General features: G+C 43.0%; 1 protein-coding gene across 1 annotated transcript; it reads right to left on the bottom strand.

The window, feature by feature from the left end:
* Positions 1–19,626: 19,626 nt before the first annotated feature.
* On the bottom strand, positions 19,627–54,961 carry U2A' (U2 small nuclear ribonucleoprotein A). Its single transcript, XM_087377433.1, has 8 exons — positions 54,771–54,961; positions 34,016–34,056; positions 33,730–33,859; positions 33,411–33,616; positions 32,525–32,695; positions 32,339–32,389; positions 31,019–31,186; positions 19,627–20,440 (listed from the first exon to the last, which is right to left on the bottom strand). Exons 1-8 carry the CDS (start codon positions 54,850–54,852, stop codon positions 20,435–20,437), a joined length of 855 nt encoding a protein of 284 aa, XP_087233559.1. The 5' UTR covers positions 54,853–54,961; the 3' UTR covers positions 19,627–20,434.
* Positions 54,962–72,089: the final 17,128 nt, after the last annotated feature.

Genomic DNA, 72,089 nt, shown 5'->3' with positions numbered 1-72,089 from the left:
ACACATGCACACATTAGATTGATTTGTCAGTCATTGTAGTAGAAGATAGGCAAATGAAAGATGTGTATTATTGCAAGCTCAATGTGCTGCACCATTGTTGCCACAATGTCTATATTGCTTCACCATGTTTTATTGATGCCTATTTACACTGACGGGCGCATTTGTTGAGTACATTGGCCAACACATGAGCAATCAGGGTGCCTAAGCACCGGAGACAAATGCTATAATGAACCCAGCATAACTAATGGTGAAATCGCCAGATGGGCGGCATTCGAGAAGCAAGCTCGTTGTCGTGGCAGCACTGCGGGTGTAGAACTCGATGAATGAGAGTCGTAGCCGAAGCACATCATCCACACAACCCCCACGGACCTTCACATTGACAAAGGTCCCATTGCGGAGGAGTACACGATCTTTTAATAAGGGAATTCATATGATTTCTTGCAGGATTCCGCACAAGTAGCAAAATGGGTGTGTGGGGTCATGAGTGACATGGGAACCCACACATTCAGCACATTGGAACTCCACCGACAAACTATAGCACACCATTGACCTGCACCAGAGGGTAACATGCACGCTTAGATCAGGATGGTAAATGAGATAGGAACCAGTAATTTGCGACTCTCTGTGTCGTGGTTGTGTAGACATCCAGTTTCTTTAAATCCCTACAAAGCATATACCCTAAAGGTTGTCTGTCTAGATAGAGTTTTTGGTTGTGGGAAGGCTCCATGCAGTGTGATTGGATGTATGGTTAAGGATACTTGAAGCTATTACAATGCACAATGCGCTATTATGATTGTAAAGTCAAATTTATCGAGAGTAGCAACTATCACTACTAGAGATTTTTGTTTATTGATTCACTGGCCCTTTGGTAGTAATGTTGTTGATTTTCCTTAGTTCCATAAGCCATGATAGAGCATTCAATTCCACGTGACATCTGTTCTTTTCACTAAGCAGATTTCCTTGCAAATCTTTGGCTAAGGTTTTTCCTAAGGTTGTGATAAATTGACAGGTGGTAGCCTATTTTTTCTTTGATACCCTCTTGAAAGTGAAAACTTGTGTTTATTAAGTACTAAAATTCCCTCGTCATGTGAATCCACCAACCATGTGAGGTTACCTCCCAAGCATGAATTGATGAAGGTGAAACCAAGACTTTGGTACTACTATCATTCAAAAAATTGTGGTCTCTTTGAGTTTTTATGCAATAACATTGACTTATATGGCTGGTGATTTCTTTGTAAAGGAGATAGACATTGTTAAGCAATAATTATAAGCTTGGTAAGACCTCTCCAATGGCATCACTCAACATTATAAACAACTTCATGAGTGTTGAATTTCATACTTGGTAGTCAAAAGTGATGTACTTGCTAATGCAAAAGAATTTATGGGACTAATTATCAAGGGTAACGACACACAAGAAAACCTTAGTGGAGCAATGGAAAGTGAATAAGCTTGGCTACATTTTGCTGCAACATTAGGAGATGAATGTATCCAATACATTGATAGTATTGCAAGAGCAAAAGATGAATGGCAAGAATTAAATAAGGTATTTGGGATAGATGCACATGACTCTAAGGTCGACCTACTAAGAAGGCTTTATAGCCTAAAGTATAAGCCCAATGAAGATGTATCCAGCAATCTCAACAAATACAAAAGCATATGGCAACAACTAGCTATCCTTAAATGAACACTAGATGATACGGTATCCAAGGCTATTCTACTTGCAAGTCGTGACATTGAAGTATATGGTACCTTGGAATAAACACAATATAACATGGATAATCTCAACTTACATGATATTGAGGTAGCTTCATAGAGAGAGAAGGGAAAGTAAAGAGTGAGAAAGGATATATTGTGTCAACAAGGGACAATGTTTTCTTCAGCAACAAGAGGAATCATCAACAAAGCACTACAAGAATAAACTGCACTTTTTGCAGACTCACTAATCATATTTTCCACAAGTTTGGTCATGAATCACAGACCTGCTATAGCAACAATCAAGAAAATACGGTATTCAAACCACCTCCTCATCTAGATGTGTTCCATCTAATGTAAGCACCATGTAAAGATCACTTCTGGCACTATAGGATGTAGCCAAGGAGTCAATTACCTACGTCGTAGTTACACCACTAGCTAATGAGCCTGATAGGGGACTAAGGGGGGGGATTTCATTATTGTAAATTTATCTTACATGGTTGATGACATAGGGCATGGTTAAGACAACTCAGCTCTCCATGGTATAGCCAAGAGAAGTGATCTAGCTAAACTCACCTAAAGCCACCCTCACTTTGGTGGCAAGTCAACTCACCTAAAGTTATTAAAATGCCCTAAAGCCACCCTCATCCTAAAACCATTTCCTATTTAAAATCACCTTTAAAACACTTGCATACGTGGCACAATCCACATAAAAGACCAATAAACCAGTTGAATGCTTAGACCTTGCCATGGGTAGATTGCTATGAGGATAACACCTTCTTTTCATATCCCAAAGTTGAAATCTATGTCATAAAGGCATCCATCAGTTCATTCTATATTAAAACTATGGGAATTGGAGTCAAAATTTTGCCATTTGAATCTACATGCATTCAATTTTCTTGGCAATCGAGGCTTGCAATCATCTTTTGGCCTTAACATGTGTCTCCAACATCATCCAAGCCTTAACGTGGTCCTCCACTACCATCCTTTGGCCTTTTGAATTCCTTTTGGCCTCAAAATCAACACTCTATTGTTTTGATGATCCAAGCCTTCACATGTTCCTCCACTGTCATCATTTGCCCTTCACATTCCCTTTGGACCTATTTCCTTTGAATCTTTTGGTCAAAGCTTTTGAGTCAATTGCACCACTCATGAATTTATTTCCCTTTTCTCATCCTATTCCATTCCATTCCCTTTACCCTTGTGGGTTTTCTTTTTCTAGGAAGAGAGAATCATTTATTTTGGGAATGGGTAAACCCACTAAGGCTCCACTTCTTTAAAGTTTAAACCTACATCTAGAGGCTCAACCATCACTATGCTGTTTTCAAGTGCCTTTAATGAAACATCTTGAAACTTATTGGGCACTTCTTGGACTTCCTATTAATGCATTATAGATTAAACATTCTTCCATCGTGTGATTAATGTAAGGTTAACTTTATTATCCCATGATGCTAGGCACAATATTCCTATTTTTTGCTTTGAATTACTATGTCTCAAATATTTGTTGACTTAATTGATAAATACAATCTTGTCATTCTTTGAAATCCTATGTCTCAAATGTTTGTTGACTTAATTGACAAATACAATCTTGTCATTCTACCCTTTGATCTCTATGTAACCATTAAAAAAAACTCAAAAAAAGAGGGACTAAAAAAGGGGACTAATAGAGAATTACAAAAATAATAAAGTACTAGATAAGAGAATATGGAACCACACAACACAAATTTCTCATGTAGACAACTCTATAATAGAGGCTCTCTAAACCTAGGAGAAATTAGGCTTTTGAAGAAAAAATCCTACAATTGTCTTGATAGAAGTGACCGGAGATTGTTATTCCTCATCGTTTTGCTCACACTCCAGGCCATATTTAAAGTAGAACCATGCTCACATTTTCCTTTTAGTGGAGCTTTTTGATTGAAAACTTTGAATCCAAATAGATATCATTGAGTCTCCCTCCATATTCACTAGTTTTCATCTTCCACCTCTCCCCTTGTGGACCCATTCAAAATTAACTAAATTGATGTCTCAACTTATCCTTTCTCATTCTTCAACTCTCACAACATGAGCTAATATCCATGCTTTGTGCATCCATTTATCTTCTCTCCTAAGATACTATCTTTTATCAGCTCTTCTAGATTCATCACTACGCAAAAAAGTGTGCATTAATGATGCTTTACTCTTTTCTTCTTAGAAGAGAACATTTAGTTAGCATTACATGGAGCTGTAAACAAGGAACTACCTTGACTCCTCAAGTTTGTGATGCCCTTGGTTCATCAAGAGATTACATTCTTAAGACCTTGATGCCTCTTGTTTATCAAGAGCTTGCATGAGCTTAAGAGGTAAAGAGAAGTCTTTATGTGCTCAATCCCTTGATTCCCTCAAGATCAATGCCCCTAGTTGAGCCCCTAGGGGCATCAAGGCATTATGACCTCAAGTAATTTCATGTCCCTAGCAAACTAAGAGATTAAGGACTTAAGACATATAGCATAAGTCATAATGTCAAAAGGCTTCAAGGCATTTACTGATCTTTTCCCCACTCTAGATTCCTTGGCTAGATGGAATGGTAGGATGGAAAGAGGCTCTAATTATAGAGATAGGTTAACTACCTTCCAAACAAGTCAATACCATCCCCTAGGAACTATCATTTTGTATAATTGTATCTATGAAATATTGTAGTAGGGTCTCAAAATAGGTACCCTAACTTATGATGCTTCCCATGTAGCTCATCTTCAGGGATAAAGTCCAAATTTGATTTTCAATCACTAAAATGGACATAGTTTGTGATAGCAACATAATTTACCAATGACTATAGAGGACATGGTTGTAAATTTAATGTAATGATCTCTAGCATGGAAAATTTATGTCTATTTTATGTGAATGCCATTTTTGAGTACTATGCACAAATGATGGGTGACATACACCTTATTGTGATGTGTTAACCTTTTTTAATCGATTATGGGCTTTAAGAAAGCCTTCTAGGATTGCTTTAAGATGTCTTCTATGAAGATGCTAGATTTGAGATATAGTATGGGATGGAACTTTGATCACACACTTGGTAGAAGACTTACTTGGTGACATAAAATTATAACATTGTGATAGTAAAGGAGAATGTCATAGATATCTTTACCAAACCACGGGGCAAAGAGCTTTATGAGAAACAATGTGAAGCTCCTTATTTGACTTGGAGGAAGGAAATTTCCATTAAGTGGGTGTGATGGAATGTAATGTTCAAGTCCTTCTTCCCCATAATCATCGTCTTGAGGTAAGGCCTACTTCATGATGTTCACCTAAGAAAAGAGAGTCATTGGATGAGTCAACAAAACTTTAAGAATGAGAAATCTTGGGAATAGAGATACTTTTGGTTCCTAAAGTAGTTTCTTAAAGATTGAATTTAGCGACGTTAAAGGGGCCCTTTTCTAGCAATGTATTGCTACATGCTTGTGTTAGAGTTAGCTCAAATGTCCACCTCTCATGTAACCCACCAATATTCTGTGTACCCAATGTTGTAAGGCCCCCATATGAGGAGAAGCCATGATGGGTATCGGATATTGGGAGGGATCCCCAGTTTAGACACTGGAAGGGGTCTTAGAGTAGACCAGATGGTTATGAGACGGCTTAGGAGCCAAGAGTAGATACCCGTCTGCACAAAGGGGGGGTTCGGGGGGGCGATAGCCCCCCCGATAGCAGGGGGTCCGGGGGGCGCAGGCCCCCGGTGGGGGTCTGGGGGCAAAGCCCCCAGCGGCCCGACGGTATGACCTATGCGCGATCCTTCATCTGCCCGACGGCATGTTTTCTGAAGGGTCGGTTGGTCTTTCAGGCCGACTGTCTATTAGGCCGACTGCCTATTACAAGGCCGACCGTCAACCACTTACACTATATAAGTGGCCACCCCCTATCATCATATCACCAGTTCTTCACGCTCATAGTCCTCCGTCCAGCATCTGTCTAGATCACCATCGAAGCTCTGTCTGTAGAGCGCACGGGTGGACAGCCAACCATCAGTTGTATCAGCAGTTTGGTATATCAGAATTTTTGTATTCTCTCCAGCTTTCCATCGTGTACTTGCGTTTTCTTGTTATCTTCCGCTGCGTACTATTTTCTTACATGGTATCAGAGCTCAGGCTATCTGAGTAACGACTTTATTGCAAGTTCAACGAGCTTTGTTAGCAAAGGCTACTAGGAGTGATGGCTGCACCAACCCCGTTGCGAATTCGTCCACCTGCCTTCAATGAAGGCAAGCTCGATGGGACGAATTATACTTTGTGGAAATTCAAGATCAGCGCGATCTTGGATTCATATGAGCTTCTGGATACTGTTCTGGGATTGGATCCAGAACCGGTTGGATCACCGCATCCAAACAACCCCAACGTCATAATGCCACCGAATGCAGATCTTCTTCGGGCATGGAAACGAAGGAACGCAGATGCACTTTGCGCTCTTGTTACTAGTTCAAGTGATTCTGTTTTGACTCTGATTCAGCATACAGACAAGGCAAGTGAGGCTTGGAACATACTGAAAGGTCAGTATGAAACGCGGAATCAGACCAGAATTCAAAATCTGGAGAATATGCTTGCTGCAGAGAGGTGCTCTGATGGAGAATCAGCTGAGACATTTATCACACGGATCAAGAATCTATGTGATCAAATGGCGGCGGTTGGGATTACAAAGACCAGCGAAGAGTTGGCCAGAAGGTGCATTCGGATCCTTCCACAAAAGTACGATGCGTTGGTCACGACACTCAACACGCAGGTAAGAAATCCACCCCTCACTTTTGAAGAGTTCAGCGCGATGCTTCTAGAGGAGGAGATGCTTCTAGAGGAGGAGATGCTTCTAGAGGAGGAGATGTAAGTTGGTTACCATGGAATTAAAACAATGGCACACTAGTGAGCCTTATTTACTTTTAGAAAAGGGTTTGTAGACAATTCAAAAAGATGGATACCTCTAGAATCATAAAAAGATGGATACCTCTAGACGCATAAATTTGCATATTCCTCTCTTTCTTTCTTCTTAATGAAATTAGCAACCCACTCGTACAAACACCCCCTCCCCATCTTGAGGAGGTTCAATTTCCACTCATCATGTTGTATTTTTTTAGGCTTACATTCTAGATTTTTGCATTAAGCAATTACAATATCATTATTGGAATTACTTTAAAAAGAAAAGTGATGATTGTGAATATGAATTAGTGACCAGTTGATATTGTCACTTATTTGAAAGTTCTTGCATTTTAACATTAGTCTTATGATAGTTGCAAAGCTCACAGTCTTGATCTAGGTTAAGTGAGTGCCAAGCTAATGCCTGTTGATAGGCATCACCCCTTGGAAGGTGAGAAAACTTCCATTTTATCTAATGATGCCTTGAGGAAAGTGCAAAGAGCTTGCACAAGAGATATGATAGTTACATACATGCCTTCCAATTTGGTAATGTATGATAATGTTACAAAATCTAGTCCGAGAGACATCGATCCCCTCAACCTTGTCTATCTTGAGCATAATATCCAAAAGAATAATATCAGGAAGTATGAGGCATTTCCCTCTTCTGATGGTGATAGTAAAAGGGTACTACATCTGTCAGTCAATATCCAATCAGAGAACTTACACTAAGAATATAGTCATCTTTAAGATTGTGGATTTTTCTTGTTGTTCTTGGGAAGAGTGCCTACGAAGCATGAGTTCCTATACTAGTTTTTTGGCAACCTACCACGATAAGTGCTTGCTTGTGGACTACCGATTCATTGGACAAAGCTTCTTTCAGGCATTAGGTTATTTGGGTGAATGTGACTAGCTTACTCCTAGCATGGTTGGGTGTCACTCTAATTTGGTTTATGCTATCCCATGGAGTTCTTCCTTCACTCCAGATGTTTTGTAGCATGAGTGCCCAATATGGGTGCATTTCCCTAACACTAATGAGTGACTTGTTTGCAAGTCTAAGAAGGTTGATTCATTGTTGGGAAGAGTATTATATATATTGCGATTCAATCTAAGGAAATCTTTATTGAAAGTTTGTGTGTTATGGTAGAGAAGAAAAGATCCTCTAGAGGGACTAGATCTGGAGATGTACAATGGTTGGAATCTATTTATGGAGGTCCATTTTGGTATTTTCCCCTGATGCATGTTATCTGTGCAAGTGGTGTAGTCATCTAGCAAGGGAATGCCCTACAAGGTTTGTAAAAGATAATGGTTTGGTTATTCATGATCATGAATTGCAACCTATAGAGAAATGTGATTTGTCAGATGTCTTTTGTAGTCTTTTTGATGTAAAGTGATGGATCTGAATTTGATGGCTAAAAAGATATTAGAAAGTGGCAATGAATCCTTGTATTCCATGCACGAGGAGCATGTTTCAAACCATAAAGTGATTTCTGCAACTTGGAGGCTGTATCATGTAGATTTCCTCATCTATAAAACCATTGAGGAAGGGATTCTTCTCACATCCATCTGGTGGATGGTCCAATCAAAATGAACTATAAGAGCTATGGCTATTCTGATGGTAGTCATTTTTGCAACTAGTGCAAACATCTCCTCATAATCTGTACTATACTCTTGGGCATATCCCTTGGCTACCAACTTGGCCTTATATCTGTCAACCTCTCCATTTGATTTGAGTTTGAATCTCTAAACCCATTTGCATCTTATGGGCTTCTTCTCTACAAAGAAGATCTGTCAAGATCCAAGTTTGGTTCTTGAGAAGAGCATTATACTCTTCATCCATTGCATATTTCCACTCATAACTTGCATTGTATCTTTGAAGGAGATCCGCTCATCAAATTCCATCACTTTGGCCATGAATGCATTATTGTTCTTGTAGGTCCACCTCTCATGTGTCTTTTGGTCACGAGCAAATCCTCTGAGATTGGAAGTAGAACTTTCAGGAATCTCAGTGATGATCATGGTAGTTGATGTATCCACTATGTCAAGAACCTTTTCTTTGCCTTTACTCTAAGTGGTCAGTGTGGACTGCATACTATCTGACTCTACAGGCAAAGAAATCTAATGTATCACTAGCATTATTGGGCTGAGGCGGAGTAGAAACTATAGTTGGACTATCAAAGATGATGAGCCTCGTCAATGATAACATCCCTGGATTAAACATAACATGATGCCTGGATATAGTCAACTTTTGCTTGACTAGATCATAGAGTCGATATGCCTTTGACTCTACAGAATATCCAAGAAAAACACACTTGATTGACTTAACATCAAGTTTAGTCCTAAGTGCATCAGGAACATGAGCATAAGAAAGCAAGCCAAATACTCCCAAGTGACCAATAAATGGCTTAGTTCTTGTGAATGCCTCTTCTAGTGTTATGTTTTGCAATGGAGCAATGGGACTCCTGTTCTTCAAGTACACAACTGTGTCACATGCCTCGGCCCAATACTGTCTTGGAACATTCTTCTCATCAAGCATGCATCTAGATGATTTTGCAATCACCATGTTCTTTTATTCAGCAACCCCATTTTGCTGAGGGGTATATCTGCATGTGAATTGACGTGTGATGCCATGATGTCTGCAAAAGGCATTGAACTCTGTGGACTTGTATTTACCTCCATTGTCACAATGGAGGACCTTTAGGTACTTGCTAGTCTACTTTTCTACCAAGTCTTTGAAAGTGTTAAATGCACCAAACTTCTATCTCAAGAAGTAGATCCAAGTCTTCTGTGAGTAATCTTCAATGAAGGTCATGAAGTACAAATCCTTGCCAAGAGATGGTATAATAGCCAGACCCCATAGATTTGAATGAATGATCTAAAGAACGTTGGTACTTCGAGTAAAAGATGTTGGGGAAAGAGTTGTTTGTGTTGATTACCCATGCAAAAAGCCTCACATACATCTTTTTGAAAGTACAATTGTGGAAGCCCCTATACCATGTTGGTTTTTTTGAGGGCTACAATGCTTCTAAAGTTGAGGTGACCATACGTCTTGTGCCACAATGTACTCAAATTAGCATCATGATTCTGATGATGAGTTTCTAGGGCTCTCTGAATCAGAATGGCATAATAAAGCTTGAACATTCTTCCAATCTTGACACCCTGAGCGATGATCGATTCGAGACTCTTGAGCTCTCTCATAGTGCATCCATACTTCTCTCAATCTCTTAGTGAAAAACTTCTCTTAACAAAAATAAGAAGGATGAACTCCATTGCAACAGAAATAAGAAGGATGAACTCACTTGCAACAAAAATTTCTCTCACAAAAACTTACATGGAACTCTCTCTCTCAAGAATGACGGAATTCCATTGCTCTCAATGAACTCCTCAAACCGCATGTAGAAATCTCAAGGAATGAAAATGATGGATGGAAATCTCACTCAAATGGATAGAAATCTCTCTCTCTACCTGTAAAGATCGAATGCCTCAATGGAGGTCTTATCACCTCGACAACATGCAAGGGCTTATGAGCACCAGAGGTAGAGAGCGGAGTGCACACAAGATTACTAACTATACACTAACTTGTATTCCATGGATGATAGGAATATATACATGAACCCCTTAGGATAAGGGTTAGGGTTAGGGTTAGGGTTTATTCCATAACACTATGGTGCAATTTACACACCATTCTCAATAGACCAGAGCCAAGGAGTGGGTTTTGCTACAAGAAACCCACTCCTTGGCTCTGGCCAAGGCAAAAAAAATCACATAATTAAATGTTGACATTTCTTCATACATAAAAAATTTTTGCCCTCCACCAGATCCAAGGCCAATTGCAAGCCCTGACTCTCCATGATGGGCATCCTTCCAAGGTTCTAAGGCATAAGATTCCATGATGAGCATCCCTCCAAATGACTCTGATGACACTGCAAGATACCAAGTTCCTCTCTCCACCACATCCAACCTAGTCACCCACTCTCAAAATGCCCAACCCACCAAGTAGGGCCATTCTAGCCTTGCCTCTACCCCATGCCTATTTCCCATGGAGAGGGCAAAGGAGTAGGCACGGAGAGGGCATAGGAAGAGTGTTGGAACCATGAAAAAGGCATAGCAAGAGTGAGCATAGTAACGAGAGGAATGGCACGTATCCTAGAGCAAATCATTGTAATGCTAACCACACCAAATCATCGAAAATATCCTAGCAAAGAAACAAATGATCTTGGCCAAAAGGGGTATCATTAGAAAAGAAGGGAACTCATTTTAGGGCCCTCTAAGAAATTCACTATTTACCTATTTTTGTTGCACTCAAAATATGGAAAATGTCATAAATATGGATAATTACTGTAAAAATATCAGTCTAGTACTCAGGCTTCACATTAAATGCATATATAAGATCCTTGATTTTCTATGTAGCATATGATGATTTTGACTTTCCTAGCGCGTCTGGAGCGGCAGGCCAAAACCTCTAAATCGACCTTGGAGACACCAAAAACCGATGCCCTGAAGCCCGAAAAAGGGAAAAATGCTCAGAATGGGGGATTTGCACAAAAACGCGATTTGGCCAACTGGAATTGTTAAGCTCGCCAAATCGCGTTTTTGTGCAAATCCCCCATTTTGAGCATTTTTGCCCTTTTCGAGCCTCCGGGCGTCAGTTTTTTGTGTCTCTAGGGTCGATTTGGGGGTTTTGGCCCGCTTCGAACGTGCTAGTGATGTCAAAATCATCAAATACTACATAGAAAATCATCTTTTGAAGATCGCGTATGTCAGACATAATAAAAGAAAAAGATTTTGAAGATGATTTATTTTATATTTTTACATGGTTTTTGGTATTTTTCCAACATTATGTTGGCCCTCTTCTGATTGGTCGAGAGCCTATTTTTCTACACCCTAAAAGGCCCCAAAATGAACTCCCTTTTTTCCTAATGGTACTAAGAAAAAGAAACTATTTTGGCCTTGCCTAGAGCCAAGGTGGACATCCCCACGATATGGCCAGCAAACCAACAATTTCAAGAAGGAAATGAGCCCTAAAACAACCTAAATAGGGGTGGATATGCCAAAGGCAAGGGGAGCAATAGAGACCATAGTGGTACTCAATGAGGAATAAAGCCAAGCTCATGCAATTATTGTGACATTGCTGGTCATTATGCCTTATGAGTGTAGGAAGAAGCAAGCGGGTATGTGCTCAGGAAGGATCCCACAAGGTAACTATGCATCAAATGGTTAACCTCATGCAGGAGATCTATTCGCTTTATAGCATGTATTTGGTGCTATGCAAAAGATGGAGGAGTGGTATGTGGATTTGGGAGCATCCAATTACATGCCTCCTCAAGCCAATTGGTTTGACAGTATGCAAGACATTATGCAAGAATCTTATGTGTACACGGGTGATGACAGTAAGCATCAAATTACACACAATGGGATTGTATGCATAGAGTCAAAAGGTGGAGCTAAGAAAATGCTTGGTGATGTTATGTATGTGCCAAGTATCACAAAGAACCTTGCATCGATTGGGCAAATGGCTGAAAGAGATTTGGAAGTTTAATTCAATAAATATGGATGCATAGACTTGGATACCCTCGGCAGAACATGCGTGTAGTTGCTCACGGAAAGAAAGTTAGGTGCATGCTTAAAGTGAATGTCATTATGTCCAAGTAACAAAAGGATAATTTAGCCATGCTACATGCCAAAATTTTAGATATTGAAACGTGGCACAAGCGCATTGGTCACATGAACTACTAGCAATTGCAAGGTCTCCCAAGTTCAAGAGTTGTTATAAGTGTACCTCAGTTCAAGGCGGTTGCACCTTCATGCATATGTAGTGCTTGCTAGTTTGCAAAGCAAGCAACAAACTCATTTCCTACCAAGGAAAAGAGAGCACGAAAGGTGCACGAAAGATTCATTCAAATGTATGGACAAGGTCTCAGCCCAGCATGAGTGGGTTGAAACATTGTCTCATTCACTGATGATTACTTGTGGAAGGCCTGGGTTTATTTCATGCATGAGAAATCAAAAGTTTTCAAGAAATTTCAACAATTTATAGCCATGGTTGAGCATGGAAGAGGAATGCATCATAACCATCTATTCGGATGGAGAGAGATAATATATGTCTAAAGATTTTACTACATATTTACAACAGCATGGCATTCAGATAGGTTTCATGAGCATACACATCTAAGCATAATGATGTGGCAAAAAGGAAAATTCACAACATTGTAGAAGTAGGCGTGCATTGTTGAATGAAAAGAACATGCCTAGGTACTATTGGCCAGAAGCAATACAATGTGCAGTTAACATTATGGATAGAATGCCAACAGTAGTGCATAATATGACACTGGAGGAAGTTTTATTCAGGGAAAGCTAGATGTATCCTATCTCAAATTCTTTGGGTGTATATGTTATGTGCATGTACCAGACGAAAAGAGGAAGAAGTTTGATCCAAAGGTTAAAAAATGCATCCTTGTTGGTTATGCATCAGAGTCTAAGGGGTACAGATGTTACAATCTAGTCACATGGGAGCTACTGATTAGCAGAGATGTTGTTTTCAATGAGCTTAGTAGCTGGTATAAGTCGATGGTTGCCATTGTTAGATCCAATCATGGATATGGATGGAAATCAAGTGGAGTCACTATCATAGAAGCCGTGAATCCATGGTCAGGCCTGCTAAGGGCAAATGCAAGAAATACAAGAATGCTTTAGAATATCAAAAGTATGGCTGATACTATAGCAATAAATCAGCCTCAAAATCATGAGCTTATTGGCTCTTGGTCAGTGCCAAATAGTCCACATTCTCATACTCAAGGAAGCACTAATGTTTAGCTGCATGATGCTGAATTTTCCAAGCAAAATGTGACATCGGAGGGTACCGTTTTTTAGTAGGAAATTGGCCTAAAACCTCATGCTGAAGGTACATCGAAAAGCACTTTGCCTCGTAGGTTGACTCAGGTGAGATACCTAGTGCAAGGGCTTACTTATGATGAGTTTGTGGCAGTGTACCATGCCTATATGACGAATGTGTTACAAGATAAGAAACCTGAGAAGTTAGAGGATGCCATTAAGCAACCACAGTTGATATAGGCCATTGATGAGGAAATGCATGTTGTAGAGCAGTAGGAGAAATGCTCACTTATTGGCTTTCCTGAAGGCAAGAATGTCATAGGGTGCAAATGGATTTACAAGGTGAAGCATAATGCAGATGGTAGTGTGAGTAGGTACAAGGACCGTTTCATTGCTAAAGGGTATGCTCAACAATCTGGCATCTATTATGATAAGATTTTTAGCCCTGTGGCTAAGATGGTAACAATTCAGATGGTGGCTGGGTTAGCTACAACTAATGACTGGAAAATTCAGTAGTAGATGGATGTCAAAAATGCATTCTTGAATGGAGATCAGCCACCAAGTTATGTGGATGCTAGATATCCGCACAGAGTATGTAGATTGTGAGAGGCAATATATAAAGAGGTTTTCAGCCCTGTGGATAAGATGGTAACAATCCGGATGGTGGTTGCATTAACTACAACTAATGGCTGGAAAATTCATCAGATGGATGTCAAAAATGCATTCTTCAATGGAGATTTATCGAAAGAGGTTTATATGCACCAGCCACCAGGTTATGAGGATGCTAGATATCCGCATAGAGTATGTAGATTGTGGGAGGCGATATATGGGCTAAAGCAAGCACCACAAGCTTGTTATAGTCACATTACTACTTATTTGCATCAATTGGATTTTTGTGCATGTCCAGCCAACCCCTCTCTCTTTACATTAGTCAAGGGGAGTGACAAAGCGCTCATCATTCTATATGTGGACGACCTCATAGTCACAGGAAATGATGAGCAACTCATAGCTCAAGTGAAAGCTCAGTTGCAGACTAAATTTAAAATGAAAGATCTTGGCGAGCTATGTTTTTTCTTGGCAAAAAGGTCATCAAGGAAGGTGATAATACATGGATGCTACAACATCAGTATGCTTTAGACATGCTTGCAAAGTATGGCATGACTACATGCAAGGCCATGAGTAGACCGCTTGATTCAAATGCTAAGTTGTCAACACATATGGGGGATGAGATAAAAGATTCAAACATGCATGGGAGAATGGTAGGAAGCTTGATTTACCTCACTATTACTCATCCAGATCTCAGTAATGCACTCATAGTAGTTAGCCAATTTATGTAGTCACCCAGAAAGCCACACTTGGAAGCAATTTGCAGGATCATGCGGTATGTCAAGCATACCTTTGGATATGGTTTGCACTACAAAGTAGATGCAGAGCCCAATCTTTATGCATACATGGATGCCAACAATGCAGATGATAGGAGGTCCATATCAAAGATATGTATTCAATTTTGCAAGGGTTGCGGTTTCATGGTCTTCAAAGAAGCAGCCAACTGTTGCATTGTCTTCTATAGAGGTTGAATATAGAGGGGCAGCAAATGCAGCAGGTGAGGCCGTCTAGTTATGCAGTCTACTAGCATAGATTGTTTATGATGTGGTGTATCCGATATCTCTTTATTGTGCTAATATTAGCAACATCATGCTAGCTAATAATCATGTGTTTCATGCTTGCAGGAAACACATAGAGATCCACTATCATTTCATTCGAGAGAAGATTCTCAGTGGAGAGTTAGACTTACAGCATGTGTCTACCAAGGAGCATATTGTAGACATATTCACGAAGGCATTGCCTCGTGACAAGTTTGACTACTTTTGCCAGTTTATGGGAGTACATTGCTTGAGTAGTGCAAGCTCAAGAACTCATCCTCCTCGTGACTTGAGCTTGAGGGGGAGTGTTGAGATGTATGGAGACGCACGTCTCTATTTGCCTGCTCATGTCACTAACAGGCGGAGCACACCAGTAATCAATAAGTGGGGCACGCAACTTATCCCGCATTCTAAATGTAGTTGTGTTGGTATTCTTAGTGTGCACGTATGTATAGCACACTTAGTCTTTGTTGTATTTGGTGAGATGCTCGTTTAGAAAAACAAGAAGAAGTCTCTTCCCCTCTCTTGCTGTGATTCATGCCACCTGATTCATATCGCTTCCGTAACAAAAATTTGGGTCTGGCATTTGCCACTCAACCTAGAAATAAAACATCAACCCTGATAAAGTTTTTGCTAATTCATGGCTTGCAAAACTAAAAAATTTTGAAAATAAAAATCATATTAAAAACTTGTCTAAATATTAGACCCCTTTTTTAGGTCATTTGGGTGCCTTTGCTAAGCATTTTAAAATGCTTAGAAAAGATAGAAAAATGACCCCCAAAATTAGGGTCTAGCTTTTGGCATCCAACCTGGAAATGAATTATCAAATTTAGTATTTTTTTTCAATTTCTGGCTTCAAAAAACTTCATCCAAAAAAAATTAAAAAGTAGAACCAAAATTTGGAAACTTATTTTTGAAATCCTAGACCCCATTTTTTGGGTCATTTGGCTGCTTCTACTAAGTGAAGCACTTAACAAAGGTAGCTAGATGACCCAAACTAGAGAATACAAATCAATTCATCGTTTCCAAAACTTCATCCAATTTTTCTTTTTTAATAGAACCTGAATTGGAAACTGATCTCTAAAATCCTAGACCCCATGTTTTGGGTCATGCTTATTTTTGCTAAAAGTTTTAAAACACTTCGCAAAAGAAGCCAAATGACCAAGAACATGGTATCTGGGATTTCAAGGTAAGATGCCAACCTGGGTTCTATTTTTCAAACTTTTTGAACGAAGCAACTACAATCCAAGGTTTGTCGAAAAATGTACCAGATTTGAAAATGTGATCTTCAGATTTGATGCCAAAACCCAGACCCTATTTTTAAGGTTCATTTGTGAGTAAAATCTAGAAAATGACTCCATCCTAGGTTCAAAGATATTTTTTTTAATGAAGCAATTGGAATCCAGGATTTGTCAAAAAATTAACCAATTTTGTAACTTGGTCTCCATGTTTGATGCTAAAACCTAGACCCCATTTTCAAGGTCCAACCAAATGGCTCTGATTTTCGCAATTGGAAGCCAAGACTTTTGAAAATTCTTAATTTATTTTAGTCTTATTTTAGGAGGCTAGGATTGGACAGCAAATTAGTAGGATGGGAGGTATATAGAACAAAGACCCCGCAAATCCACTGGTTTGAGAGATAGTGCCCTCCAAAAAGCCTATCATAAGCCTTCTTGAAATCCAAGAGTGGGGTTGTGCTAGGCTGAGACTCCTCACAAGCCCAATCCACTACCTGCTAATAGGCAAGGTTCAAACCTAGCTTGCCTCCTTTACTGTCACAAAAGTTGTATTTCCTGCATTCATTGCTAGGGGTTATTAGCAAACGCTCTCGGTACACTTTTCTTTAAAAAGTGTCCCACACACTTTGTTGCCACCTGGCCCTTTCTATTTTGGTGTTCTCTCCTCTCTCTCTCTCTCTCCTCTCCCCTCCACTCCACTCCCCTCTCTCTCTCTCTCTCTCTCTCTCTCTCTCTCTCTCTCTCCCCCTCACACACACACACACGGAAAATCATTTGAACTTTCCTTTACACTACTTCCATCACACGTGTTACAAATCAATCATTTATTCATCTTAATAATTGCTTTCCTTTAACAGAACCAACTTGAAGGCAGTGCTCACGAGTACTTGTAATCCCTTGTTTTTTTAATAATCATGACTACTATGGCAAAGTATTCCATAAGAGTGCAATGGATGTGATAGGGGTCTAATATATCTTGCAACGTTTAGTTAGGGACACCTAACTAGACCTATGTTTTGCCAAGCTAGATGATTAGTATTGTGGGTGATTCCACGTTAATACTAATGTCATTAGTGTTATTGGCATTATGGCAACCTGCTACAAAGGAGAGATAAACATGCCAACTTGGTAGCCTAATTATCTGATAAAGACATCTCTCTGAATCCACTTTGGTTTGGGATATACCTTTTCACCCCCTTCATTTAGCTTGTGATCAAAGTTGAGACCATTACAAATGTTACCCTCCTTACTCCTAACTAGGGTACAAAGGATATAGCAAAAGCAAAACAAAGGACTCTCAAACAAAGGATCCTCGTGGTCGACTTCGGATACGCCTACTGTGTGCGTCTTGGCATTGTTGCTACGAAGTAAAACTCTCTCTCTCTCTCTCTCTCTCTCTCTCTCTCTCTCTCTCTCCAACACTCCATGCAACGCTCCCTCAAGCCGCTCAACTCTCCCTCTTTCCTTCGCTCCCAACCGCTCAATCCCATCTGCCTTAGCTCTCTCCCAACCACCTTGGCAACACATCAGACTCACGAAGGTAGCCATCGCCGCCACGACCTGTCGACTATTCATTTCATTGTTTCGTCCTTACTTCCAAGGTTCCTTCAAAGTTTGTTTTTTAGCTTTAATTCAGTTCAATTCAACCAGTCTAACTCAATTCAATTCAATTTCAATAACTTCAATCCGATTCAATTTAGTCACTCCAATCAACCAATTTAGCTTCAACTCCATCCATTGACTCTAGATTAGGTTGAACCCCTAGCCCAACTTGGAGGTTAACACCACCATTGGGCTAGGTAGATTTATGCAGGCCAACATGGAGCCTACCAAAATAAAGTCATTTTCTACCGTGCCCTCAATTAATTTAGGCTGCTTTTGCCCCGACTCTAGATCTTAAAGTTTGAGAGCTCAAGCTTTAACTTGCAGCTCTAGAAAGGAGAGTTCATGATATGGAGGGAAATGGAAAGCAAGAAATTGTCCATGAGGTAATACAAATATATAATGCAACTCCACCAACACCGTAACTGGTTTCTAAAGTGCAAGACATGATCTCCACTCAAGTGAAATCTATGAAGCAAGAAATGATTGCTGATGTGAATAGCAAAGTGAATAAAGTTGATCCTTACAAGGAAATGAAAAAGCAAGAATCTAAGATGAATTTCTACATGTTGGAGGTTTAAAAGATGGATGCCTTCATGATGGAGAGAGAGACATACACGATATAATCAAATGAAGAAAATACCACAAGTTGAATGGGACGAGAATGATATAAGTAGCACAAAGATTTGGATATCTGAGGAGCACTCCGACCCAGCTCAAACCAAGAAATGGTGAACTTACAAAAGTAAAGGAAGCACGCAAAGCAAGCAAATAGGCGGCTTATCGAGGTGGGCCAGCACTGATTAGGGATTTCGAATCTAAACACACTCTCAACCTTAATTTCTGTTATAAAGACCAGCTCAAGATAGTATTAGAATGTAGCTATGCCATATAATAACTCTTTTCCCTGGTTATCCAAATGTAGTCATTCACTTTTTGATGTTGTACTTCGTCCCGTAGAAACGTGAGGTCTTCTGCAGACATCTCTCTCTCTCTCTCTCTCTCTCTCTCTCTCTCTCTTTCAAAATCAAACAAATCTAGCCTTGACTTGAGCAATCACGACTTAAGAATCCCTAGGCCATTAATGAGTTGTATCCTCCAAAAGTTAATAGGAAGTTCTTTTCCTTCAAGAAAAGAACAAGATAATATTAAAGTATGATCCTCGAGCAAATACCATTGAGTTAAGCAAAGGATCTTCACAAGGAGTTGCATCCACAATGAAAATAAAGAAAACGCAGTTTGCTTAACTGTGAGACACTTGTATGCCATGCACAAAGCGGGCTCAATGTATAGAATGCAGCATTCTCAAGTTTGGATTGTTGATACCTTTCTCAGCCTTTTGGCTAAGATCAAGTGTAGTGAGTTTGGATTGTTGAAAATGAGGTGGGGTGGCACTAGAGACATTCTTGCAACCTTTGATACTTTTTGAGTCACATTGACATGCAAACTGAAACGTTAAGGAGCATGGATCCACTAATATTGAGATGTTAGTTACTTCATGCAACACAAAGCATTACTGGTTTTATGTAAAACATTAATTGCACCTTTTAGGATCTCCAACGTAAAGTGTATATGACTCCAATAGTCACTTTAAAGGGGGAACTTGGCTTACCAACAGCAAATCACTCTCAAAGAGCTAGACAGAGTTACCAATATTTCAAGCTACTAATACATTTTGAAGTCTATCTACTACACAACAGAGATACTACCGATAGGTAATTACCACAAAAGTGACAAATCCAGCCTGAAGCACTATAATCTGTGTGAAGTCCAGAAGGTTAAGATACATCAGGGACATGCCAAAGTTAGCTATATTGTAAATATCATGGCAAAGCCTTGATAGTCTCAATCACAATATAATCTTCAACAGTTGATGTCCACTTCATGACATGAAAAGCATGCCAATGTTAGCCATTCCTTTCAAATAAGGCAACCGTACAAATGCAAGTCCCTAGCATGTTAAAAAACCAACTCTCAACCAAAATTATCACTGCCACCATGGCTTCCTCATTTATTATTTCTGATATGTAAACCTATATCAGAAGTTGAGAGCTGCAAATAAAAATTATATAGGTTACACAATTCCATCTGCTCCAGTTCCTCAAGCTAAAGACCTACGTATAAACCAAACGAGATTCTCATCGTTTAGAAGACTACATTGTTGTGATCAAGAGACTTAGTAAGATCCTGAAGTTTGGTTCCTGCACATGGGACCTAATTGCTGAACACCCTCAAGAAGCAGGAAAGGTAACATGCACTAAAGGAAAAGTTAGGAAGCAGACGCTTCAACCAAAGATCACACATTCAAACAGGTCTGGCCCGATGATCCTCCCGAACTGAAAATTCTCTACGTGAGGCTCAGGGCTGTTGCAAAATTGATTCGTGACAACAGTCTCAACCTTGGCAAAAAGTTTAATTTGACACTACCATCTTACATCCCAAGAAGGCAAACGATTACTGCTTTCACTCATCGTCAATTTGAAAAAACAAATTGGAACTCAGTACAGCCGATTGTAGAGCACCAGAAATGCCAGTGCATCACTGCATTTGAAAAGGCCTAACCCTGCAATTTAAAGAGACTTCAGTATCGTGATTAATGTAGCTGGAAGAACATACTTAAATGAAAACATTAGGAGACATATTGTAAAGATTCACTCCCCAGATAATTCCCCCAGCATATATCTAGATGAATCCAGGAACATGCCCAAACAACTCCTCTTAAGATCACAACACAGTGTGCAATTAGAATCTCATGACAATTACTGGCAAGGTTGAAAAGCATAAACTCCACCACGCATGGCAAGGAATAGCTACTATGACATCCTCACGATATCATCAACATCCAACAGTGGGTGTAGACATAAACATATGCTCTCCCAAAAGATTTCATTTTAGTCTCTCGCAATCGAGCATTCCTAGGCAAAAAAATGCTTAGACGATGTAGCTGATAGGGCAACACACCACTCTTGATAGAAAGAATTTATCGCAATACAAGCAAGCCGCAAATGGACGAAAACTTCACAAACGTAAAATTTGCCCATCCGATAATACAGCAGGAATATATATCTAGATAAATCTAGGAACAATCCTCTTAAATCACAACACATAGAGCAGTTTCTGAAACAGGCCTTCAATAAATTAAAGGGCAGTAATGGCATTCCCCCCTCATTTGCCCCCTCTAGTGGGGCAATTTTTAGAGGCCAACCAATGACCAACGTAAACCACTAACATCATTTGCCCCCTCTTTCGAACCAAAACCCAAAAATCACCCCTAGGGCACAATTCCCTAGGGGAAAATTGCACACTTCACAACACAAGGCCCTGCCCACTTTATTTCTCGAGGTCTAGCCCACATGCAAGCCAACATGCATGCGCTAAATTCACGCCCTCGTGACAATTTCAGTCTCATGACAATCACTCAAGGTTAAGAACCAAAAAATGCATTATGCATAGCAGCACGGACTAGCTACTATGACACCCCCAACAACATCATCAGCGCCCACCAACGGTGGGTGTAGATCATAGTATGAACACATGCTCACACATGCATATCCTCACGCCCACACATACTTGAGCATTCATTCATACAACGGTCTTCGTACTGAGTTTCTATCAACAAAGGGCAAACTCAGCCACGACAAAGGCTAGCACTAGGGGAGAAGGCTAATAAAAAAGTAGTCCACATTCTTTTCATTCAAGCTACGACCGCTTATGAAAACTACACGATATTACTTTACTCCCTCCCAAACAAGCATTTATAAGCAAAAAAAAGCTTAGACAATCTAGCTGAAAGGGCAACACTGTTGGGAACTAGAGGATAGAATCACTCACTCCGATCGCAGCTCATACAACACTCAGAGACTAACGTAGATGATCACACTCGAACAGAAAACCTTTCTCAAAGAGAGAGAGAGAGAGAGAACTCAAATGTATTCTTCCACTATCAGTGGGCTGACAAAAGCTCAAAAGGTGAGAAGAAAATAGCGAAGAGATGCTGATACAAAAGGGCTGAGTGTTCTCCTCCCCTAGCACGCTTGCCCGGGTGCAAGGCTTTCAGTGCTTCTGATGAGGAATGAGGGGGAGTAGGTGGGCTTTATATAGCAGGGCCTGGACCCCTCAAATTGGCCGACCAGGGAGTCATCTCTTGTTCAAGATACTGACCAGGTCAGGGCCCCCTAATCGACCTGTTTGGTTGGTTATTTGGGGCTGTAGGTGGCCGACCAAACCATGCTGGTCTGGCCTATAAATAGGCCCCTTTATGGGCCTTTTGGACTGCTAATTGATACCAGCCCAAATGTCCTCCATATGCTACTCCAACCCCCCGTGTCGCGTTTTTCACGCAGGGTGCTGCTTCCATAAAGCTGGGTATGAACCTCCCTTCTCCCTATTGTCTTCTGCCCCCCTTGTCCCCTCAAATCGGGGGCTCATGACATTCTAGCATCCCCTCTCAATGACACAACTGTGGGCCGATCCCCATGTGTCAAATGAGGTGTTCCATCTGCTCCCTGTGAAGCGCCTTCGTGAAGACATCCGAGATGTCGTCGTCGGTCGGGCAGTAAATCAACTCTATGACACCTTCCTCGATGAGTTCTCGAACAAAGTGGTAGTGGACCTTGATGTGCTTCGTCCGTGCGTGAAACACGGGGTTGTTGGCGATTGCTATGCAACTCTGGTTGTCGCACATGATTGCCGTCACAGCTTCTTGGGCCACGTTCATGTCCTCCAAGATCCACCTGAGCCACAATGTTTTGCATGCCATTGTACAAGCAACCCTATACTCTGTCTCTGTTGATGAAAGCAAAACAGTAGTTGTTTCTTACTCAGCCATGACACAACTTCTGATGAAAGTATGAAACAGTACCCAAAAGTCGATCTCCGGGTGTCAATATCACCTGCCCAATCACTATTGCAGAGAACTCCCAACTCAATGCCTCTCGTGTAAGTGATGCCATACTTGCAAGTATCTTTCAAGTACCTTAGCACCCTCATACTTGCATCCCAATGGGCCTTCTTGGGTGTGGTGGAGAATTGACACAGCAATCCAACTGAGAAAGAAATACTCGGTCTAGTATTGGTGAGGTAAAGCAAACTCCCCACCATGCGTCAATACAGTGATGAATCAACCGGCTGAGATGGATCATGTACACTCAGCTTCAGACCAGCTTCCGTGGGTGTCACTGTTGCTTTGCAATCTTCCATCTGAAAGCGTTTGAGTAGCTCCCTGCAATATTTCTTCTGTGAGATAAAGATACAACTCTTTCCCTGCTTCACTTCAATCCCAAGAAAGTAATGAAGTACGCCCAAGTCCGTCATCTCGAACTCCTCCATGAGAAGTCTCTTGACATGAGCAATCTTCTTCGTATGATCTCCTATAATGATGACATCATCCACATAAAGGATTAATACCAACCGCCACAAATCCCCCTCTAAGTCGAGATAAAGATTTGCCTCTAATGGACTCTGTTGAAGCCCGATTTTCTGAAAGAAAACATCTATCCACCGGTACCATACTCTGGGGGCATGTTTCAACCCGTATAACGCCTTCTTCAACTTGCATACTTTGATGGTAATGAAATCCTAGTGGCTGTGCCACATATACCTCCTCCTCCAGGGTTCCATTCAAAAATGCAGAGTTGACGTCCATCTGAAAAATAGGCCAATTATGATGAGCAGCCAAGGCAATGACTGCCTGAATGATCACCATCCTGGCTGTGGGGGCGAAGGTTTCGTCGAAGTCAAGTCAGGTGACTGTGCATAGCCTTTCACCACCAATCTCGCTTTGTACTTGTCCAAGCTCCCATCTGACTTGAACTTAAGCTTGTACACCCATTTAGTCCCAATTACCTTCCACTTTGTCAACTTGGCTACCAAATCCCACGTGTCATTTTTCAAAATGGCATCCATCTCTGCTTGCATGGCTTCCTGCCATTCTAGAATATCCTTCGCTTCCTCAAAGAAATGGGGCTCCTCAAGACTCTGTCACTAGAAAACGTGTTTCAAACAGTAGAAACGTGAAGAAATGTCTCTGCCCGAAACATTTCCAAGAAACATGCGAAACGTGAAAGTTTTTTGGAAATTTTTTTAATAAAAAATATACTATTTTTATTATTTATATTAAATACACTAATTTTACACATTTCTAGACGAAACATCTGTCAAAATCTCGACACATTTCTCGAAACGCGTTTCTAGAAACGTTTCTCGTGACACTGCCTCAAGCTGAGCCACCATAGCATAGTTCACAGAGGAAGTCTTCATGTTCCGTTGAGACCGCCACGCTCCGAAACTGCTTTCTGGAATGTTCATAACCCGTGAGTCTGCTAAGTCTTCAAATACCATTGAGGTAGCTTCTTCTCTGACGGAGGTGCCTTTACTGGAGTTGCCTTTGGAGCCGGTTCCAGAACATCATACTCCTCCTCCTCTGATTCTTCAATCGTCTCCACCTCTTGGATGGTGAGCTTGGGTAGGAGTAATGACGAAGTTCTTGAACCTCTTCTGTAGGCTGGGGCTCTTGACTCCTCAAAGATCACGTCCTTGCTGATAAGGACCTACTTCTTTACCGGGTCGAAAAGACGATAGGCTTGGATTGTTCATTGTATCCCACAAAGATATATCTTTAGCTATGGAATCAAGCTTCATCCACTCATCTTTATACACATGAATAGATGCATTAGAGCCAAAAATCCGTAAATGAGATATCATTGGCTTCTTACCATAGTAAGCTTCATATGGAGTCTTATCATTAACAACCTTGGTCTTGGTTCTGTTGAGGATGTAAACGACAATATTCACAGCTTCACCTCAGTAAGCTTTCGAAAGATTTCTCCCTCGCAACATGATCAAACCTGTCCCTGGGACGGTCATGTGCTTTCTCTCAAGAACTCCATTCTGCTAACATGTGCGAGCTGTAGTGAGTTGTCTCTTTATCCCGTGTTCTTGCAAAATCCAGGAACTCGGTAGAAGTGAACTCCCTCCCCTCTGTCTGTGCGAAAGGCTTTGATTACCTCCCTGCTCTCCTTCTCTATCTAGGCCTTCCAATCTTTGAATTTCTCATGACCTGAGACTTCTTGGCCAGGCAGAATACCCAGTTCATGCGACTGAAATCATCCATAAATAAAAGAGAATATCGCGAACCTGCGAATGAATTTGTTGACATTGGGCCGCAGATGTCGGAATGAACCAACTCGAGCGGCTTCTTAGCCCGTGATGAGGCCTCTTGTGGAAACTTGTCCCTGTGTTGCTTGCCCTCTAAGCAAGCTCTACAAACATAATCATTACTTACAATCGGTGGAAGTCCATCTACCATCTTGAAATTTTGCATCTCAATGAGAGTGCCATAATTGACGTGACTGAACCATTGATGCCATAATTTGGATCTGCCATGGTCCCCGCGCACCAACAGAGCGTTGAGCAGATATAGCCCATGCTCCTCGACTCCTTGAGCCACCACCTTTCCATTTGCCTTGGATGTGACAATGACTTTGCCGTTTTCAAATAAGACCCACATGTTGTGCTTGTCCATCTAACAGACAAAAGGTTCTTGCACAAATTCGATACATAGAGTACACCGAAAATCAGCTCCTTGTTTCTTGCAGTCGTGATGAATGGAATACTACCAACACCCTTCACAAGGCATGTCCCCCCACAGCGACCTTGGAATCGGGATGTATACCTTCCATGGATTTGAACCACTCCTTTTTGTTGGACATGTGTTTTGAAGCTCCACTGTTCACGTACCAGCCTTCCTTTCCTTCACTGACTGCATAGACTAAGCAGTAGTCAGTAATGATAAAGAGTGCGCCAGTAGAGACGTTTGCCGATTCAATCTTTGGCTACTGCTTTCGCTTGAGGTCTGTCTTCTTCTTGTAGCATTCCTTAGCTGAATGACCAAGCTTTTCACAGTAGAAGCACTTCATCTGCCTCTTTTTCTCTGCATCCTAGGTCTTGTTGTTCTTGGAGTCTTTGAACTCACCCTTGCCGGACTTGTCCTTGCCACGAGAGCCTTCTCATCCGATTGAGTAAATAGCTTTTCCCGAGCCTCTTCTTGCAATAGTAAGGGGCCAAGCTCTTTGAAGGTGAGATGCATGGTCCTCTGTCTTGCAGTGACCATAGTCACGAAACACTTGACATTGCGAGGTAGCTTGTGTAGCGACAGCAACGCTAGATGACTTGAGTCTACCTTTTGACCAACTACTGCGAGCTGATCCCTTTTCCACTCCTTTGTCCACTTTGTTCTAGCATTTGAAACTGTTGGGGGAGTTTGGAGCCAAATTCATCCCTTATGATTGGCTTTCATTAAAGGATGGATTGGTGGTGACCACCTTGACTTTTGTCAAATGGTCATAAACATTGTCCCCCTCATTCGTATCCAAATTGTACAGTTGGTGTTGAAGAATTCAAGATATGTTGTCTATTTCGTACAAATCCTTCAGAATGTAGAGGCTACAGATGAATCCTTGTCCTCCATCCTTGCTGTAATAGCAGACAGCAAACTGAAAATGAACTTGGAGTAGAGAGCTTGACCACGCAACAAACCTGAGTGTCAATTGGAGTCGCCTTCTTGCTGAGGAACTCCGTTCTACAGCTGGAAACCCTACTCTGATACCATGTTGGAAAGTAGAGGATAGAATCACTCACTCCGATCGCAGCTCATACAACACTCAGAGACTAATGTAGATGATCACACTAGAACAAAAAACCTTTTTCAAAGAGAGAGAGAGAGAGAGAGAGAGAGAGAGAGAGAAGAGAGAGAGAGAGAACTCAGATGTATTATTCCACTATCAGTGGGCTGACAAAAGCTCAAAAGGTGAGCAGAAAACAGCAAAGAGATGCTGATACAAAAGGGCTGAGTGTTCTCCTCTCCTAGCACGCTTGTCCGGGTGCAAGGCTTTCAGTCTTGTAATGAGGAATGAGGGGGAGTGGGTGGGCTTTATATAGGAGGGCCTGGACAACTAAAACTCGCCAACTAGGGAGTCGGCTCCTTGTCCAAGATACCAAGAGAGAGAGAGAGAGAGAGAGAGAGAGAGAGAGAGAACTCAGATGTATTATTCCACTATCAGTGGGCTGACAAAAGCTCAAAAGGTGAGCAGAAAACAGCAAAGAGATGCTGATACAAAAGGGCTGAGTGTTCTCCTCTCCTAGCACGCTTGCCCGGGTGCAAGGCTTTCAGTGCTTGTAATGAGGAATGAGGGGGAGTGGGTGGGCTTTATATAGGAGGGCCTGGACCCCTCAAACTCGCCGACTAGGGAGTCGGCTCCTTGTCCAAGATACCAACCAGGTCAGGGCCCCCTAACCAACCTGTTTGGTCAGTTATTTGGGGCTGTAGGTGGCCGACCAGACCATGCTGGTCTGGCGTATAAATAGGCCCCTTTGTGGGCCTTTTGGGCTGCTGATGCCAGGCCCAAATGTCCTCCATATGCTGCCCCCCCCTGTCTGCTGGCACATTTTCCACACAGGTGCTGCCTCCATAAAGCCGGGTATGAACCTCCCTTCCCCCTATTGTCTTCTGCCCCCCTTGTCCCCGATTGGGGACAGTGACATTCTAACAAACACACCACTTAAATTTACCGCAATATCAACAAGCCACAACATGGAACATATATCTAGATGGATACATGAACATGCCCAAACACATCCTCTTAAATCACAACACTAGTGCAGTTTCAATCTCACGACTCACTCACAAGATGAAAACCATGAACTCCATCATGCATAGTAGGGACGAATCCCCATCTGACATCATTAATGCTCGACAGTGGGTGTACACCATAGTAGAAACAACATACATAACCCCACACACACACATACTTGAGCATCCATTTATACAAAGATCTTCGTACTGAGTTTTCGTCAGCACTCTGAAGATTAAGGGTAGGCTCAGCCATGACAAAGGCTAGCACTAAAGGAGAAGACTAATCAAAAAGTACTCCACTTTCTCTTCATTCAAGCTACAATCACCATCAATTTCATTTTAGTCTCTTCCAAACGAGCATTTCTAAGCTAAAAGTGCTTAGACAATCCAGCGGATAGGGCAAAGCACCCACTAAAACTTCACAAGGTGAAATTTAGATGTATGGGGGATAAGATGAGTCTAAGAACATTCAATCTCATGATAGACTCCCCATGTTGAAAACCATAAACTCCATCACACATAGCAGGGACTAACTACTACGACATCCCCACCAACATCATTAGTCCCAATGGTGGGTGTATACCATATACCTCGATGAATCCAGGAACATTCCCAAACTCATCCTCTAAAAACACAATATAGTGCAGTTTCAATCTCATGATAGTCACTCACAAGGTTGAAAACCATAAACTCCATCATGCATAGCAGGGACTAGCTACTATGACATTCCCACTGACGTCATCAGCACCCAACGATGAGTGTAGACCATAGTATAAAAATATGCTCTCACACATACAAATCCACACACCCACACATACTTGAGCATCCATTTATACAAAGTCTTCATACTGAGTTTCTGTCGGCACTCCAGAGGTGAAGGGCAGACATCATTAGTCCCAATGGTGGGTGTATACCATCGTGTAGACATACGCTCCCACATATACATATCCACACACCCACACATAATTATACTGAATTTCTGTCAACAGGTCCGGAGGTGAAGGGAGCAAATAGCACTAAAGGAGAACACTAATCATACTCTTCATTCCACCTATGAACACTTGTGAAGGCTGTACCACTTCATTTTACTCTCTTTTCTAGACAATCTAGCTGATAGGGCAATGCAGATAGAATTTATGCAATATCAGCAGGCCACAACATGGATGAATACGACTTCCCCCAGCATAGAAGTTAAAACAACCAAACATGATATGTCCACTATTGTTTAGCTGGAAGCAACCCCCCAATTACCTTGACTGAATTTGTCGAAAACCTCTAAAGCTGAGAAATATGAGTTAGTGCATGCAGCCTTGACAATTTCAAATAGCACAGTAAATGGTGGGACAGTACGTTCAAACACTAAAATCCGGGAGTTATGCTCCTGAGGCATCTTGCCAACTTGTCAAAGCAAGAAGGTATTACATGCTCAGAGCTTCTGAAAACACATCCAATAACTATTGCTCAATTGCTGAGAAGTAATGTTACTTCCCCAGAAGGAGGGTCAATTCATGTTGATTCTGTTTTCCTCCTTATCTGAATATTTCGAAATCAGCTTCTTAAGAATAATATATATATCTAGATGAATCCAGGAACATGTCCAAACTCACACTCTAAAAACACAACACACAGTGCATTTTCAATCTCATGACAGTCACAAGTTGAAAACAATGAACTGCATCATGCATAGCAGGGACTAGCTGCTATGACATCCCGAACAGTAGGTGTATATATACCGGAATCACTTCTATAAAGTAATTTAAAATCCAGCTTGATTGCGAGGAGACATCTGCCTCCTTTAATAAGTCCCTCCAAAGTTCATGGACACTAGGCAACATGGCTTCGAAGCAGTAGCTTAGCCATTTAGAGACATCTGTCAAAGTAGTCTTACAAGCAGCTGCAATAAATCTTGGAGTTTTGTGAAACTTCCAAGCACCACGAAGAAAAGGAATACTGGATTGCAAACAAACCCTGAAGACTTGCAAAAACTCTGGTGTTTTGAGATCAAATCCTTTTGAGAAACTAAGGCAGGGCGTAAGTTTTGGCAAACGAAAGACATTAAGTAAACCTTTTTGCAAATAAAAACAAAGTTATTTGACAAATTTCCACTTTGCTTTGAGCAATTACTAAAGGGACTTCTTCTAGTTCCAAAGCAACTATCTTCAAAATCTTCCCTTTCCATTCTGATAAGATATCTTGAATTCCTAAACTTTCTTCTATTTGCAAAGCAGACTTTGAGATTCCATTATCAATAGCTTTTAAAAGGCAAGACTCTTTTGAAGAGTACAATCGAAATTCCGTGCCTTTCATAAAAAGGTCTCTTAGGTTACTAGAAAGAAAAATTGAAGTATCAGCTGTGACTACATGCCCTAAATCAGCATCAATAAAGCCTTCGAAACAACTGAATGCTCTGAAAGCCTTTTACCTATCACTCCATAGTTGAAAGCCTCTTGTCCTAAAGTATTTACATAGTTCCAAGCTACTACTGGATGCTTCCAAATTCTTCTGGAAAATTGAGTTCAAGTCTACCTTGTCAAGAGAAGGAGAAGTAAAAATAGAAATCAAGAGTTCCTTATTTAGATAGAGTTATTTGCTTTGAAAGCAGGCTTTTAGTTTTAAGAAGCAATCCAACGAAGCTTTAAGTTGTATATAATGGAGCTTATTTAGATTCAAATCCTCAAAAGAGAAGTTTTCCAAGGTGTATAGAAGTTTGAAAATAACTTTCACATAGTTTAAACATATGTTCGCACACATACAAATCCAGACACCCATACATACTAGAGCATTCATTTATACAAAGGTCTTTGTAATGAGTTTCTGTAAGCACTCCAGACTCTGCTGTGACAAAAGGTTAACACTAAAGGGTGCCACAGTATAGACATTTACCCTGGAGTGCTCCACATTACTTGAGGTTAAACGTTTTAAAATGGAAAAAACCAGGAGGATTACAGCAAACCTGTCAGCTGGGAAATACACACTAATACACCATTTGCGTCCAGATAGGGTTCCAAGCAAGGTTTCACACAACAAAAAACTAGCTCACAGATGCAGGAGTCAATATTTGTGTATGCTGAGACAGAGTCTTTACAACCTCAAAATGCAAAACATAGCTCCCCCAAAAGCAATATCTTCATTGGCATGGTTCATTAGGTTCTCCTGATTTACCGCAGCATAGGAGCTTCTCGTATCGAGAATACCTAAGAGAGCCAATGGCAGCAGAAGCCACAGAGATGTCAAACACATGAACATATATATATACAGACAAGGCTTTGCGGTTCTACAGTGCATATAAGACTGAATCTAGCACTATAATGTTGCAGATGAAGAAGTGCACCCATGAACATGTAATATATATCTCTCTCAGGCACCTCAGCTTCCCAGAAAAAATAATCACAGTTGTAAACTTCCTATACCACACAACAGATCTTAATTACAGCACATGCAAACAAATGTATGACTCTTCATCCAATATTGAAACTCAGAACCAAAAGGAGGGAAGTGCATTCAAGAGACCTGCTCCATAGCTTCAGAATCATTTGGCAGAATCTCTGATGTGTAAGAAGGCTCTTCCATCATGGTCACATCTGCCTGAGCAGTGCTGGCTACCAGTTCCATAGGGTTGTTTTCCACATCATCATCAGGTATCTTGAGATCTGCTGGCAATTGACCTGACTTAAGGGCCTGCAAGGCAATTCAGTGAAATTTACTTCCAAATACCACACACAAGTAATACATTGCAAAAGTCTCTCCTAGCATGCACGAGTACATTATGAAAAAACTGCCTAATCCATAAAAAGCCTGCAATTCTAAGGACTCGGTGAAGAGAGAGTATGTTTAGGTGAGAGTAAAGCATAATAAAAAAGAAAAATGAGTCAACCAAGCATTTGCTAACATGTCTCTGTCCAGGCCGTTTAAAGTCCACCTTCCACACGCTCAAGAGGTCAGGAAGCTCTTAATTACAGAGCTCAATCCATGCTACCACAGCATCTCCTTTCTTGTAACCTTCTTGGCACATAAGGGCCTCATTCTGAACTGTGCATAATACAAAGAATAGACATATTTCATCCTATGCCATGTGCAATTTTCATTCATTTCACCAGAAAATTGAACGCTTTTCTTGGTAAAATAATGGGTTTCTTCTACGGTGCAAGCTCCACGCAGAGCTCTTTTGTGAGGGCTACATGGTACCGCCCAGTGTCTACTTTTAATAACTGTATGGTATCCATGAACAACGAAAATTTTAAACATCCCATAAAACCTCAATTGAACCAGTGCCTGGGTTGCCACACATTTTGAGACATGGCATTTAGGATACAGGTAAAAATTTGTGATCTGTGAATCTTTCCAACCATTTGGAAACTTTTGGGGCCAGCTTATACATACAGAAATGTATAAATATGGTAGATATGCATAGTTTGAACTGAAGAACATAGTTTGAACAAAATGCAAGCATGAACAAACATTGTGCTAAACCTCAAACACAAAGCCCTGGAGCATGGTTGATAATGAATTAAAATATATCGGTAATACCCTAGTCCAGAACATCTGAGTCCAACTAGATGAAGACATAACATCTATAATCTTAGTATCGTTCAATCAATACTTGAACTAACATCCTCGCTGGTCTATCCAGGTATTCATGAGTCAAAACTTTAGAGCTTTGCAACATTACGTTTCAAGGAAAAAAATGCACCTGATCACAACATCGGATCTTGCCAAAAAGACTCTCTACGTCTAGTATTCCCAACAAACCTCCAAAAAGATATTGGACACGTATGCAAGAATTTCTCTGGAAACAAGCTAGTTTTCTAGACTCGGTGAAAGTGGAACTACCTTTTCAAGCCTGGCCACCTCCTCAAGGGTCTGTGAGCTTGCAATGGCGGCCTGCATAAATTTCCAAACCTATCAGCCTTGACACCAACCAGGTATCTACAGATTCACACTGTGTGTCTTTAAAAAATATAAAATGCACATCTACCTTTTTTCTTCTCTACCTGACTTGAACAACAAGAACATTACCTTAATCGCAAGAATCTGCTCTGGAGTTGGACCGGCTCGTTGCACATCTTCAGATTTTGGTGGAGAAGCCTCTTCGGGTGCCTCGCCAGGAACAAATGTGTTTGCAGGGGCCAGTTCCTCTAATACTTCTGCAGCTTTCGAACCAAATAGCGCACTTGCTTCTTGCCTCTCCTGTGCTCAACAAAGCTGTCAGATTTGTCATGCTAAGGATCAATAAAAAACAGGTGGCCAGTCTTTGCAAACATGCCCCCATTCTCTACAACCACTGGCTCCAGCATCCCCATGGCCAATGCCATGGCCTTCAGAGAATGAAAGCATGATTGTCAAAGATTGGCCAACTCTTATTAATAGACTTCGAAAGAGAGTGATGTGTGAACTGTCATGATCCTCCACCATCCCCATGCTCATGCTATGTTTGCACGGTCTCGTCTTTGCCTGCGCAAGACCCCATTTGTAGCTGCAATCAATCTCTCTCTATCCCTCATTCTGTGCAATCTGTCATTTTCAAATCTTTTGCTCTTCAAGCATACATGAATGCACGCTCTCAGTATCTTTCTCTGTAAACTACTACTACAGAGCCCATTTAACCCCCTAAAATTTTATTTTGGCAGATCCCGAAATGCAAAGAATGTTTGTAAGCAGGCATCAGCCTCAAGTCAGAAGGAAATCTTGCAGATCTGAGAAAAAGTGACTTGAGAAGTTCAATCAAAAAGCACACTCTAGAAACTCTTGCAAGGAAGTGAATATCTTAAAAGGTTGAAGCCAACATCATACTTGAAACCCCACAAAAACCAACCATCAATAAGGCTCAAAAAAAGAGGAAAAAAACAATCCAGAGTTTTATTAATTAAGATACTCATGCTGCAATCAAAAGGAATCAACTCACCTTTTGCTTCACTTTTCTAAAATCCAACAGCCGCAGTTTTGGTAACTTGTGAACAACGTAAAGCCGATAGTGTGGCTTCTTTGTGACTGTGTTGTCTAGCAGGCTGAGATTCTGCAAGTTTGGAAGTGAGGCAATGGGATCAAGGTCCACCAAGTTCACGAGACGATTATTGGTAAGCACGAGGGTCTGAAGCTTTGGCAAAAAAGCTGCACATCAAATGATACGATCTAACTTAAACGCATCTAGAAAATGCGAGCCCAGCAAATGTAAAACACTGAAATTGTGCACCATTGGTGATATATAGAGCAATAAAACCTACCTCCAATATTGGGGCTAACTCGAGCAATTCTATTGTTGTTTATCAATAATGTAGTTAGTCGCTTGAGATATGGGAAGCCTTCTAGCTTCACTAACTCATTGTCAGATATATCAATAGTGTCATACTGGTCCTGGAAGAGGGGAAAATATCAAAGGTAAGAAATTTCCAAATTTTCAAAAGCCCGTATTTTAATGGGATGGTAACATGAACAAAAAACATACTGCAGTAAGACTACATATATGCCGGCTTAGAAGGCAGAGAAAACCTATATACATCAATCACGAACCTCAGTGGCACCCAAATTCTCTACCACAGCAATCTTATTCCCTGCAATGCCAAGAGATACCACACAAGGTTTGAGAGCTATACAGTGCCAAGTAAAAGGAATTCAAACATAAAGATAGAACTAACGTGACTTGAGATCTAATAGACATAACTGACAAGAGCTCACTCAGAAAGCTTCAAACGTAAATCCCTATTTGCTTTTTATACACTACATGTGTTGGAATGGTCACCTCCCCATCTGTAAGCCCCCATATGAGGAGAGCATGGGGGAGGTAGACCTGGAGAGATTGGGGCTGTCACATGGGCAGCACATGAGCTGCCATGTGGGCAGCTGTCAAGACAAAGGGCAGGCGATGGACCTGCAATGGGAGGCGCAGCATGGCGACCTGTTTGCGCAGGCTTGTGCGCAGGGTTATTACCTGCAGCAGATCTTGAACAAGGCGCGGACCTGTACGGCTGCAGTACCCTTGGATTGCCGGGTAATAATTCAAACGATTGTCGGGTAACAATTCAAATGACAATTCATCACAAAGGCCTTATCTTGGACCCCAATCAACAAAGAAGCGACACCTACTTAGTGATCCTCTTGCTGGCTTATTTGATGGTTAGGAAATAGATGCTCTTCACATGATTCTCCTTGTTGATTCCATGAACTCATATAATAAGCAAGTTGTCATGAATTTATAGAACATCCAAAAAGTGGAAGGATGAATTGGGATAACCTGTAGTTCATGGCTATGGCGTTTCTTTGTGAATTGAAGCTAATGTGAGGATCCGACATCTATTCTTTTACAGACAAGTCGACAATGATGCTAACACAAGGGATGCAAACAGGCCTGCAATAGGCGCAGGAAGGGGCAAAGGCAGCAGCCCAAAAGGGGCTGCCAAAGGCCCTTTTATAGGGCTGGTTGGACCAGCCAACCAAGTTGGTTTGTGACAGACGAGGTCGGCCAGTCTGGTAGGCCCAAACAGACCTACAAGTCGGCCCTACCAGGTCGGTCCATTTCAGGGCCCCTTGGGCCTATAAAAGGAGAGGCATTTGGCCTCATTCATCATCACTTGGAGCAGCAATTCAGGGAGCAGAAAGAGCAGCAGAACAGCCACCTGTGGGCCTCTATCCAGGAGGATTCAAGTGGGCTGTAGAGCTGCAGACCTAGCTCAGAGTGCTGCCCACCTAGGCTGGTGCAAAGACAGCAAGGTGGAGGTGGAAGGGATCTGGACGGATAGTCTACAGACGCTCGAGGTGGAGCATATGGGCTCGAGTCTAGAGATAGCCAGCAGATAGGAGAAGTACCTTGTGGTAAGATCAGAGGACCACACCATTGGTGGGACTCTGGATCTACCTCTTTTGTGTTGTGTCCATAGCTTTGGACGAAAATATATTATTTTGGTGGTTTCTCTATCTGGCTGGTTCATTGTCTATTGATGACAATGAGTCTGCACATCTATTCTATGTGACACACATTAAGTAAAGAAGTTTGTGATTCCACACCCCACAAGCACGCTGTGTGAGCTCCTGGGCAATACTATCAGTCTTCCGCTGTGCATAACCTCTGTTGGGTCATTTCTAACAACATGCTCTCACATCCCTACTGAAACCTTCAACATTGTTTCCTTATTTCTTGATTTATCTTTGATTTCTTTGAATTTACTTGATGTTTCCTTGTTTCTTGTTTTTATACTTGATTGGTTTACACGTGATTGGAATCTTGCAAACCTTTAACCTCTTAAAAGGCTTAGGGCAAAATGCCTAATGCTCATGCTCCTGGAGCTCCTCTAGCCAGCTAGCACCAGCCCAGCCTCCTGCCTTCTTCCACCTACTGCAGCCAACTGCTGCTCTTCTCCCCCCTTTTCATTCTCGCTTTGCCTTTTTCCCTCTGCCAATCACAGCTTCCCGTCCCACACAGCTGATGTCCTCTCCTCCTTTTTGCCTGCCTCCGCACTCCCCTGTTCTTGCTGTTTCCTGTTGCAGCAGCGGGATCAGGCCTGCAAAGAGGGGAAGTAGGCAGTAGTATGAGATGGACGACTCCTTACAGGCCCCCGTCAGGCACCCACCTCTACTAGGAGGCGAGGCCTATGAGACTCAAACATCAGAGACCCTATCTTGTACCATCTAGAACTGTAATGGTACCTTATGGTCAGAACCAGGGAACTTCTCTGAATCCTATACAGGTCGTGACATAGTCTTTTACACAGATGACACATCAAATTCCAGAGCACCCACTACCAACAGTCAGCAGGTATACGTGGTAGTCTGCCTACAGAGATGAGACAAGGGATACAAGAGGGGTTCGAGGATCAGGAGGAGTCACAGTCCTTTACAGATCCACACTTTTGGGGACCATCTCAGTGGAGCAGAGAGATCCACACTCTAGGTTTCTCTGGATTCGGATCCAACACATGGATAGCTGGGATTTGTTTATCGCAATTTGCTACTTCTCCCCCGAGACCTCCCGCTTTGCCAGAGATATTCGAGGGGAGGATGAGACATCCCCATTTGCTGCTCTTTATCAGTCCATCGTTGACTTCTCTAGCCGCGGGGAACTCCTCCTAGTTGGGGACTTCAACGCGAGAACAGGTGCTCGTCAGGTACCACTCCTCGACTTGAAGGATGATTCCACTCTACTGCTAGACATTGACCTTGAGGAGGCAGGTATGCTACGAGTTTCGGCTGACAGGCGAGGACTGCTCACATCCTATGGGCAGGCCATATTAGACCTCGACAGGATGCATGATCTCATTATCTATAATGGTCTTGACAGATGGCCCGCGTCAGGTGGCTTCACTTGCTTTCCACATGGGGGAGGCTTCAGTGTTGTTGACTACATCATGGGATCCTCTGCCTTCACATCTCACATCACTGACTTTACTGTAGCACCTCTCCCGGTGTTACCTTTGTCGATCGCGAAGCCGTGGCGGAGACGGCTGCTGCGCTCAAACTTGCCTGCATAGCAACTAACATCTGTTTGTGTTGGAGAAGCATCGCCTCTCGATCTAGCTTTTGTTACCTCTCTGCTTGGGTGAGCTCTACCCGTCGCAGTGCCTCCTCATTTTTGCGTTCCTCACGCATCAACAAGAGCAGTTTTTCAAAATATGTGGTTCCTCTTTCTTCCAACGGCTTTTCTGCTTCTTTTCCTCCAGTTTTGTCTAGTCCAGCTGTCTTCTGCTTTCTTCCGCTGGGATGAATGTTCTTCGAGTTGCTGCCGCAGGACCCGATTCTGCTCTAGAAGGTTCACCATCACTTTTTAAGCATTTAGCGGAAGCATATCTTGTTGGTAGTCTTTCTCCTCTTCAAAGTCTTCGAGGTTGAAATCTTTTCCTGACTCTTCCATGGTGCTTGATTGTGTGTCCTTTCCGGATCTCAACACAACCATACACTCGCGGTAGTCAAGTTGGATACAGACCGAAGCTCTGATACCAATGTAACATGCAACCGTTATCTGATCGTGTAATTCACAGCAAGACCTTCTTTAAACCTTTAGCGAGGAATGAGCATTGTTTACCATAGAGAGAGAAAGGAGATGAGGGTAGAGAGAGAGTAGAGTCGACAACCGATTGGGTCCCTGTACCCACTGAGGGCCCCCTCCCCCAATCAAGGGAGAATTTGCTTTATACTTGGAGAACTGAGAAATACAAAGAACACTCTTCAAGAGAGCACAAAACGCACTTCTGAAGAGCTCACTGTGCACACGTATAGCAGACCCAAAGACCTGAGAGGCAACGCCGACTAGTACCGAGACCTTGATGCTGTCCACACCAACGATGTAGGACGCTTCTGCAAGGCAAGGGAGAGGCTTGTGCTGTCTACCAGAATTCAGGGTTATTGCGTGAGTGAGAGAGTGAAAACTAGAAGTGATAGATCCTATGAGAAAACTGAGAGATGACTCAAATATAGAGCTGAGAGTGAGCTGTGTAAACTGTAAAAGAGTGCTGAGAAAGCTGAGGAAACAGTGTCCAAACCTCTCTCCGTTTGCTGGTCCAAACCTCCGACTCTTGTGCTGCGTGGCCACCTTCAGATCAGGCTGAATTGATGGCCAAGGGACTGAGGCTAGAGCAGGGCCAGATCTGAGGATCTCAGGGGCTGCATAGGAGGCTGAAGTGGAGCTGTAGGAGAACTGAAGGAACTGAAGGCAGGAGCAAACTGAATGAGAAAACAAGGCAGCCAAGAGGCCCTTTTATAGGGCTGGACTGAGCCAACCCATTCTGTAAACAGCCAACTGAGTCGGTCTGTTTTACAGACTGGTTGGCCTACAACCAGCCTATAAAAGCCCTCCCTGGCTCATTTGCCAGGGGAGTTTTTGGGCAGCCTTTGCAGGCTGCCTTCCCCGCTTACCTGTCCAGCCTTTGGGGACCCTAAAGAGACTCCTAACCTAGGCTAAGACCTAAACCTACTGTTCTCCAGTGGGTACTAGTGAACAAGAACTGACTTACTGACTTGACCTAAGGCTAAGAGACTGACCTACGTAGCTTCTGCCTGACTGTCCCTGGACAAGGGCTCACAAAGGGGTCACAGCATACGACAAAATCTCCTATCTAGGAACTATAATGCACTTGTCGATGTAACCAGTGTGTCACCTTGCACCCGAGTGCAGGGGTGCATGTGACAAGGGTGCATGTGCCACGAGTACTCTCACGAGGGCGCTCTTCCCATTGGAGGGCCAATTGGCATTCAAATTCTGCATGCATTGCACACATTTGCATTCTCAAAAAGTCTGGTTTTTCACAATCATGACCAAGTTCAAGGCCTTGGATATGACCAAGCAAAGCCTCACTTTTGAGACCTATCTCCAAAAATTCCGAGACCTACAGACCTGTGCTACAAAGATGGATCATGTTACCCTCTTGGGTTTCTTTGTAGCTGGCTTACCCAATTCCTACAGGTTGCAAGTCAAGAACAATAAAAGCTCGACCCTGAAGGAGGCCGGTCACTTTGCACAGATTTATGATGATACCATGGCCTCGACCAAGAAGTTAACTACACCCGAGACCCAAGGCAAGAACAAGGGAGTTCTTAAATGCAACTTCTAGAATGGGAGAAGTGAAATCTTCTAATTCTCCTTCTCAAAAGAAACAGAAACAGACGAAGGGCAGCAAGGAGCGCTTCCTCCGTTCCCTTCGGGTTCAAAAGGAAGGACGATGCTTTATTTGTGAGGAGCGTGGGCAAATTTGGGCTGATTGCCCGAAGAGACCGGAGCTTCACAAGGACCTCTACTAAAGCTCAAAGGACCACCTACGAAGTCAAATACAACCATTCAGACTACTTTAACAAGTATTTGTGCCAATGTCCTCACACGTCCTCGTTCTTGTGATTGTTCTTTTAATAATTCACTTTTTGGCCTCCATGATCTCTACCGAACTTATGGAGAGATCCAAGGGACACAAATTCACATTCTTTTTTACCCAAAGTTCTCACAACTTTGTTAATCACAAACTATTCTTGGTAATTCATGGATTTTATTACGGGATTACCACGAACGCGCAGTGATTGGAATGAGTTGGATGCATTAGCAAAGTCTACTATTAGACTTCATCTTGCACAGTCAGTTTATTTCACAGTAGTAAATGAGCAAACTACGGAAGATTTGTGGAAGAAACTGTGTGCCACTTATGAAAAGGAAACTACCTCTAATAAAGTTTACCTCATGAAGAGGTTGTTTGAGCTGCAGATGAAGGAAGGGGTCTCCATTGCTTCTCACTTGAATGAATTCAATATTATTTGCAGCCAGGCTTCAAACTCAGAAAATGAATTTTGATGTGGAGACTAAGGCAATATTTCTTTTATGGAGACAGACCACTGGAGTGACGTCAGCACTTGTTGAATAGTGAGCAACATCAAGGAGATTATAGAGGAGAGATGGACTTGGATTGGCCGAGCACTAGCAACGATCTATCACCAACTTTCTTCCTTGCATGCCAACCCTCACCAGATCCCGAGCCACTGATATATGAGCTCCCCTTGTCTCTCCTCATCCAATCGATGGTGTTAGTCCCACAAACAACATATAGAGGTCATGTCACTCGGATGGACAACTCATTGTTTGGTAGGCGATAAGGGATTCCTTCTTGTTTTGTCCTTCTTGAGTTTTTCTCAACGACAACGCAATGTATTACATTTTTCTCGTCACAAACATCAACCTTGGATAGCGATGTCCATTGTATATGGTTATCGTGGACCGCTTGACAAAGACAGCTAGACTTCTACCTACTAGATCTGCAGTCACAGTGACTCAGTTGGCTCAACAGTTTGTTCACCAATTGTTTCGTCTGTATGGCTTGCCGGATGACAAAGTCAATGATAGGGACTCTAAGTTTACGAATGAATTCTTGACACTTGTCTTTGACATGCTGGATACCACTCTTCTTTTTTTTGCAAAAAACAAGTTGGATACCAGTCTTAGTTTGAGTTCCTCTGAACATGCCCAGTTTGATGGCCAGATAGTTGTGAATCGACTTCTAGAGGATATGCTTTGGGCATATGTTTCCAAGAGGCAGTCACCATGGGAAGACTACTTACCCGCGTTGAATTTGCTTATAACAATGCAAAGCATTCTAGTACTGGTTTTAGTCCATTTATGCCTATGTACGAGTTTCAACCTAAGTCTCCAGTAATGGTCACATTCAAGGGAAACAAGAATGAAGATGCGAAAACATTCTTGCAAGACATGCAAGAATGTTGCAGTTTGCCAAGGAGTCTATTATAAGTGCCCAAGACAAGGACAAATTTTATGCTAATAGACATTGTTCGCCTAGAGAGTTCTCTATTGGAACGATGGTATACTTGCGTATTCCCAAGGAATACAAGAGTCTCAGTACTAGACAGGTTAGAGAATTATCCCTAGATACTGTGGTCCATTCAAGGTTATCCGAAGAATTGGCCAAGTTGCATATGAATTGGATTTGCCTCCTAATGTAAGGATTCATCCAGTCTTTCATGTCAGTAGACTAAAAGAAGTATTGGATGCTGAGGATCAGGTAGTTACTCCTCAAGAACTTATAGAGATTGAAGTTTTGACCTTTATACCACACCAGCCCAAGAGTATTCTAAAATTTTGTGAACGTCAAATTAGCGATAGGACGATCACAGAGTACAAGATTAAGTCGAAGGATCATAACGAGGAGGACTCTACATGGGAGACATTGACTAACCTTCAAAGAGAGTTTCTGGACTTTCGTTTAAACTCAAGAGTGAGTTCTTAGAGGAAGGGGAGTATGTCATGTGCATAGATTGTATCTAAGTGTGCTTAGGCGCACAGGACTAGCTTTGATGAGGGCTAGGCAAGCGATTCTCAGGTTGGGTTGCAAGGGCAAAGGACGAGTTAGGGTTCCTGTGGATCCCAACAAGGTGAAATGCATTATGGAATGGCCACAACCCGCAAAGGTTACTCAGTTTTCTTGGGCTAGCCTCCTTTTATGGGAAATTCATTAGGCATTTTTGCCAAGATTGCTGCCCCTCTCACTAACCTACTAAAGAAAGACTCCTTTGTAGACATCAGACGCAAAAAATAGCTTCCAACAATTGAAGGTTGCCCTCTCCTCAGCGCCCATATTGGTACGCCCTGATTCCTCCCTACCTTTCACCATAGTGGGAGAGACATTGGTGGTCCTACAGGCCCACTCCTGAGGGTAAGTGGACCCACATTTCAATGGACTTCATAACTGGTCTACCCGTCATAGCTAGGGGCTGGAATACTATCTTTGTTGTAGTGAATAGGCTCACAAAGGCAACACCCACCAAGACGCAATATTCAGCCTTTGCATACAAATTTAGATTTTTTTTTGTTCCAAAGTCCCATTCACAAAAGAGGAGCCCTCCCACAGTCCACCACAAAAGTACCCAACGAGAGGATAGCTTGACCCCAGCCTTGTTCACGTGCTATGGGAGTGCATTCATCTCCCCTATGGCTGGCTTTCCAAGAGATTCTTACATTTTCTAAGCCGTAGCTTGATCCAAAACGATTAGATATCCAACAATGGCACCTAATCACTCTTCTGGATACAGCATACAAGAAGTTAGTAGAGACAAACAATGGCACCTATACAAGAAGTTAGTAGAGACAAACAATGGCACCTATACCGAGTACCGAGTCCCGACGTTAGGGAGGCCGAGGACAAGCTAATCACGGAAAGCACGATGGAGAGCATCAATGTGTAGATGACCAAACCGATAATGCCAAAGGTCGCCAAGAGAGCTTCCTGTAAGGGAGGGAAGGGCGACAAGCTTGTAGATACCATTAGTAGAATGGCCGGTCCAAACCGGCTGTCCGGTGGCACGATCGCGGATGGTGACAGAGGCTGCTTCAAACTCAACTTTCATATTGTTTTGACAAATCTGATGAACCGAAAGGAGATGAAAGCCGAGAGACGGAACATAAAGAACACGAGAAGAGTGTTTACCCCCTTTGCCATCAGGAATAATATCAAGAGAGCCCTCTGAATGAACAGGAATAGAGTGCTTATCGCCGATGCAGACTCGACCAGAATGAGGAGTGAGATCCTGGAGCAGTGAGGAGGAGGGGGTCATATGCCGAGAGGCCCCACTATCAACAATCCATTCACGAGCATCGGAGCTATGGAGAGCCAATGACTCTGCTCAGGAAGGGGGACCGAATTCAAGAGCTCAAGGTGAACAAATGCAGGAGTAGGGGTAAGGGAAGCATCAACCGCAGCGGCCAGAGGTGCGTCAGCTCGTTTGTGTTTGCGGTAGGGACAATTGCACCAATAATGGCCAGGAGTGCCACAGTGATTGCAATTACCTTTGGGAGCAGGACGGTCACTGGAGGGATCTGAAGGAGATGAGTTATTGGCAGAGGACGGGGCATTCTTGGATCGTGATTTGGGACGATTAGCCACAAGAGCCTCAGAAGAACCATCAGAGGTTTTAGTGAACTGTTCCTCCTGATCCCCTTCATGTCAATTACGCCCTTATGTCTCGCATCCTCGCCACTCGTGAGCCCACTACCGTTCCTCAGGCTCTGGCCCAGCCTCATTGGAAACAGGCTATGGAAGCGGAAATTCATACCTTCATCATTCTTTATGTGGATGATTTAATCCTCACCGGGAGTCATACCAATCATATCCTTGCCATTAAAGTTGCTCTTCAAACGGAATTTGAGATGACGGATATGAGCCTTCTCCATTTTTTCTTGGGTCTTGAGATTTGGCAGACTAAGAGGGGGTATTTTGTCTCTCAGCAACGCTATGTTCACGAGCTCCTCGAAACTTTCCACATGGCTGACTGTCGGCCCATCACTTCTCCCATGGATCCCAACGCTAAACTCTCTGCTTTTGGGTCCACTGTTTATCCTGATGCCTCCCTCTACCGCCAGCTTGTTGGATCTCTTCTTTGGCTACTTAACACTCGACTGGATCTCGGCTTCTCTGTTGGCACCCTCAGTACCTTCATGCAAACCCCTTCGCTTTCTCATTGGCAAGCTGCTCGACGTCTCCTCCGCTATCTTCAGGGGACCTCTACTTTCGGGCTCTTTTATGCTGCCGGTGGTTCCTCTCCTTCCCCGCTCACTCTCCGAGGTTGGAGTGACTCCGATTGGGCTGGCGACCCCGATTCTCGCCGCTCTACCTGTCACCACAATGTAAATATCCTAAGTCAAAGTACAGTTGACCATTTATTTGATCATAATTAAAGAGTTTTATATGTGTTAATTACGGTCAAAGAGTTATTTTAATGGTCAAAGGATTGACTACGGTCAAAGATACTTGACTCTAGTCAAGTAAACCTGACTACGGTCAGAGAGTGTTGACTTCGATCAACAAGACTTGGCATGCGCCAAGAGGGGTTAACCCCGGTTAACCAAGATGTGCCAACCTCGGTTGGAGAGACTTGGCTATAATTAAGGCGCCCTGACCTTGGGTCGAAGCTCTTTAATTATAATCAAGAGTGTTGACTCCGGTCAACCAGAGAAAATATATATATATTTATATATATATATATATATTTGTTTAGATGTGCACATGTGTTCAGTGGGGACGCCCACCGTGACTAGGATTAGTCCACAGTGTGTTATTTGCATGCAAAGCGCTAACAATTAATGGGTACCATGGTGGTGCGCTTTAATTAATTGTTGCAGGTACTGGCAAGGATTATTTTTCCTAAGCGAAATGGGAGCCTGACAAGCACCTAGGAAGCGGTTCGTGTGACCGAGAGCTTTGAAGACTCCAGAATGGCCCTAAGTGGCTTGTAATAAGAGTTAGTCTAGATTGTAGACAAGTGGCATGTTGCCAATTTGAATGGGGTTTGAAGCCCTTGTAAGGAAGGATTTCTTTTCACGTAAAAAAGAGAGAGACTTACGAGACAGCTTCATGCTGAACTTTTGTAACAGATTTTCTGAAATGAATAAAGACCTTGGGGGGGTCCAGCCCGACAATTTGTCTTGGGCCCTAGTGTATGTTCAGAGAGAGAGAGAGAGGGAGAGCTTTTGGAGAGTTAATTTCAGTCGTGGAAATACAGCCAAAGCTGTTTCGTCAGTTTGGATTGTATAAGCCATAGCTGTTGTATCACCCTTCGTCGAATACGGGTTGTATTGCTGGTTGTATTGGTATCAGAGCATGGTTTCACAGCTTCCTCAAACTGTGACGATCCAACGAAGCTCCAGGATATGAAGTCTCTGAGTGATCGGAAGATATTACACCGGTCAGTTGGGAGAAGACTTGCTGGTAAGTGCTGCTACGGGTGAAAGTCCCCGTCTGAGACTGGCGAGAATGAAGCCCTGAGGCTACGGATGGGTGACGCTCTCCACCGTATTGACGGAAGCTTTCTCCTGTGACGGCAGTCTGAAAGAGTCCGTGAATTTTCACGTAGGTGTGGATTGTTGGTAGCAGATGATTGGCTGTCATATCTTCTTCCACCAGCGACCAGACACACCCAATTTTTGCAAGCAAGGAAGGCCGTGAACACCCAGTTTCGGTTGTATTGCTCGTTGTCTAGCTGAATGAAATAATGGCGCAGAAGAAGCGTCGAGGTGAATCAGAGAAAGTGAGCACGTGAAGATAAATTTGAGCCTGTGTTGCTGGCGTGGTCTCGTATGCAAGACGCGCGAAGGAGCAGATCCTGAAGACGGACGTGCGCGACACTGACGGACGTGCGCGACGCTGACGGGCGTGCTCGAAGAATCCCGATTTTTGCCAGCCAAGGTTTAACCTTAGGCTTACGTGGCAACCAGCAGGGCAGATGACGTGGCACAGGTGTACATGTGGCATGCACAGAGCTGACGTGGCAGACACGTGTGAATGCTGACGTGGCAGCATGTGCAGGCTGATGACGTGGCAGTACACGTGGCATCCAGCTCAGAACTGACGTGGCACTCTGACACGTGGCAGCCAGGCTGGCAGACCTGTGGTTAAGTTAACCCGGGTACAGTTAAACCCTGGTTAAGTTAATCGCAGTCAGTTAACTCTGGTTAGCTGAACCAGTATCTAGCTAGTTCAACTCTGGTCCAGTTAATCTGGCCTAACCAGATCAGTTTGGTTGGTGTAACCAGAACCAGTTAGTCTGGTTAGACTAACTAGCAGTTACTTCATCTGGTTACTGTTTTCACCCAAAAAAAAAAAAAAAAAAAAAGAGACAGTTGCAGAGACAGTTTTGGCTATCAATTTTCTCCTGCCTGTCAGACTTTTACTGTCAGAAAAGTAGTAGAAAACCAGAGAAAAGCAGGGAAAACAGAGCTTTGCAGAAAAAGGAGTATGCATGCCTTTGAGCAGTAAAAAGAGGGAAAAACAGATGCCTTTTGAAGCCATCTGCAGCAGCCAGAAAAGGGCAACATAGTTGATAATGCTTTGACAGTTGTATGGGTACATGCCTTGAACTGACAGCCCGTACTGGCGTAGATTGTGAATGCAAAACACCTCTTGTTGAGGTACCTTTTCTGTTGGAAAAGCAAAGGTAGTGTGCATTAGTTACTTGCACAGTGTGAGAAAAATCTGCAGATCTCAGAATATGGATCAATCACCTATCCAGTGGGATTCTCAAGATAGGGATGTGCATCCAAGACAGAGGAATGTGCCACAATCTCAACAAGAATTTGAACAAATGGTACGCACTCGTATACAAGAACTGGAAAATCTTAAAAGGGATCCCAGGGCTCAGCATTTGTTTCCAGCAGAGGCTATGCCTAATCCAGTATATGACGTGCCAATGCCAGAGGCACACTCTCGTGTACAGTCTGAGAGAGAGAGATCTCATAGATCTCATAGGAGACGGTCCCATAGTAAAAAGAGATCGAGGCGTCATCACCGATCTCCTAGTCCATCACCGTCTACCTCGAGTTCGACTTCTATGTCTTCTTCTTCCTTATCAGATAAACCATCCAGGAAAAGAAGGAAACACGAGAAGTCTGGGAAGAGAAAATCTTCCAAAGCGACCAGGGAATTTAAAGAGGGAGGAAAATCTGTTAAGTTTATGACCTACAATGGACAGTATGGTCATACAGACAAAGCATTGCAGTTTATCAGACAGTTTGATGCTGCATTCGGTACTGAGAAATTTTCAGAATCCTCCAAGTTAAGAATGGTCAGCCTACATTTAACAGCAACGGCTAGTGCATGGTGGAGTGCACTGACCACAGATGGATCAGCCCCAAGAAAGTGGAAGGGCTTCAAGAAAGCCTTCTACCAGCAGTTCATGCCTAAACAGTTTAGAGACCATGTTCTTCAAGACTGGGACAGCTTGCACATGGATGCAGGAGATACAGTGGATGGGTACAACCAAAAGTTTTGGGATGCTTATTTGCAGGTTGCACCGTTCAAAAAGATCTCCAAAGGTACCCAGATGAGGAAGTACAGAGCAGGTCTCACTCCAAGAATTCAGGCAGTAGTGAATGCTTTGGGGGCAAAGAATATTCAAGATCTTATGCATTCAGCCTCAGTAGCGAGTCTTGTGCCGCTACAAGATCCATCTACAGTGCCATCCTTGCATGCAGGACGTGCTGATAAAAAGAAAACTGATTTTCAAAAATCAGAAAAGAAAGAGTCCCCTAAGGCTGAAAAGAAAGGGTTTCAGCCTCAGAAGCCGAGGGGTACTCAGTTCTCGAAGACCTATAAGGGCAAATCTCTATTTACCCCTGAACAGATAGCGGAATTCCGTAGAGATGGGAAATGCTTCAGGTGCGGTAAAGAGGGGCATGTGGCTGCCCAGTGCCCAGAAAAGCCTTCATCATCGAAGGGAAAAGAGGCAGAGAAGCCACGGGGACCGCAAAAGCCAATGGCGGGGGGTATTCCTGATATACTGGGTCATGCTTTGAACCCAGAAGAACGAGAATTGCTGCTATCATGGGGCAAAGTTAGAGACCAGCAAGCGCTGATTTTATTTGATCCAGGGGCTACTGATAATTTCATATCAGAGGATCTAGCCCTGAGGCTGGGAATAAAGACGGAAGAGCTAGGCAGGGCTTTGGATGCCGATCAAATGTTTTGTGGGAATCCTGTGCCAGTTACTCCCTTGATAGGGAAGCTCCGTCTTCATATTCAGAGTTATGTGGATCAGGAAGACTTCTTCATTTCTCCACTGAAACATTATGATGTAGTTTTGGGGATGCCTTGGTTTCACCGCAAGGCAGTGAAGTTGACTCTTCCTGAAAGAGTGCTGGAATTTGTACATAGGGGGAAAAATCAGCGTGTAATTGCCAGGAATAAAGGGGACACTATCCCCATTGTATCTGATGTTTCATGCGGTAAAGCAATAAAGTCTGCAATTTCTGCGTACATGGTTTTTGTAAAAGAAAAAGAGAATGATATGCATGCTGAAATGAATGATGCAGACAAAGATAGGTTTCAGTTTCTGGTAAACTTTAAAGATTGCTTTTCTGATGTTTTGCCAGGGGAGCTACCCCCAGAGAGACCAGAAGATCATCAGATAGAGTTAATGCCTGGTAGTGAGCCACCAAACAGACCCCCTTATAGAGTCAGTGCGACTCAGAGAGAGGAGATTATGGCTCAGGTACAGGACTTGCTGTCCAAAGGCTTGATTCAGCCCAGCTCGTCTCCTTTTTGTTCCCCTGTACTGTTAGTACAGAAGAAAGATGGTTCATTCCGTATGTGCGTCGATTATCGCGCACTGAACAAAATGACCATCAAGAATAGATTCCCTATTCCGCGTATTGATGATGTCTTGGATCAGCTAAATGGAGCTTCAGTTTTCAGCAGGATAGACTTAAAGAGTGGCTACCACCAAGTGAGGATACAGCCTCAGGATGTGCATAAGACAGCATTCCGCACAACATTCGGGTTGTATGAATACTTAGTGATGCCTTTTGGGTTGACAAATGCTCCAGCCACATTCAATAGAATGATGGATCGTATCTTCCGGAAGTACAGGCATTTTACGGGTACTTTCTTTGATGATATCTTAGTTTTTTCTAAGACAGAGGAAGACCACAGAGAACATCTTGCTATAGTGTTTCAAGAGCTGAGAAATCATCAGCTCTATGCCAACAGCAAGAAAAGTGAATTCTTCCTGGAAGAAATCCATTATCTGGGGCATATAATATCCAAGAATGGGATACAAATGGATCCAGCGAAGATCCGTGCCATTCAGGAATGGCCAGAGCTGAAAACTGTACATGAAGTTCGAAGCTTTTTAGGCTTGTGTTCTTACTACAGAAGATTTATCAGACACTTTGCTGATATCGCAGCTCCATTACATGACCTCACTAAGAAAAATGCAGCTTTCACATGGGGATTATCACAGAAGAAAGCATTCAATACACTCAAGGAAAAGTTGACTACAGAGCCTATTCTGGTAGTTCCGGATCTGTATCAGTCTTTTGATGTGGATTGCGATGCTTGTGGAGAATGTGTTGGGGCTGCGTTGCATCAGAATGGTCATGTAGTAGCCTATGAAAGCAGACGACTTCGGGATGCGGAAAGATATTTAGGAATCTATGAGAAAGAGTTATTGGCTGTAATTCATGCCATCCATACATGGAAACATTATCTTTTGGGTGCAGATTTTACTGTCAAAACAGATCACCAAAGTCTGAAATACTTTTTGACTCAGACCAAGCTTTCAGAGAAGCATATGAAATGGGCAAACATGCTGTCAATGTATCATTTTCAGATTGTCCATACTCCAGGAATTCGGAACAGAGTGGCAGATGCCTTGTCCCGAAGACCCCAGGTCAATAATGTAACTATTGCTTATCATCAGGACCTGGAAGGCATGAGGGAACAATATGCTCATGATTCTGATTTTGGTGAAATTTTACAGCAGATGCAAGAAGGGCAATCCACCAGTCACTATTCCCTGAAAGATGGGTATTTAATGAAAGATGATTGCCTATGCATCACCCAAGAGATGAGGAAAAAGATTTTGGGGGAATGCCATGCACCTCCCTATGCTGGACACAGAGGAATTACAGCAACAACTCTAGCACTAGAGAGGTATTTCTTTTGGCCAGGAATGCGGAAAGATATACATCAGTTTGTTACTGAATGCCTTACGTGTCAGAAAATGAAGTATGATAGACAGAAGGCACCTGGCCTACTTATGCCTCTTCCCGTGCCTCAGGCACCATGGGAAAATATTACAATGGACTTTATTTTTGATTTGCCAAGATCAAAGTCAGGGAATGATGGGATTTGGACTATCATTGATAGATTCAGCAAGCAAGCTCATTTCATTCCGGTTCGCAAAACCATAAAGGCAGATCATATGGCTAAGCTGTTCATGGCACAGATCTTTAAACATCATGGTATGCCTAAGTCCATTGTTAGTGATCGAGATCCCAGAATGACCAGTCTATTCTGGAGAGCTTTATTTGATAACATGGGGACGAATCTGAATTTTTCTTCTTCTTTCCATCCCCAGACAGATGGTCAAAGTGAAGTAGCAAATTCTACCATTTTGGATATGCTGAAATGCTACGTGGGTGACCAAAGTTCAGACTGGAAAAAGTACCTACCGTTAGTAGAGTTTGCTTACAATAATACAGTACATAGCTCTACAGGGAAAGCCCCTTTTGAAGTCATATATGGGAAGGTGATTTTGCCACCTATATTGAGGACTAAAGATGAAATATTTGCAGCTGATCAGTTTGTAAGAGACCTCCAGACAGCTTACAGCCAAGTCCGGACAGCAATTGAAAGGTCTCAAGAGAAACATAAAAGGGCTGCAGATAAACATAGGAGACAGTTGGATCTCAAGGAAGGGGACTGGGTACTTTTAAAGTTTGAAAAAGCTAGGCTCCGCAAGTTTAAAGGCAAACAGAAAGTGTATGCAAAGTTATCTCCCAGATACTATGGCCCTTTCAGGGTTACAGAAAGAATAAATGAGGTTGCATACAGATTAGCATTGCCAGAGCATTGGAGGATTCACAATGCATTCCATGTGAGTCTTCTAAAGAAATTTCAGGGACCAGAGCCTACAGAACCAGTATCAGAAGATCCACCAGAAGTGGATGAGCTGGAGGAAGTCCTTCAGCCAGAGCAAATTGTGTACCATACTGTACGTAAAGGCCCTCAGGGTAAAGAATTTTACAGGTATCTTGTAAAATTCAAGAATTATACGGCATTAGATGCCAAGTGGATGGACGAAGACATGTTATCCGATCATCCACAGCTTTTGGATGTTTACAAGGAAGCTTTTCAGTTGAGGTCAACTGAATAGAAGCCGAGGGGATGTCACCACAATGTAAATATCCTAAGTCAAAGTACAGTTGACCATTTATTTGATCATAATTAAAGAGTTTTATATGTGTTAATTACGGTCAAAGAGTTATTTTAATGGTCAAAGGATTGACTACGGTCAAAGATACTTGACTCTAGTCAAGTAAACCTGACTACGGTCAGAGAGTGTTGACTTCGGTCAACAAGACTTGGCATGCGCCAAGAGGGGTTAACCCCGGTTAACCAAGATGTGCCAACCTCGGTTGGAGAGACTTGGCTATAATTAAGGCGCCCTGACCTTGGGTCGAAGCTCTTTAATTATAATCAAGAGTGTTGACTCCGGTCAACCAGAGAAAATATATATATATTTATATATATATATATATATTTGTTTAGATGTGCACATGTGTTCAGTGGGGACGCCCACCGTGACTAGGATTAGTCCACAGTGTGTTATTTGCATGCAAAGCGCTAACAATTAATGGGTACCATGGTGGTGCGCTTTAATTAATTGTTGCAGGTACTGGCAAGGATTATTTTTCCTAAGCGAAATGGGAGCCTGACAAGCACCTAGGAAGCGGTTCGTGTGACCGAGAGCTTTGAAGACTCCAGAATGGCCCTAAGTGGCTTGTAATAAGAGTTAGTCTAGATTGTAGACAAGTGGCATGTTGCCAATTTGAATGGGGTTTGAAGCCCTTGTAAGGAAGGATTTCTTTTCACGTAAAAAAGAGAGAGACTTACGAGACAGCTTCATGCTGAACTTTTGTAACAGATTTTCTGAAATGAATAAAGACCTTCGGGGGGGTCCAGCCCGACAATTTGTCCTGGGCCCTAGTGTATGTTCAGAGAGAGAGAGAGAGGGAGAGCTTTTGGAGAGTTAATTTCAGTCGTGGAAATACAGCCAAAGCTGTTTCGTCAGTTTGGATTGTATAAGCCATAGCTGTTGTATCACCCTTCGTCGAATACGGGTTGTATTGCTGGTTGTACTACCACGGGCTATGTTTTCTCCTTTGGCTCTGCGGCTATCTCCTGGTCCAGTAAACGCCAACCCACGGTCGCCCTATCTTCCACCGAGGCTGAGTATCGGGCTATGTGTAGTGCCACCTGTGAGGCTGTGTGGCTTCGGCGCCTTCTTCTCGATTGTGGTTTTCAGCAACCCACTTCTACCACACTTTTTTGTGACAATCAAAGCTGTATTGCCCTTGCTCGCAATCCGGTTTTCCATGCTCGGACAAAACACATTGAAATTCAGTACCACTACACGCGAGAGAAGGTTCTTGACGGTACCATTGTGCTCCTATTCAGCACCACTTCCGACAACGTCGCCGACATATTTACCAAATCTGTTTCTCCTCCCCTTCTCCAACGTCATACCAGCTCTCTGGGTCTTGTGCCACACCCTGGAGCTGAGAGGGGGTGTTGAGAATAAGCATCTCAAGGAGTGGCTGGCCGACCAGCTCCCACGCAGCAAGGGGGGCCAGAGGGGGTAGGCTGGCCGACCAGCTGGTCGGCCCAGTTGGCCTGACCAACCAGGCTGGTCGGTCCAGGCAATCTGGCCGACTCCCCTCTGGCCTGCCCTATAAAAGGGACTCCTTCCCTTCACTTCCTTCACCACTCATTGCAGCTCCTCAAGGCTCCAGCACACACCCTGCTCCAGACCATCCCCTCAGAGCCCCCTCTCAGCTGCTCAGTTGGCTGCCCACACTCCCGCAACAGATCTTGCCTCTTCAGGGCTCTTGCCTCCTCGCTCCAGGCCTCTACAGATCCCTTGTTCCAAGGTTCCTGCCTCTTCACCCAAGCTCCTTCAGCCTCCTCTTCTCTAGGCTCTTGCCTCCTCAGTTCAGGCTCCTCTAGCCTCTTCACTCCAGGCCCCTGCCTCTTCGTTTCAGGCTTCTCCTGCCTCCGTGCTCTCAGGCTTCAGCTTTCTTGTGCCCCCCCCCTTTTTCTCTGCTTCAGTTCAGCCTCTCCTGCAGCTCCTGTTTTCTTATCTTATTCAAGATATCTTGTATTTCAGTTGCTGCCCTGATTTAAGGGCTGATTTACAGCAGATCAGTTGTGGCACATTTTGTTATCTCTAGTGTTCTCTGTATGGCTCTATAATTTCAGTTTGTTTGCATCTTCCGCTGCCATTCTAATAATACCGAGTACAAGAAGTTAGTGCCCAAGAGAGGATAGCCTGACCCTATCCTTGTTCACATGCTATGGGAGTGCATTCATCTCCCCTATGGCTGGCTTTCCAGCAGATTCTTACATTTGCTAAGCTGTGGCTGGATCTACCTCATCCAGAAGGATTAGAGACAATGACACCTAATCACTCTTTTGGATACGGCATACAAGAAGGTAGTAGAGACTGAGAAACATGCCCTTCTAGAGTGTCTAGCATACTCCGCTATACTAGATAGATACCGTCATAACCTGTTTGGGATTGACACTCTACTGAGAATTGCATTTTGTAATATTAGCATTACCATATCTTCTATATGCTTAGAGGTTGATATGGAGCATAACGTAACTTGAATATGATAAGAACGGGTCACATTAACTCTGAACTTGGCTTTCACCTGCCAGCTACTTTGGTTGTGGGATCCAAACTTCCACTGTTAGTTTGAATTAACTCAAGCAGACATGATTTAAATGTACAAATTAGGGTGCTCTTGTTAATCTATTTAGCAATCTAAGCATTTTATTTTTTCCAAAGGACTATAATCGAAGGAAAGTAACGAAGAATACGGATTTACATTTACAAGTGGAGCTTAGTGACTACTACTAGTGACGTGCGTGATGCCATGACATGCCCAAGAAATTGTTTTTATAATGGTGTGCCCATAGCATTTGTATGATCTTGTTGAGCTAGTAAGCAGAGAACGTTGTCAATCCCATGCAGTTATGACGATATCTATCTAGTATATTGGAGTATGCTAACACACCACCTATCCCAACGTCTACAAATTGAATTTGGATCCTAGAAGTTTGTTGGGTAAACAGATCATTCAAGGTGACTAAGTAAGAATATGTAAACAAGTCTCAAAGGAGCTCAATCGTTGCATAAAGTCAAATTTTATATGTGCACACTTTTTCTTTGCAGATTGAAGCATTCAATTCTTTATTTCAGTCTACAAATATCGTGGGGTAAATATTTACATTGGTTTTCTTAATCTATAACTTTAATTTGTGGAACAAGTTTATGACGTCAAAAGCTTCCTGCCTATGTTGGTATCCGTGCTAAAACAGTAAATTTCAAAAAGAATGAATGTACACTTCTCTCTATAGCTCAAAAAGAGAATAGAAGACTTCATGATTTGTATACCTCCCACAAAACACACTTTAAACCCAATAGGTTTTTTCTCCAATAGGGTTCTCCAAAGCTCATTCATATGGCTTTGAAGCATTTCGAGACGTCTATTAGAGATGTCTCAACTTAGGGCAAAAGGTTTGGTCCAAAAGAAGTTACTTTTTGCAAGTGAAGCAAACATTTGTGATTTGTTCACGAATTCGTCCTTTTAAGAAAGAGGATTAGGAAATGAATCAAGGGAACTCTTTGGGAACTTCCCTTTGGCGAAGTCGAAAGATGGTATTCGTTTCAAGGAGTTACGTCAAGGATTGATTTTTAAAAATCCAACGTACTCATCAAAAAAGCCGTAGAGAACGGTAACGAATCTTCGCGGGACAAAGAATAGGCTCAGTTCTTAATGTTGAAGTATTACCTGGTTTATTAAATAGACCGAGCTATCTGTCCTTGTAAAAGGAGAGACAAAGCCAAAGGAGGAATGAAAAAATATCCAGGTTTTTCCAGGACGCAAGAATTGCTGTCACGCATACCATTTTGTTTGCAAACGCCACTCTAGTGCGTTGACGTGTAAGAGACAACCACCATGCCTTCGGCTGTGAGGTGTCCGTGCGTACGCAAAATGCTACATGTAAGAAGCACCGACCAGTACAAGTACGAGACGACAACGGAAAAAAAATGTCCTCTTTGCATAAAGGGTGGATAAAAGCTCGAGGACACTGGAAGCAGAGAACCCGAATATGATGAAGACTGTTACTAAATTTTCACGTCCAAAGTGAACTTTACTAGGAGTGGATGTTCTCACACAATCAAGCACGGAGATCCAGAAAGAAGGAAAGCAAAGCTTAAAGCATACCTCGAAGGTCGATTTCCCGCTCACGAACAGCATTGAAGTACTGGGGAGAGCGAAGGATAAGGTCTGCTGTCAAGCGCACCATCTCTGTGAGAAAACGTGACCGACGGAGGAGCTCAGTGGAGGAGCAGGGTTGCCATGCCCTAACTTCGCTTCTGGGAGGGAGAACGCAGCAAGGATTTGAGAGAATTATCTTTTTGTTCCTTTTCACTAGGAATTGTTTGTTGTTGGGTAGGCCTTAGTGAAGTTTGTGGTTTTGAGATGGGAAAATTAAAATTATTGTTATTATTTATGCTCTATTACTTTTGTTAATTTGTGGTTGGCTCACTTGTTAGGTGCATTCATGGGTGTTCAAAAGGGATCCCCTTTTGTGACTTTTGGGCCATTCTCATTTACTCCTCTTTGCACCTGGGGCCTCCAATTTTATGCTCTCTCTTGGCATTTCACTCACGTAGAAGCATGCCTAATGAATGATAGATATATCATTCACCTTGTTTTCTGAATGAATTGAGCCATAAGCTTCAAATAAGACTCGATACTTAAGGTATGGACACTTCCCAATATCTAGGAGGCAATGCCTTGTGCACTCTTGTTTACAATGGTTTTATATCTCCCCTTCAACATGGTGGTGTTCACAACAGCCCATGAGTATGCACTCTTGTTTTAAATGGTTTTGTATCTTCACGTCAACATGGTGGTGTTCATAAGAGCCCATGAGGATGAATGTGGCTTGATGGAAAAAGTAAGAGAAATGTCAGGCATTTCCATTCCACATAACAATAATCTATATTCTCTTCCTCTCAGATCAAGGTGATTACAAAAATACTTTAAGGGCTCATGATCAACTAAAACCTCAAAACTTAATCCATTCAAATAATGTCTCCACACTTTCAAGACATGTATTATAGCATATGTTTTTTTTTCATGTGTATAGTACCTCAATTGAGCATTATTTAGCTTCTTACTTTCAAAAGCAACAGGTCTCCCATCTTACCACCACCTCCCTATAATTTCATAATCTATTTCTTTGTGATGTGTGATTGAGCTACTAGTATAATGTTAAAGTGAAATAATGAGATTTTGAACAGTACTTATCACAAAATCACTAGCATTCATGAATGGCTTATTAGGATCTCACAATGGTGAGCATTAGTCATCTAATGTTTCAAAGTTTTGAAACCATGATTATATTAACTTACAGACTTGTTGCTCTTCCCTGTCATCCCTTAGAAGTTTGGTCAAAGGGAGGATAATCACCCCCTTAAGAAGTTTGGCCAAAGGGAGGATAATCACCCCCTTAAGAAGTTTGGCCAAAGGGAGGGTAATCTTGGATATCATTTTGAAAGAATATCGTTAAGCCAAGGAAAGATCGACCTTGTCAAACTATCATGGTATCAGCACATTCCTAAGGTTGATCAATGTCTATTAGATCACCAGAGATGATGTGGCCAAGATGCAAGATCTCACATCTAAGGAAATTACACTTAAACTCATTTACATATAACTCTCATGCCTTAGAATATCCAAGACAATTGCAAAATGTGTGCCATGTTCCTCTAAGGTTTAATATAGATGAGGATTCATCTAAAAACACCACCGTGAAACATATCATTCATCATTTTTTGAAAGGTGACAAGAGACCGAACGGTAATACTAGGAATTCATCGTGCCCATACCTCATTCTAAACCCAATTTTGTAGCCATTCTCTTTGCAAATTTGGATTTGATGATACCTTACTTGTATATAGATCAATCTTGGTGCTTGGTGAAATAGATAGTGCTCGTTACATAAAATTGGATATTTAAATTTATTAAAAACTTCAATTTCTTATAATTAACACACATGCATATCCCTCCATCCTTTTTACAAACCAACACCATTGGTGCACCCCATGGGGATATACTTCGTCTAATGTGCCCCATCCTCAAATATTCTATAATCTAGCTCACGAATTCATCGTCTTCTTTTTTACTCAATTGATAGGGTTTCATAAACATGGGTTGAGTACCAGGAAGAATATGTATCTTATGGTCTACAACTCTGACAAGTGATCACCATCATGCAACTCCTTTGGAAATATATTAGCATAATCATTCTTTTGTTTAAGAGTAATGCTAGAGAAATTATTAATCAAAAGAAAGTTATATTCTTTATCATATAAAAGTAATTACACATTCTTTGGAGGAACTATTAATTATAAGAAAGATCGACTATGGGTCATATAAAATTAATTCCTGATTCTTTAGAGCAATTATTTATTAAATGAAAGTTCTACTATTTTTCATATAACAATACATTCTTCGGGGGAATTATAAATATATAAAAAAGGAATAGTGATACACTTAAAGAGTGCAGAATCTAATTCATGAATTGCATTAAACATTCCCAAAGGTTTAACAAGATTTTATAGTGTATCAACAAAATGACTTTGAAAGCAATGCAACAAAGTCCTTAGTCCATGGTCCCAAGTATGAAAGCCTTGTGAAGCAAGAATTGAAGTTGTTGATAGAGGGTGATTTCATTTATGACATAGAGCATATTGATCAATGTCACCCATTGTCATAGTGCTAGAAAATAATGGTAAGATAAGAGTTTGTGTGAACCTTAAAAAGGTGAATCACTCCACTCTCCAATATCATTTTCTCCTACCCTTCACAAAACATGACTTGAACGAGTAGCTAGAAAAGTAGAGATTCTGAGATGGATTCTTAGGATTAAATCTAGGTCTTACTATATTCAAGTAGTAGGCACAAGACGGACTTTGTCATAGAATGAGGGGTATTTTCTTTCAAGGTTATGGCTTTTGATTTGAACAAATGCCCTTACAACAATAGAGAATAATGTGCATAGCATTTATTAACAATGGGCAAGGGGGGTTATGGACCTTGTGGTAACTCGTGATAAACAGCCACATCCCCATAGCTTGTCCCATTTTAAGCCTTATGAAAGTCAAGGCTTATCATGGTAGCATGAATTCACCTTTCAAAGGCATATCCTATCTAAAATTTCAAGATATTCTCCATTATGTCTCTCTAAACAAACTGTCCTAGATAATGAAAAAAAGGAGTATGGACATGATTACTTTTCCATATTGTACAAACAGTTTAAAATGGTCAATAGCCTCCACCCTTGCACTTTGCTTAGTGAGGCCCCTTTGTATCCATGCTTCGTTGATGGTAATTTCCATGAGGCATATTTTAAAAGCATCTAGAACTAATGAGGGTGTTCAGGTAGTATAAATTACACTATACTCCATGGCCTCTACAGACTTAAAAAGCTAACAGTAACCCTAAAACATAGCATGTATATATGCCTCCTTTCTTCATTTGGATATAGTGGATCATTGGCTACATATGCGTACTCTCTCTCTCTCTCTCTCTCTCTCTCTCTCTCTCTCTCTCTCTCTCTCTCTTCCCTCCCCCCCTCATTGTTAATCGATTTGGTTAATAATATGCCACAACTACTTGGTGATATCACTTGGTGCATAGTGGCAAGTCCATAGAGCTAGGATTGTGCCTTGGAGCCAAATGGGCCCAAGATGATTGTAAAGAATGAGGAAAGAGACTGGTATAAAGAGGATAGGGCTGGCCCTCCCTTCAAAAGGTAGCATGTATAAAAGACCAAAAGTTTGACTTTTGGTCTTTAGCTGTTGATTTCAAGTTTGAGAAATAGAAGCTCTCTTCTTTTCCAAGAGTGCATCTTGTGTTTCTCTTGCCTCTTGCCTTTGTGAATGCCTCTCATCCCCCTTCCCCTCTCTTGCCTCTTTCTTCCCCCATCCCCATCCCCCTCTTCTTCTTCTTCTCCCTTTTCCCCCTTCTTCTCATGAGGATTCATATTGCAACAAATCCAAAAACCATTTGCATGACACAAGTGGACCGTTCGTGCTTACATTGCTCCCACAAGTAGAAGCTTGGAGCCAAGGGCTCATCGGCATTCCTTCAAGATCCCACAACACGCGAGTCATTGCTAGACTACACACTTATGGCACCGTTGCCAAGGAATTTGAGGTATGCTTTTGCTTGCATGTGCTTCTCTTGTCATCCTCCCATTGCCCAACATTGAGTAAGCTTAGTGAAAAGCTATTGGTTTTTGGAATAAAGGAAGTGTAGTTGAAAGAAAGGTGAAAGAAACGTGTTTTGAAGTGATTTTGAGTGACTTTTGGATGTTTTTGACGAAGAATGAGTGTAACATTGAAGGACTAGATAGGCATTGTGATTGCTAAGGCCTTGCATGTGCTTATGTCATCCACCCATTGCCCAACATTGAGTAAGCTTAGTGAAAAGCTATTGGTTTTTGGAATATAGGAAGTGTAGTTGAAAGAAAGGTGAAAGAAACGTGTTTTGAAGTGATTTTGAGTGACTTTTGGATGTTTTTGGAGTAGAATGAGTGTAACATTGTAGGACTAGATAGGCATTGTGATTGTTAAGGCCTTGGTGTTGTCAAATCACAAGAAAAATATAAGAAAATGATGAATTCAAGCAAATTTTGAAGTGGTTTGGAGAGAAGAGTAGTCCAAATTTGAAAGTCTTCATTTGTATTCAAATCTTATCCTTCTTGTTGTTTTTTGTTGTTTATTTGATTTAGTGTAGGTAGAGAAGTAGTCCCCCAAACAATGCATAGAAGCCATAAGAGCTCATAAAAGTTTGGAAATTTTGTCAGCAAAACAGAGTTTGAAGAGACATACCGGGTTAGTCCTAACCCAGAGCATGCTAAATTAATTGGCACATTGGGTTAGCCATTGACCACGTTGGGTTAGCAACTAACACTTTGACACAGTCTCACACTCTAACATCTGATAGATTATTCCAGCTAGCACATTAATTCACTCCGAACTAGAGGTCAAAATCCCTAACCCAATGCACACTGAATTAATAACCCAACACACGCTAAGTTAGCAACCCAGTGCACATTGAAATAGCAAATCAAAGCTGAATTAGGGAAGTCCATGCTGAATTAATAACCCTGTGCACGTTGAGTTAACAAACCAGCACACATTGAATTAGCAGCATGCTAAATTAAGACCATGCTGAAATAGCAAAGTCAATGCTAAATTATAGAAGTCAACGCTAAATTATTAACCTAGTGCATGTAAATTTAATAATCCGATGCATGCTGAATTAGTAGCACACTAAAGGTTCAAGATTGGATGTGTTGCACCTGCTCCCGAGCTGCTCCACCCCCTCCCTCACCTCAGTCGTCTTCTCCTCCCGCCTTCTTCCTCCTCATATAGCCCCCCTGCCACCCGCCATCTCTGCCTCTAGCCCCTTCTCTGCCTCCTGTTTCTCCTTCTCTTCCTCCACCCCTCGTCGTCTCCTCTTCTACCTCCACCTCCTTCCCTTCTTTGCCTCTCGTTGTTTTTGGCCCTCACCTTCTCTTCCTCCACCTCTCGCCATCTCGTCTTCGACCCCCTGCCTCCTTCCTTCGCCTCCTCCCGCTCGCTTCTGCTCCCACCTTCACCATGCCTCTACCCGCCACCCTCCACCTCATCTCGCCTCTCTCTCCTATGCCTCCACCCTGCCATTCCACCTCCCCCCGCCTCTCTTTTGCCTCCTCTCGCTGCCTTCTCACCTCCTTCCCGTCTCCCGCCCTCTTGCCTCCCCTCTACCCTTCTTATGCCCTAAATCGGCCTCTCCCCTTCTCACCTTTCTCTTCCCCCCCGCTCCCTTTGCTGGTGATGCTACACATAGGCCGCGAGCTCCCCTAGCTTCATGGGAAGCCTTTTGGTGCTGCCCATGGAGCCCGTGTGCAGTGTAAACTCACCTCTTCCAAGCAATGTTTCTTGAGAAGCATCCCAAGTTACTTCTAGCTCGACATTGGGTTCATATTGGACCTCGTGAGCCCTTGGAATAGCTATAATCCAGCCCTGGCTTTTTCTTTTTTTGGAGTTTTGCCCTTTCTTTTTCCTCCCTTTCATGCAACAACAGTCAGTTTTGTGCTTTGTTTCACAAAAATAAATCTTGGTGGTGATTCTTGGTCTGGCCTGAGGGGCTATATGGCAGCACCCTCGAAGCCCACAGCCGTTAAGTTCATTCTTTCTCTAGCCGACAAGCAATAGGTATAGCATGCACTCCAATCCCTCCACAGCAAGGCAGTCATGAGCAAAATTGTGGGCCTCACACCCATAAGGAGACAAGTGAGAGTGGATTCAAGCAAGCTTGGCACTAGAGGGCGACTACATTCAGGAGGTCACCATCTACATTCGGGTGAGAGTGGATTCAAGCGAGCTTGGCACTAGAGGACGACTACATTCAAGAGGTCACCATCTACATTCAGGTGAGAGTGGATTCAAGCGAGCTTGGCACTAGAGGGCGACTACATTCAAGAGGTCATCATCTACAGAAGAGGTGTCTTTCTGACCCAGCTGAGCTCCCCCGCTATTGCCTTGACACTTATGGAGCAGAGCCCCATTCTCCTTGGCCCACATTTAGTGTATCTCTTCCCTTGGTACCACGGATTTACAGTGGAGAACATGGACATGACACACCATGTTCCCCAATTCCCGATGACACTGCGCTTCCCAAGTTTTTCAAAGGAATACAGAGCCATCCTCCCCTCCATCGATAAAGCGCTTGGCACGGTGTTGGAGTTCTTACGAGATTTAACATCATTAGTGGTAGCAGACGATGGGGTCCTCAGGATCAACTGGTGGTTGAGAGCCCAAAGTCCTCCTAGAGTTGATCCTCCGCGAGACCCTTGAGGGGGGTACACTTTGTCAGTGGGACAACTGGAGATTTCTGGGTTACCATGCCAATGTTTTCGTTCTAGGCAGATGGGTCATTTAGCTAGAGACTACCCTCGGGGCAGGGCTGGGCTCCTCTCCCTCCACCCCCGCAAGGCAAGCAGAGTCAGCACGCTAGGGCCCAACACCCCTTGGATAGGAGCAATAGGAGTCTTAGTCCCCCTGGGTGACACCTTTAGAGGGAGAATGGACCTAGTGTAAAAAGAAAAAGAAACCAAGCAAACTAGCTCGAAAGTGCTACGAGCAACGAGCTAGATGCAAAGAGAGAGAGAGAGAGAGAGAGAGAGAGAGAGAGAGAGAGAGAGAGAGAGAAATATGAGAGGCACCCACGGAGGAGCAACTTTAGGAGCCCTTAGTTAGAGACCCTCCCCCCCCCCCCCGCCTGACGGCAAGGGCCACTGTCTAGCCAAGCAATCCTTGTAATGGAGGTCCAGCATCTGTAGTCACCCATGCAATAGCAGCGAGCCTCAGGAGTTCCTGATGTTGCGATGGATGAAATTGTGGAGGTTAGCCTGGCAACAATTGAGGAGGAGGGGATCCAGAGTCCCAATGAGCCTAATCAGTAGGGTGGGCTTGTGATCGCCATTTCTTCCCACCCCCCTCCCCCCCCGATCCCTCTCCCTCCCCACTCTCTCCCCTTCCTCCCGAGCTCCCCCCACCCCCTCCTTTCCCCCTTGCCCCTCCTGCTATGGTCATCCTCACCACCCTCCCCCTCCCTCCGCCTCCCCCCCTCCCTCTGCCTCCCCCCCTCCCCCCCTCCCCCCTCCCCCCCTACCCCTCCGTAGCAGCTTCTTTAGCCCCCCCCTCCCACCTCTCCCCCCTGGATGCTCCTCGACTCCCCTGCCATTAGGCAAGGATAAGACAGTGTCCACCTCCATTTCCTTGTCTCATCATCCTATCCCCTCCCTCCATTCAGGGTGGGATCCAGAGGGAAGGGGCTCGTCCTCCTGATCAACAGCTCCCAACTCTAGCTTGGGTGCCCTCTATCACAGGACTTTTGGAGATTGGGGCCTGGAACTACCTAGAGATTCCAGACTCTTACACTCTGCCCTCGGAGGTAATGCTTATGACCTTGCAGCCCCAGAAAGTGGGTTCAATCAATGTAGTGGGCTCCTAGATGCACCCAATTTGGAGATTCCAGTTCGTCTCCACATGGTTGGAGAAGTGATCCCCAGTGATTTTTGATGCTATGTTGGGGGACTAGATTTCATGGATGATGGACGAATGGATAGGACCACAGGGACTAGACCTTTGGCACGCCCATGGTGCTAAAGTGAATTTTCAATTGAGCTTCACGTGCGAGAAGTGGATGAATGGTTTGGCAGTAGGGGTTATCATATTGCCACCCAAGGCAAATATTGATCAGGCATACGATTGGGCTCTCCAGAAGTGTGCTGATTTGTTCGGAGTGGAAGTCTCCTTCATGATGAAGTGGGCACATAAGGTTGGCATAGAGTCGATGTCCACCCTAGTACCTCAACGTATGGACACGAACTACTCGCCCTCAAAACCCCCTTCAAAGTAACAAAAGGCAAATTTTTTGGAATAGGCACCCACTCACAGAAGAGCATTTCCTGCTTCCCTGTCCTCATGAGCTGGACCATAGTGAGTTGAAACATGCACGGGCTCCACGACCAAGTTTGTAGTCAACCCCACTTGATCCTTTGCTCTATGAGTTGCAGAGAGTAGTGGTAGGGCAAGCAATGGACTTCCTTTTGATATAGGAGCACATGTTCTCAGCATCAAACATCAGACGATGGCGACACCACCTTATTTTGGGGAGAGGCTTGGAGGTGTGGTCCCCTGCTGTAGGATGGAGCAGAGAGGTTTGCATCTTAGTCTCACAGAAGGTGGCCCTAGAAGTCTATGATTAGGGTGAGCTTCTCCCAAGGTGGCAGTTTGGATGGGAGAGTCCAGGATTGGGATCCTGAATGTGTATGCCCCAGCGTGTAAACAACATCGTTTGGCCTTTTGGATGAGGGGCTGACAGAGTCTTCTAGATGTTGACTCCTGGACCATTGGTGGAGGATACTTCAACAACTTGGAGTGTGGGGAGGACAAACAGGGTGGTGCCTCATTCTTTGAGATGCTAGCAGTAGAGCAAAGCACATGGGAGCAATTAATCTTCATGATCAGTGGTGGTAGAGACCCATGCCGAGAGCCAGAGTTCAGCAGGATGCCTAGCAGCTGCCTCTTCTCATTCGGCCAGAGGAGACATGATGGACTGCTTGAGAGGCTAGATCGCTTCTATGTTGGGGACTAGGCACTCCACTTAGGTGGCCCTATAGGGATTCTAGCAGGCACCACGATGTCAGACCACTCTCCAGCAGTACTCTACATAGAACGTCCTCATTCTAGAGGACCTGCTGCACAGGATGAGGAGATTCAACAAGTTATGGCAAAGATTTCGCAGCATCCAGAGTTGACACTTGGCGAGGGTTGGGCTTTGTGGGTGGCAGATGCGATTCAGAGGAGCAATGAGGAGTTGCAGTCTCATGCCCTTAGATGGAGGAGGGCTCTTGAGGAGCGCGAGCATGCACTGCAACAAGACCTCACCTCCCTAGAGAGGCTCAGTGAGTAGTACCTAGGATCCCAGTGGCTTAGTGACACATATGAAAGTGCGCGCCTTGAGCGCCAAGACACGAAGGTTTGGCAGGCTGAGTTTTCCTACCACTCCATGTGGGCCCGTTGGGTACAACAAAGGGGACAAGATGATGAAGAAGTTCTTTCAGACCACTGGACCTCGATCAGCAAGTAGTAGGCACACAGTTACAACATTTACGGGAACTGCAAGGCATTATGCACACTGATCCATAGGAGATTCTAGAGCTGACCACAGTTTTCTACATCCAGCTCTTTCACATAGAGAGGATGACTCCAGCTTGCCTTGTGGCCCGTGAGCTAGTTTGGGACCATGTTTCAACAATAGTCTCGCAGGAGTTGTGAAGGAGTCTGGAGGAGCCTTTCACAGATGAGGAGCTTTAGGAAGCCCTCAAGGCCCTCCAGCCCCATAAGTGTCCTGGCAAAGATGGCTTGACTCTAGCCTTCTTCTGAAACTTCTAGGAGATAATTTCCACTCCTTTCTGCTTAGCCTGCCAGGAGATCTTCGACACAAGTTCTCTTCCTCAATCCTTGAGTAGGGGGTGGATTTGTTTGATCCTGAAAGGGGGAGATAGGTCAGTCATTTGGCAATGGAGACCGATCACCTTGCTTGACAATATATACATGATCTTTAATGAGGTCTTGAGTTTGTAATTGCGACCTCATCTCCCAAGGCATCATCCATGACATGCAGAGCGGCTTTGTTCAAGAGTGTAGCATCTTGGACAACATTTTCACATTCTGGGAGGCAATGTATTTGGTGAGGGAGGAGTCACAACCTTTGGGCCATCCTCTTTGATTTTAAGAAGGCTTACAACAGGGTGGATCTTTCTTGGAGGGCACTATGCAGAGGTTGGGTATCTTAGACAGATGGATTAGAGGAGTCTCTATGTTTACGCAGGGAGCTCTAGTCAAATGCTTGTCGGTGGACACATGGGAGAGGCCTTTCTTCTCTCTCGCTTGCTCCATCAGGGCTGTCCCCTATCTCTCTTTCTTTTCCTTTTTGTGGCGGAGGCATTGGGCTACTACTTTATATCATAGGTGGCGGGCCTCATAGGGTTGAGGCTCCTAATCAGATAGGAGGAGGAGCTGCTAGACTTAGAGTTTGCGGATGACATAGCCTTGTACATAGACAATACCACAGTGAGCTTGGAGAGAGCAAGGGAGCCTTGGATATCTACTATGAGGCCTTGGGTGCACGGATCAACTGGACAAAAATCATCGGTTTCTTCACAGGCTTTGAGGAGACACATGAGATTGAAGAGTGAGGGAGTGCCTTGGCTTCCGCTGGATACCGTGGGGCTAGACAGTGAGATACCTCAGATACCAGGTGGGTATTGATATTATAGCAGAGCAAGAGATTGCCTAGGTCCTCGATCGGTCTACGCCCTGTACTAGAGCTTGGCCAAACTCTCCCTAGCGGGCCGTGCCTTAGTGGTAAACTAAGTTCTTCTTGCCACGTCCTGGAGATGTGAGTGCCTTTTACTGAGGACTTACTTGTTGCTGAACAACTGCATAATCATAACTGAACTCCTGTTGAGTATTTGCATCTGATGTGATGGTAGATGGTAGATGGAGTCAGATCCATGCATGAATGTGATGATTGTACATTGATGAAATTAGTTTGTGCTGATGTAGATGGGACTGCCTCATACTGAGGACTTACCGTCAAATTTCACTTGTGTTAAGGGCTTACCGAGAAGTATGCCTCATGTTGAGTGCTTAGTGAGGAATGTGCACGATCAAAAATTGCGGGCTGATCCATGCTAACATTTGAAGCATCTACAATTGATCTGTCAAGACCAATGAGGCTCGAGTATACATCATAGACTGGTACATACCCTGTGGCAATGAATGGTCAAATAAGATTCTCTCTCCACTCACGGATCTCATCTGGAGTCATGACTAGTGTATCATCAATTGTGTGATGTGGATAACTCCATGTTGGAGGTGGTCTAGTGCTCTGTGCAAGAGGCTTACCTGTGTATCGTGACGAGAGTGTCTAGAACACTGTGTGAGAGCTGCCACCAATGGGGGTTTATGCTCGAGTTTCCACTAGGGGGCTTACACTAAACGGTCAAAACCAAGTCATGTGAGAACATTTGTGTGCCAAGGATCAAGCGTGTAAGAAAGTAATGAAACTATGTGTCAAGAATAGCCAAGAGACTGTACAAGGCTAATGTGTATGTGTATGGAACCAATGCCAAAAATAGTCAATGAAAATCATTGTACATGGGTGGCATATGTGCGTGCAAGAAGAATGCAATAATTTTGAATCCAAGAAGGAGAACTCTACTAAGTGTCAATACTGAGTTGGTGTCAATGTGAAGTGTACACCGATGATAGATCCAATAGGACCGATGTCGTTGGGAACTAATCAGGTAATGGCCGTGCTAGTCTATAGCTAGACTACATGTCGAATTGTAAAATGCAACAAATGAATGTTATCTCAATTCATTTTATGTGCTAGGTGTGCTGTAGTGAATTAAGAAGTGGTTCCAATGAAGAGGATTCAATGATGGAAATGTTGGCCTATGGAAATGTCAAATGGTAGGTGCTCAATGCATAGAGAGAGAGTTGGCAATCCTTTTTGCTTTTTGGATCACCTCCACTTAGATAAAAAGTTATGGTTCAAGGACGGATGGCCAAATTTTGATCCCAAGAAGGTGATCAAAATGATGAGGTGTCATGGAGTGATGATGTGGCAGTGGTGTTCACATGCTGCTTCAAAAATGTGCTAGTGTGACACTGTGCTTAGGAAGCACTAATGACATGGCACTGTATGTCACATACTGTGTGCCTGTGTGGCAGCAAGTGTGCCTGGTTGGAGGGTGTGCTTGACTGGGCATGATGAGGCAAGCTGTGGATGTGGCACAGTCTTAAGTAGCCCTCCAAACTAATGGTTTTACTAAGCTTGACCAGGGTTTAAGCCCAATCTTAACACATGTCAAAGTTTTAACCACTAACCGATGCCAACCAACCCTTTACACCAGTGGCCGCACCTTGGCTAACCAAGGTTAATTGAACTTAAACAAGGTAAAGTCTTATCCGCAGCCTCGGGTCTATGGAGAAGAAGCTCAATTGGTTTGCTGGGGCTGACCGTTTGTTGAGAAGGGAGCTTGAGGTGTGTGGACGAGCTTCATCATGCAGGAGCTTGAGGTGCATGGACGAGCTTCATCATGCCAGAGTCATTGTCAGATGAGCGAGCTTGTCTTGAGGTTTGGGAGCTGGCTGTCCGTCGATATGCTACCTTAGTGGTCTTGCTCGTAGGTGCTTCCAGATAGTCTCGTTGATGATGGGCATCTGGTGTTGGAGGCTTGCAACTGAGCTGTGAAGCCATTGGGTGGCTGCCTTGCAGGTTTTGTAGCTTGGGCATTTTGGAGCAGTCACATATTGAGGAGTAGAGGCTGTGCCATCAAGCATTGGAGTGTGGCCGTTTGTGGAGGAGTCATTTTGCTGGCGACTTGGCGAGGTGGGCTGGCTGCTATTGTCTGAGAGCTTGATGAAGGAGTCGTAAGTACTTGAGCGGGCTTCTGTGTAGGAACCGTGTTTGAAGCTACAGGTCAAGGAGAGAGTGTGAAGCTGAGAGCTTAGTTGTTGAGCCCAAACCTTGGCTGGAATTTTTGTGTCTTCGTCTACAGCAGCGGCTCGTGGAAGCGGATGGAATGGGAGGTTGAGGCACCATTGCCGAACCGAAAGCCTGAAGATAATTTGCTGTGGCACGCTGTGAAGGCCGCTGCTTAGTTGTATAGTCCATGGGTTGTAGCTTTGCCTTTGAGATGCTTGTAGCCTTGGTCGCTTGTTGTGAGCCGTAGGAAGGTCGATGTAGTCCGCCTTTTTTGCCTGGTGGTCTAGGTGTAGGTCATTGCTTTAGCTAGAGCTCTCTATAGATGGCATGTTGGAGCCGTGATTTTCTTAGACTTGAATAGTCATTTGAAGAATGACTTAAACACAACACCTTGAAAGTGTCCTATCTAACTGTGAGAATAGAATAGAAAGAAGAGTAGAGATAATAAAGCCACTCTAGAATCTCATGAAAAAATTCTCACCGAACCTTAGAACCATTGAAAACCTTCACAAATGAAGATAACCATCTCCCTCAAAGAACATAATCACTCAAGGAAGGATAACAAGGAATGGCTTCCGAATTGAAACAGTGAGGAGACAGAACTCTACAAGCTAAGCTTGAGAAGATGATGAAGGTGCCTCACGGAGACGACTTGTGCCTTGATGAAGGTGCCTCACGGATTGGGAGCACCTGGTGCTCTGATACCATGATAGCAGAAGTGAGAGAGGGAGAGAGAGACAGGAGTGGAGACGATATAGCTACCTGAGCATTAAGTTATATTGAACATGAACATGAATATGAATTTATAAATGTGAACCCCTTAGGGTTAGGGTTAGGGTTTTCCCTAAGCCCTAGAGTATGGTGTAATTTACACCATCCTCAACAAATAAACCATAAAAGTTAGCTATCCCAGAGTCACTGACCCTAGGAAAACAAATAGTAAAAACTAGTTGAAAGAAAAACTAGCTTGCTTCATGAGAACCCAACTCACTGCCTAGGGTATCTCGGGGATAGGGACAGGGGCTAACAACCAGCTGTGGGGGTTAAAGGCCACTGTACCTTAACCCCAGTTATGTACAATACTCAAACACATATATATATGGATGACATAGAAGATTAGGGTGTTCTGCACCCACCAAAATTTGTGTGGCTCTCTCTTCTGGCTCTCCCTCTCTCTCACCTTCTCCCATTTCGCTTCCGTTGTTGAGATCTCTCAACTGGTATCAAAGTAGTGCGGGTGTTCCAGCTGAGCCTGGGTGTGAGCCTGGAGCCCAAAGTCTACTACTATAGCTTTGTGGGAGGAATGAGAAGCTCTGTTGGGTGACTTTACCTGCATCCTAGTGTGCAGAGACCTTGCAGAAACCTTTAGAAAGTTCTCTGAGTGTTTTTTTGCAAGCCAACAAGTGGTTTTGGAGGAAAAAGACGTTTTTTGATGATTGCCCTATTCCTTTCGACTATTGAGAGTCCAGAATGACCTGTAGAGCCAACCATTGTATGCTTTTGGTGTCCATTGCAATTCAGGAGTTCAAAAACACCTTCATTCTTGAATTTGGCATCATTTTGTTGGATTTCTGACTCACTGTCTCTGCTTCAACGTTTTTCTGCCAGTGTATTGAAACTCAAGTATGAAGCAACCATTCGCAGATCTGTCAGTTCTGGTGGACTCAGGAGGTCTTAAAACTTCTGTGTTGCTCATGATTCGCACTTCGGTGGTGTTTACAAACAGGTTTGTTCGCAAAAACGTTTTTGGGTTTGTATGTTGGACCCAATGATTGGGACCATGGTTTGTTCCATTGCGTTATAGAGGCCTAAAAACCCCTACTTGCCAGCTCTTGCACGATTTCGTGGAGATTTTGAGAAGTTCTATCTCTCTAAGGCGCTGAATCGCCTGTTTCTCTGTCAAAAATCAATTTAAAGGTTCAAACCTTTGATTTTTGGATTATAGGTCAATTGCAAGGGTTGACTACTCGTTTCCCATTCATCGTTTGGGATTTTGGAGTTCCAACAGAAGTGGGATATTTGTAGATTGTCTTGCTGAGTTTGATGATGGAGTGATGCCCATGTTTTGAGGCATCTTAGGTTCTATTTTCACCACCGGTCATTGCCGTGGGGCCGTGATTTCGTGGATATACCTTAGGGAGATCACTTTGGTTGCAGTCTGAGCCATGTGCGCTCATTCATGGTTTTGCATTGGGTTGCAATGGATGCTTTAAAGGCCATTTGGATGCATTGTGATCCTTGTTGGATGTGCTGATAGGCCTAGATTGCCTTGCAAGATGCTTTGTTGATGATAGACGTTTAGCACACAGATGCTATTTTAAGCTGAGGGAAAGCTTCGACACATTGTAGTTGATGCACTCATAGTGCTATGCTCTCTTGGATGAGACATTATTGATGATTCTGCCCATGGATGATGTTTATGCTTGAGGCATTTGGCTCTTATTGGCATTGGGTTTGGCATTGTTTTGTCATTGTTTTGTCATTGTTACAGGTTGACATTTTCTTTTGGGCCAGATTCACTCATATGGATGCATAGTATATGCACATGAGTCAGATGCATTTTGATGCTTTGAGCCTTGAGTTTTGGTGACACTATCCTTGATTAAGGCATACATATTTGGGTGCACCTTGTATTTGGTGTGATTTCTCTCTTGCAGGTACTAGCATTTGGGATTTTGTTTCATTTGCATCATGGCATCCTCTTCCATGTCTGAAAAGGAGTTTTTCAGCATTAAAAAGTTTGATGGGACAAACTTTTCTTTAAGGAAAGAATAGATAAGGGATGTGCTTATTCAAAAGAAGCAGATTAAACCCTTGGCAGGGATTGGAGCTAAGCCTGTAGATATGTTTAAGGATGATTAGAATGAGTTGGATGCATTAGCAAAGTATACTGTTATACTTCATCTTGTAGAGTCAGTCTATTTCAGAGTAGTAAATGAGCAGACTAAAGAAGATTTGTGCAAGAAATTGTGTGCCACTTATGAGAAGGAAATTGCCTCTAATAAAGTTTACCTCATGAAGAGGTTGTTTGAGCTGCAGATGAAGGAAGGGATCTCCATTGCTTCTCACTTGAATGAATTCTAATAAAGTTTACCTCATGAAGAGGTTGTTTGAGCTGCAGATGAAGGAAGGGATCTCCATTGCTTCTCACTTGAATGAATTCAATATTATTTTCAGCCAGCTTTAGACTCAAAAGATGAATTTTGATGTGGAGACTAAGGCAATATTACTCTTGTGTTCATTGCCATCCTCATGGGATACCTTCTGTACAGCTGTTATAGTAACTCTGCACCTGGTGGAGTACTGAAGTTTGATGATGTTGTGGGTAGCTTGTTGGCCGAGGAGATTAGATGGAAGTCTATGGATGGCAATAAGCAGGATGCAGCCTTAAATGTGCAAAGGGGTAGATCACAGTTCAGGGGGAAGTCCCAAGAAAGAGAGAAGTCTCATAGCAAATCCAGGGCATAGAATTGAGTGTTACCATTGTGGTAAGAAGGGCCACATGAAAAAGGATTGCTACAAGCCGAAAAGAGAGCAAAAAGATAAGAAAAAGAATGCAAATTGGGGAGGAAATAAGATGGAAGAGAGTCCATGGGAGGACAAAGGAAAAATGAAGATCGACGAGATTCACTGATAATAGTGACAAGGACATTCTCTTCATGACTAGTCAGACTTGCTTACCACTTCAGATGATGCATATTCCCAGGATTGGATTTTGGATTCTAGTGCTTCATACCATATTACTCCCCATAGCGAATGGTTCTCCACTAATGACAGTGGAAAGATAGGTTGTGTGCATCTTGGAAATAACTATGCATGTGACATAGCGGGAGTAGGTGACATAAAGTTTTCTTTTGCAAATGGGTCTGCATTTTGTTTGAAAAATGTGAGACATGTGCCTAAGTTGACCAAGAGTCTCATTTCAACAGGTTAGCTAGATGATGCTAGTTTGTAGACCACTTTTGGTTTTCAGAGTTGGAAAATTCAGAAGGGTTCTATGGTTTTGGTCAGGGATGTCAAGTGTGGGACTTTGTATCTCTTACATGTATCAGGGTTGTCTGATCATGTCGTTGCAATATTTGAGTGGCCAAGTACTTCTTTGTGGCATTGCAGGTTGGGGCACATGAGCTAGAATGGAATGAAACTCTTATGCGAGTTGGGCTATGTACTGCATTTGATTTTTTTAGACTTTGAATTTTGTGAGCATTGTCTCTATGGGAAGCAAACTAAATCAGCCCATAAAAGAAGGGGAAAGAAAGAGCTTGAAAGGCTTGATTTGGTCCATTCAGGCATATGTGGTCCCATGCCTACACGGTCATTAGGTGGGGCTGAGTACTATGTGACATTCATTGATGATGCAACTAGGAAAGTGTGGGCTTATGCTATAGCTTGGAAGAGCGATGTATTCCATGT

The sequence above is a fragment of the Dipteris shenzhenensis genome, chromosome 7 (assembly GCF_047967505.1).
Source record: "Dipteris shenzhenensis isolate YYH24624 ecotype China chromosome 7, Dip_SZ_1.0, whole genome shotgun sequence".
Classification (NCBI taxonomy): Eukaryota; Viridiplantae; Streptophyta; class Polypodiopsida; order Gleicheniales; family Dipteridaceae; genus Dipteris; species Dipteris shenzhenensis.
Note: the sequence above shows the minus strand (reverse complement) of the source record. Positions and strands in the feature narration are given on the sequence as shown.

Bases quoted from the DNA above. Each gene is read 5' to 3' on its own strand.
- U2A' (XM_087377433.1), bottom strand. From the start codon at position 54,852: ATGGTGCGCTTGACAGCAGACCTTATCCTTCGCTCTCCCCAGTACTTC. The intron at 33,617-33,729 runs GTAGGTTTTATT...TTTGATGTGCAG, and splicing joins AGTTAGCCCCAATATTGGAG to CTTTTTTGCCAAAGCTTCAG. The intron at 31,187-32,338 runs GTAGTTCCACTT...ATTGCCTTGCAG, and splicing joins AGGTGGCCAGGCTTGAAAAG to GCCCTTAAGTCAGGTCAATT.